Raw genomic sequence first — 72,089 nt, forward strand, 5'->3', positions numbered from 1 at the left:
GCGTTCCTAACTGAATAAGCATAGGAAGGGTAAAAAGTGACATTCAGTTGAAGGTCAGGATAGTGATTTTTTTTTCTCTAGATAGTGAAGTAGGGCTGTGTTGTGCTACTACACAATCTTTGCTAGAGGTACTTGCCTTTTTTCAGGTTTACAGTGGATGATATTTAATGACGCATTGTCAGATTACATCACATTGTTGTGGAAATTAGGGCTTTTATGCTCCCTGCCTCAGGAAGAATATCTCCATGGCATTTCAGACATGTACAACAGAATGAGCAACAATAATCAGAAAAGAACAGGGCAGGTTCTCAGTCACATTAAAAGAACGAAAGGCTCAAGAGGTGAGGCCATGCTACAGATACAAAATATAACGACATTATATGTCAAAGTGTCCTGTCTATTTCTGCTACCACAAGCTTGGAATTCTTAAGCCTTAAGTTAATTTGAGTTCATTAAGCAGTCTTGAGTAAAAATACCCAGAAAACTTCCACAATACAGTCAGAGTAATTTTTCTGTTTCTTGTCCCATATATTGCATGAATGTTCTGTTGAGGAACAGGGTTCACTTCAGCCACAAACTGATGTTCACATGAGAATCTTAAGTTATTTAATAACACATTACTGTTATACTGATAGGCCTCCTTTATGGTAATGAATTGAAGGGTTTTCCCTGAGAAGTTATCCCTTTCATTTGCTTTGGAATTACAGAATTATTTTAAAACTTGAAAGATTTTGTGCATAAGAAGGATTTCTTCAGTTTGAAGGCAGACCTGAAAGAAGGTTTTCTGGTTGGCATGACTATAAGCTTTTCTGATTTTCCCTCTGCTCTGGATTAGACTAATAATAAATTTATAATCTTCTCCTGTTTCTTCTAGAAAGGCTGATAATTGTAAAAAAGGCAGGTCACAATCCAGTGGAATTGATACTGTGCTCTTTTATATTTTTTCTTTTATGCTTGCTTCTGAAAACTTTTGGTTTCTATAACAGCAAAACATTGTAAAAGTTAGAAAAACAATAAGGGGAGCTTTATTTAGAAATTATATTATTTCATGTATCATATCATTCTGTCCCTGCTCATTACAAGGGGATTGTACTAGATGTGTGGTAAAATAGACGTGCAGTAGGGAAGGGATACAATCCACCGGGATGCTGATAGGCTTGTGAAGCAGGTCTCTGATAAGGTTCTCTCATGAAGCTCAAGAAAGCCAAGTGATAGATGCTGCACCACAATCAGGAAAGTTGCAAACATAATACAGGCTGGGCAAAGCAGCCCTGATGCAAAGGACATGACCCAGCCATGTGCACTCACAGCCCAGAGGTCCTGGGCTGCATCCAAAGCAGCGTGGGCAACAGGGTGGGGAGGGGACTCTGCCCCTCTGCTCTGCCCTTGTACCTGGAGTACTATATGTAGCTCTGGGTTCCTCAGAATAAGAAGGACATGGACCTATTCAAGTGAGTCCAGAGGAGGGCCACAAAGATGATCTGAAGGCTAGAGCACCTCTAGTATGAAGAAAAGCTGCAAGACCTGGGGTTGTTCAGCCAGAGAAAAGAAAGGTTCAGGAAGACCTTATAGCAGCCTTTCAGTACCTGAAGGGGGCCTACAAGAAAGCCAGAGAGGGAAGCTTCTGGAAGTGTTCAAGGCCAGATGTGGAAATTGTTCAGGTCAGATAGGTCTTTGAGCAACCTGATCTATTGGCAGGTTTAAACAAGATGACCTGTAAAGATCCCTCCTAATTCAAAATACTGTACTCTATATAATTCTGGTATATTGCAAGCTCATATTCACCTCTTTTTTATTTCTTTGGTTTACTTAAGTGGAGATTTACAGTGCTTTTCTCACACTTCTTTACGCGAACCGCTTCCTCCCAGAATAAAAATATATCTCTGCATTTCAGTACACAATTTCATTTAAAAACTTAAATCTTTAAAATTAGTATGCCTTTGTTTATTGTCAGGAGACTTCAATAGTAATTTGGTAGAAAAATCTCTGATTATTGTATTTGGCTATACGCATTTCTTTCTCTTCTTCAGCCCATTTCTGCTGTAGAGTTGACTGGTTTGGACAACTCGTTTGTGGAATGCACAGTGCATATGTCAAAGCTCATCACGTTGTTCACTGAGTTGCTATGTTCCCTCCAACTTTGCTGCCCCAGTAAAATCAGTGTTGTCTTTCTAGAGTCATGTCTCCAGTAAAAATTTTTTTGTGAATGTAGACAACTCTGCATTAAAGTGAACATTGATATATAATTTTCATGGTTATTGATAGGGATCCTAAGACAAAGTCTAAATATTTGGATTCCTCTATTTAATAGAAGATAATATTTAATCGGATTATTGGTTGGGGTTTTTTTGAGTCAGTATTTTATGACTATCATTTCCTAAAAGTAGTTTAAGAATCCCTGGTCTCCTCAAATTCCTTCCTGGCTTTCAGGATTTTGGCTCCTGGGGCTACAGTGGACTATCTGGAAGTCCTGAGTGACCTAGAGCCTTCTGGAAGAACCAAAAGGCTTTAAGTTCCTGGGACAGAGCTTCCTTATCCTTACTAGGGTATATCTATGGACTGGATTCTATGAAAGACACACACAAAAAAAATAGAATCTTCTGAAAAATTGGATCAGAATTTCAAAATACTGCAAACTAGAAACACCACATTTCATCTGTGTTGGAAGACTATTTTAATGGATGGGTAATCCCACTGCTAGATGAAATTCAATTTCTTTTTTTTCTAGTGAGGTGTTACAGATTGCAGTTAGGGAAAAATAATTTTCCTTTTAACAATGTTTAATATTGACCCTGTAAAACATTCTAATCTAATTATTCTAACAAAACGTGAAATGTATATGCCAGAAGCACAGACTAGTTGCGCAAAATCAACCCATGCAAACAACTTTGTAATTTAACTGAGGGCAGTGGTAGTCAGGTTTAAAATTAAGGAGTACTAGGGTAAGATACCTCTTTCAAAGCAAGTATTTAAAAAACACCAGCATTATTTGTAAAGAAAGAAAAAAACTGCATGGCATGTAATCTTGAAAAGTAAAAAAATTATTATAAGCTTTGTAAATTTTGTTCTCATCTATATAGTATGTCTTGCTCTGAATGCTGTGCCGAAAATACACCATCCATCAGTCAGGATGTTAAAAAAGCAACGCATACAGGATGTGAGATCACTCTCCTTATGAAATCTCCACATGATCATATAAAAATAAAGCACGCTTTGAGGCAACTGGAATGTTGCAAGCTATAGAGAATCAGAATACCGCTTTTAATGAAGTGTGAGACAGAATAGCTCTTTACAGCATTCAAAAGACAGGTTTCAAATCCAAAACCCAAATAAGTACTTCCATGATTTATGGCCTAAATCCAGTTTGCATGAGCCAAGCCAAGTACAAGGCAGAGTACTTTTTCTACTGAAAGTGAAAGAAGTACTTCTTGGTCCTACATAGCTGGATGTATTAACCAGTGTGGTCCTACTTGGCCCAGAGGGGGAACCCTCACTGCTCTGCAGATGTCTTTGAAAGCATTTTATTTCCTGACTCCTTGGTGCACCAAGCTATTCAGGCACACTTAAAGCACACAGCTTAGCTGCTATGTTAGAAGGAAATATTAGGGCACTTGGATTTTAATTACATGCTCCACTTCATGACAGAGTCTCTACCCATAAAGCATACATATTCAAAAACAAGGCTGGAATAGTCAGCCTAGATTTATGAAGAGCATCCTGTGCATGACCAACCTTCCTGCCCTCTCTTGGTGGGTTGGCTGACAGGCGGAGAGCACCAGCTATTTTTTACCTTCGCTGTGGCTTTACAGAATGGTGTCTCTCATCCTCATAACCAGAGAGAGGTACAGACTGGATGAATGGACTACTGGGGAGTTAAAAAGTGACAGGATTGTTATGCTCAGGAGCTAGTGATGACAGCTGGAACGTTGGTTACAAATGCTGTCAGGCAATTTGACAGGGGCTGATCCTGAAACCAAGACCGTTTAATGTCTTTAGCAACTCACATGATGGGATGTAGTTCCTTGGCAAGTTTGCAAATGAGACTCACCTGTATGGAGCAGTGCTATTTGAAGGGACAAACTAAGGTCAAAAGGAACTCAAGATTATTATCTAAAGAGATGACAGTAATCACAAAATTCAACAACACTTGCAGTCATGTCCGTGTGAGGAACAAATTGAAAAAGTGACAGCTAGAAAGGGACTTTAAAGAAAAAGTTTTGAGGGTTGTAGTGGACAACAAATTGAAGATGGGTCAGCTGTGTGTCCTTGCAGTAATGAAGGCTAACTACGTACTAGGTTGCACTGGCAACGTCTAGGAAGCAGGTATAAGGAAGTGGCTGTTTGCCTGTATTCAGTATTCATAAACCCTCAACTGGATTCTTATTCTGAGTTTTGTGTCTCCCAGTTCAAAAAGATACTGACAAATTTTAGGATGTCCACCAAGATAACTGGGGAGCTGGAGCACATGTAGTAGGAGAGGCTGAGAGCACTGGGTTTGCAGAACACAGATAGTGAGAACCAGGCATGATAGGAGGCAGAAGCACTCAGCAACAGAATGAAGGGTAGCAGGCTTAAATTACAGCAAAGGAAAAAGATTTCCACTGTGGCACTTCTAACCTAAGAGATGTGGAGATTTGACTGAAAAAGGTTTTCAGTGACATGATACACCACTGATTTTTTTGCTTTTAGCAGGAGGTGGGACTGGATGACCACCAGAAGTGCCTTCCAACCTATGCTTTCTGTGGTTTTGCACTGCAGCACCCTCAAACCACACTCCTGGTGCTACAGCCAGTGGCTGTCTGGGTGAACCAAAATTTTGACAGTATCAGCATTTCCCCATCTTCATCTCCCATATCCATCTTACAGACTTTCATAGCTCATGTGCTACTACCACTTGCATGCTGCTACCTACTCCAGCATTCCAATGGCAGCCTCCTACCAGCCAAGATCTAGTTTTCACACACAGACAGGACCATAAATGATGTAATTTTATCCTTTGTCAAGATCTATACACAGATGAAGCCATTACCTGCCCAGCATATAATTCTTCCACTTGGGATACTCATTTCTGAGCAGACACTTGTACAACTATGTTGTACAAAACTTGCAGACTTAAAGGAAAAAAGCCCTGAAAATAGAATTCTTCATTTACCAGTAAATTGTACCAGTGTAAATTATTTGCTCTTTTCTCTTAGCTTTGACTAATTTTTCTCTCCTTCTACCTTCCCTTGAGTGTCAACACTTACTCAGGTTGTGCATGACCCAGGCAGCTTGCACAGGATTAACAGGCTCTGAGGGTGAAGGCTAATTAAATCTGTAGATGTACCTCAGAATCACAGACCAAAGCATCTACGTCTGGAAGTCTTTTTTTTGGAGATAAAATGTTCGTGGTACCATATCCACCCAGAGCTGGAGCATGGCTGTAATTTTCTTTTATTTTTTTCTTTACCCTGGTGAAACAAAGTACAATGTGAAAACCACTAGCACAGTAGCTACATCATGTCAATAGAAGTCCTCCCTTTGTGACAGTTTGCTTGTGTCAGCTGGTCCTCTGCCCTTCATAACTGTTTGTGAGGAATTGTGATGGGGCTTCTCTACTCTGATTACATTCAGTAGGTAGTGCTATGAGAGAGATACTGTAGTAAGATGGTGCGTGTCTTTGGTACATATGCACTTCCTATTTTTGCTAATAGATGCTTAATAAATTATGTTTTTATGAGTATGCCAAGTACTATTTTAGGCTTTATTTTCTTTCCTCTGAATTGAATAAAAAGCCTTATTTTTTTCCCTACATCTAAGTTCTCTGACTTGTTTTCTAGACATCTAAATAATAAGATGATATAAAGTATGAAAAAATAAACAGAAAGGCGGGGAAAAAATTTCACCCATATACGCTATGCTATAACATTGGTTTCAATCTGAAAAGATCTATGTTTCTAAGGTGGGGTTTGATCATGTCAGACTGAATTTTTCTTCAGCTGATAGCTCTAGCACAAAATGTATGGACTTGTGGCGATTCAACGCTGCAAGTCTGCTGGCAATATTCATTACACCCTTCCAGATTCTATGTCAAAATCCTTATCTGCATTTCTGTAGTTTTATGGCTGTCCCAGCACAGTCAACAATATGAACAAACTGTTGTGTCACTTATGCTAACATGTTTTAATCTCAAAGACATTTAACAGGAAAAAAAATCATCTGAAAAATATTAAAAGAAGTGATTTTTCTTAAGGATGTAGCTGACTTATTTGGTTTCAAAAATGAAACCTTATCATCTGTATTAAGCATATAGAAATAAGTTATTCTGAAATATGGGAAAAATCTAAACTAAGCTGATTATCATGTGATTTGTCGCAGTGGGTTTTACAGTATTTTTTTTAAGCAATCTGTAAAGTAAGGCAGTGTCACCCACTCCAAATGTAAGAGAAAATTATTTTCTGGCCTTGAACCAGTGGTGAAGGCAAAAACTGTCAAATTAAAATCTTTAAAATTTATTTGTCATAGCAACTTTTAAACATACTTATTGGTGCACACAGGATAGGAGTATTAATTACAAAAATGTTATGCAGTTTTTTCCTTCATTTTACTTAAAATCCTGCAGTCCGTAATCATCAATAATCTGGGATTATACCTATGTTGGATTATCCAACAAGCTTTCTGGGTATGGAAATTAATTTTTGCTATTACATTCTTATGCCTCATTTAAAATGATGCTGTTAAGAAGACCACATAAATTAGTTAGTATCACTTTGAAAATGGAAATTGAATTTATATTTTACTGAACTATTGTTCATATTTAAGGATTAAAAACTTCTGGTTCTAAATCTTTAAACATAGTAGTAATACTGTACACTTAAATTAACTTCTAACGAATGGCTCATTTTCAGATTTTATACAAAAATATGTCTGATTTTACTACATGAATTAAACCCTAGGATGTCCTTATTCATTCTAATAATGTGAATTATATAGTACTTTATTTACCATAAAATGAACACTTACAAGTACTATATAAAAAGATAGTTTCCTTTGCATTTCTTGACCTTGTTAATTCGCTTTTGATTTTAAATTTGTCAGTTAAGCAAAACATCAAGACATTAGCATAAAAGCTACAAAGTAATATAATCCATTTTAAGAAAACAGGTGGAATTTTACTATGCCAGACATTTTCTAACTGCTCAGATAAAGTCATAAAAATCTAGGACAGATCACAGTAAGAACTAAAGGTATTAATCTGATCCTATCTCATCAGAGAATTTATACATACCAACAACAAGTACTTCCAATATTTTTGTTCCATATTTGATTTTAACATTAGTGCTAAGATTTCTACATAAAATTTCCTGTGTAAAGTTATTTTGAAATAATCACACTTTATCTTTCCAACAACCTGAGCATGCAAGTCCATTGACTGTGTATCAAGATCTATACCCGCAGTAGTATCTGAAGAAGAGCAATGAAGCTGAGTAGGGGTCTAAAGAGCAACTGGAAGAGCTGCAGGTGTTTAGCCTGCAGAAAAGGAGGCTCAGGAGGGACCTTACTGCTCTCTGCAACTACCTGAAAGGAGGGTGTAGCCAGGTGGAGGTCAGTCTCTTCTCCCAGGTACTAAGTGACAGGATATGAGGAAATGGCCTCAGGTTGCACCAGAAGAGGTTTAGATTAGATATTAGAAAAAAAATTCCTCACAGAAATGGTGGTCCAGCATTGGAACAACCTCCTCAGGGAAGTGCTGGAATCACCTTCCCTGAAAGTGTTTTAAAGGTGTGTGGGCTGGGGCACTTTGGGACATGGTGTGACCACCATGTACGTCCCTCCACACACCTTCTACCAGGGTGGGAGGCAGCTGTCATGATTGTGATTGATGTTGGTAAACATCAGCCTGCAATAGGGTGTAAAGTGTTGCTGGATATTGGGCAAACTGGACCAATGTCTCCAGATGTTGCAGGCGTTTTCTTGTGTATCCTCCCCCTGTCAGAGTACATCCAGGCTGCCTTTCAAGAGCAGCACACACCACTATTTTGTCTTGATATTAGCAATAATTGCATTATCTCACATCTCCTCAACCAACTGAAAAGAGTTGGGTAAATCTATAAAAACATACTTAGTTGGGCAATAACAATTATGTTCACACAGGATATTTACCAAAGATTTTGGAATAGATGACTGGTTGTCCTTGACTTTTAATACTACCTTTCTGTGTGATACAACAGATTTCAGATTTATTGTATCTTTTTCCTGACATTTAGCATTATGCTTTGCTGGCCACAACCTTCTACATGTCAGATATTGTCAGTTCTCTATTTGATTTGATGACATGCAATCAAATAGGAAATGACTTCAAGTGGTAGTATTTTTCAGCCAAACTTTTTATAATTGTATTTATTCATCTGTCAGTAAATGGACTCTTAGAAAATGATTAGTAATGAAATTTTCACATCTTGTGAATACCTTAAGTTTCATTTCTGGTGCAGCTGCCTCTCCATTTCTCTCCTTTCCTGAAGAAGTCAGTATTCACAACTCAGGATGTGGGATGGTTTCCTAGAAGTCTCTGTAAAGTCTCTTGCACCTAAGACATAGCTACTTCCCTGTGCCAGCAAGGAACTTGCTGTCCTGGTAATTGCTGCAGGCATCCCTCAACTCTTCACCTTCCTCTGGCTGTGCTGGCAAGATCAAATGTCTAGATATCCCATCAAGGATATCTGGACAGCAACTGTCTCATGAACTTTCTGGCTTTCTTCAATTTGGAGGTACATTTTTCCTTTATGAGGAGAAGTTGTTAAAGTGACATCTGGCACCCATTGTGCAATGCCTTGGCTTCCTATTCATTACATCCCCAAGAAAGGTGTTCAGGCAGGAGCCCTCACAACAAGAAAACTGGCTTTATCTCAGACTGTGAGGGAAACCTGACTATGAACTAACAAAAAAGTCAGTGGTACTGGTACTTCATGGACCAGTGAAAAGTACAGTACTAAACAACACAAATCCTTGCTCGCTTCTTGACAAGGCTGGACTGGTGTGATACTGTATTCCTAACATGAAATTGGGATTTGTCTGTGAATCTGTTTTAAAACTAATATTTTTAAGGATTGCAAAATAGCATTCTTCCAAGAGCATGACAGCTGTTAGCAGTGTGTATTCTGTCACTGACAATAATCCCAGGAGACTATATTGCTGACTGGATTTGTTCACCCCACACACAAGTGATATGCTTCTCTGTGTGGTGGGACATGTCAACTACATGTCATGCTGTCCAGAAAGATAAAACTAAAGGCAATTTATCCAGTCAGACTCAATTACCTCATCTATAATTTCTACCTCACTAACCAGTGCAAAAATCTCAATTTTCTTTTAAGTGTCATAGTATTTGGCTTTTGTGAAAGGGCTTTTTTTCTTGGGTTCAGGGTTTTTTTGTTGTTTGTTTGGAGGTTTTTGTTTGGCTTTGTGGGTTTTTTGTGTTTTATCTTGAGAACAGTTCTGATAATAATACTGTGTGGCATCAAACCAAAACAGCAAACACATATTACCTTAGATGAAAAATTGCTACTTAGATTATCAGTATATTTCTTGATTATCAGTTAGTGAATTTTGCAAAATAGTTGTAAGATAACTCCTCAGTTAATTTTGAAATATTCTGTAGGTATTTTCACCATAAATCCTCAAAAGGTCTTGCTTCTACAGGAGTTGTATCTGGATGTTACATTATTTTGCAGTCTGAATAACTGACCAGAAAGTCTTAATTAAATAACATGTTCAATTTGTACTTGAAGGTGACATTTCAAGCAGTATCTACTTCAGCAAAGTCTGATATTACCAAACTTGGAGAAAGCTATTGCCTTTCTCTCAGACACTCAAGTAGCAGTAAATAAGAAAGCAAGTACCTTTGAGCCTGAAGGTCCTGAGTGTTTATCTTCCAGATTCTGAGTAAATCTTCTCAGCTCTGCAGTTACATACAAATTTAGAAAATGACCTGACCATCTTCCTTTAGATAGGCAGAACACTGTAAGTGTTAGAAAACAACCATAAGTCTTCTGAAAAGAAAGCACAGAAAAATGAAACAAAACCTGGATATGAATAATTTTCTGCCTCTTTAGGTATCAGTAATAGCTCATGTAACATACACAGAAGCTTCCCTGTGTTTCATGTATGTTGAGGGAACCATGATACAGCTCTTATTTTCTTCTAAAGTTTTAGATAGTTCTTTTAAATCTGTACATTAAAAAACTGTCATTCTAATAGCTACATTACTTTTCCATAGCAAACTGACTTTCAGAAGTGCTAGGTAATTATATTTAATAGCCCACTGTAACTAAATATAGGTAACAGAAAACGAGTTTTAATAGGATGGATAACAAATTTATGTATTCCAGCTTTTATTGCTCTCTATAAAAATTAAAAAAGGTGTTCATAAAATGGACAGTCTTTAATCTGCAATCTTGTAAGCTACATTGTTTAGTCTCAAGTGGAGTAATGTACATCTCAAAGTATCACATTATGTGTTTGAATGCACAGGCTCATTAAAACATGGAAGACATACATAGTGCTGAACCAAGACTTGCCTTTTTCAAGTCCACAAAGAATTTTTATTTACAGGAGATAAAAAAGAACCACTGGAACAAAGCCAGTAAATCCAAAAATTTATTTTCTCAGTTGACAGAAATAAAGCAGAATTAAAAAAATTAAAAATTATTATCCTCAGATTCCACTGGGATCTTCCATGCAGGCATAATGTCCCTTCCAAGAATGCTTGATGTTAAGAAACAAAAGAATAGTTTCTCAGAAAACTAAGCCACCCAATTATCAACACTCTTGAGAGATGTTTGACTTCCAAGATAGTTTATTTTGTTGTTTTCACTGGTTTGGCTTTTTTTTTTTTTTTCAATGAATCTCTCATGATTAATGGCCCTTCAATATTGTTTGCAATAGTAATCATATTGTCCATATGGCATTAAAGTAATTTAGAGAGTACTAAGATTCTCATTCATCCATGCTTCAGATTTTTCATAAAATAAATCTGCCATCATATTTGCTTGAAAACACATTTGTGGTTCATAAATTACTAAATCCAGTCTATTTTTCCTCATATCTGGAAATAGAAAAGATAACAAAAAAATCCAGACACTGATCCTCTGGCAATACACTTCTTCTCTGTGCAATGATGAACTGAAAGATAAAAAATACAGTGAAGCTGGATTTTCCTACCCACACTGTTGCCAACCTGGCAACCTTGCCAGGTGGGGATTTTTCTACTTTATTTATCATAGTATGTCCAAATGCCAGGAAAAATAACATGGTAATTGTAATTCCTGAAGAAAGCAACTTTGTATGTATTATTTCCCAGAATGTTTAGCCATAGAGGTGGGTGAAGAGAGATGGAAAATAATTATGAGCTGTTATGAGTATTTCCCAGGACCTTCTCTTTAATGGAGGGGGTGAACAAAAGGGCAAAAAACGAAGCAATATCCACATAGTTTGAAAAAAAACAGCATTATAAATACAGTTTCAGAGTTGCTTCTCTTTCTCTGTTTTTGTTTTTAACAAAGGCTAAACTTTATTGCCCCTGGCATTTCAGCTGAGAATTTTGCAATGAATAAAAGAAATCCCATCTCAGTTTTCTCTTCTCAAGAATGAATAGGCCTAGCTCCCTCAGCCCTTCCTCATAAGAGAGATGCTCCTGTTCCTTAATCATCTTCTTTGCTCTCTGCTGGACCGGCTCCAGGAGCTCCCTGTCTCTCTGGTACTTTGGAGACCAGAACTGGACACAGCAATCCAGCTGTTGCCTCCACTGGAGAGAAAGCATTACACTGAGACAGAAAAGCTGAATTACATCTGACCATTCACTAGTTTGTGAATCAAAACCAAGTCTTTGTGTGGTATTTTCCCTTTGTGCTAAAGAGTACAAATTTTCTCATTGGTCTGTTGAAGTAAAGAGCCATATAAAAGTATTATGCAGTTCATACCTCATTCAACTATAGCAACAGAAATTGCTTATATATGATATTCTTATTATTCAAAAAGAAAAAACTAAAGGGAAGAAGTTCAGTACGTAATTCTCACTGAAGGTCATTGGCCACTGTTATTCCCAGAAAGAACATCCATTCAGATTCATTCATTCATCTGTCTTTGAAAGCCGGCTGGATGTACCAAAAAACACTGAAAGCTTTCCCAGTAGATCCGGGAAATTCTACTTTTGCTAGTTGGAAATACAGTATTCCAAAAATCAGGCAAGCTGACCTGTTCCCACTAATTTAGGGGGTTTCTATTTTTAATCCTGGACAAAGTCATAGGATAAGAGAAGTGGAGTAGTACCTATTAATTTATTTACTTTAAAATAGGCAGTCTTCATCAAAGACCAAACGAGCTACTGGCCACTCAGTGCACATGTCAAGTCAGTGTACAAATGTAAGCCAGAGCCTACTTAACATCTCTCTACTTAAATTCTCTCAAGTACTGAACATTTGTTCTCTCCAATTCAAAGATTCTAATGGGAATATTGCCTCTTATCCAACAGATGATGGATTAAAAGCAAAATCAATCGATACCATCATCTCCTGCAGGTAACTTTTGCTATCCAATTGTTTCCTCCCTTTCTCACACCATGGTGCAATTAAGACATTTTGTCATTTTAGTCTTTCCCTCTGTATGCAAAGCCAATCACATCAATGAAAGCAGAAGTCAATAGGTTTATGTTGTTGTTCCTTTTGAGACTGAGAACTCAAATTTTTTTTTCACAAGAAAGCTATCTTCAAATGAATGCTCAAAAAAGCTTTCATCTAACAAGGCCTTTCATCTTTGTTTTTTTTAATCTTAAAGAAAATCTTCTGAAAAGTATACCTAAATACTGACATACCTTAGAAACTAAACAAAACTTGAGCAGGAGAACCATGGGAGCGAGTACCGGTGTATCCAAAGGGAACGTATTTCCACCCTGGGCTTTAAGTTCGGAAGATATGACAGCTTTTGAAAAATTGACACCTATTTTATAAATGGTATTAAAAGGACATAGAGAAATGCAATTTTCACTTTATATGCTTTGTAAGTCTCCTGCAACTTCAAGAACAAAAAATAGTTGCTGCAGTTGTATAAAAATTAATTTGGACTCATGGGTATTAAGTCATTTGCTATAGTTCAAACAAAGTTTGAGTTAGAAAACAGAAAAGAAAAACATTTCGTATGAGTCTCTTGTTGTAACTTACAGGTTTATCTTTCTCTTGGTTTAGTAGGTTCCCACATCAAAAAAAAAAAAAAAAATCAACAATGTCACCATAGAGTATAAAAAACCTGCTGTTTGCTTCCATACCAAGCCCATTGTGACCACAAAAACCACAGTGTTACTGAAAACAAACTGGAAAACTTAAGGACAGATGTTCCCTGACACTTGGAAAAATTTTAACTTACAAATACTTCCATGTATTTGAAAGTTAAAATACGAGCTAAACCTGTTCCTATTCAAACTTATGGCTGCTGCTCCAAAATGCCCATTGTAGTGACATTTCAAACCATAAAATGTATTTGTGGGAGAAAAGGATGACTAATAATGTCTCTAACAGTACAAATGACTGTTAAATTTTTCTGTTGAACTACAAATTCCAATTAACATTGAATGTACTTTAAAAATCTCTTGCTGAAAATAATGTTGATATGAAAGTTTCTTTTCCTAAACTAACTCATACTAAGATCCAGTAGAAGAGCACTAATTTCTGAGGAAACAGAACTGACAGGTTAAAAAAATCACAACAGTAAATAGAATGCTGTTTTAAATAGTAGTTTCATTTAATAATACATTATCTCCTGCATTTATGTAGTGTAGTACAATATGTTGTCTTGACTGCTACTGATTTTTTAAAATTAAATAATCTAGCTTCTGTAAGTAGTTCAAAGTGGTGCTGTGTAAAATCTAACGTTTGGACATGGTAACTTCTGAGACATGCAGAACTATATCTTAATATACAGCCAAAGGAGGCCATATGATAATGCTAAGGTTTATTACTTTTGACTCACGTAATTTTTGAATCCCCTCACATCACCATACTTGCCAACATTATACAGGCATCACTTATTTGTACCCCAAGTGGTGCTCTTTTGATTATTCCCTCTGCTCTATGAATATTTTCCAGCAGAAGAGTGGGTGCTTTGCCTGTGGCAAAGGCAGTCTGGCTGACTGCTCTTCTCAAGATGTGGAGACACAGGGAAAACAGACAAACAGATGCACTTCCCCCGTCCAAGCCCCATCCTCCCTCCAGCCCTCCTGCTCACCCCCCTGTCCCACCATAATAAAATTCTGAATTTGCATCCATCTGGCTTTCATGGTATTTTCCAGTTCTACAATCTGGGCACACTTTATGTGCTGTTACATAACTGATAGGATATTTTTTTCATGGGAAGGATTTAACAGAGTGGCTGCCTACTGACCACTCTGATTACTTTATTTATACATGATTTTGAATTGTTTTCTAGTAAGTAATAAATAAATTAAAATCGTTCTCTACCTCAATGGAATAACTTGGTGTTTTTGCAAAAAGGTATTCAGATTTTTTCACTAGGCAAACATATGATGAAACAATTAGGCGTAGGTCAAACTTTCAGAATTAAACAGTCATAGATTCAGATGAGAGTTTAAAAAGAAACAGGAGAGCAACTATGGACAAATATGGTTATGAAAGTAAAAAGGAAAGACAGATTTTAAGATTGTTTCTTTTATCCCAACCTTTTTTTTAAGGTTCATATTGACTGCCACTTGCTCTGAGTGATTAATCTGTGAAACAATGATTTTATTATTAGGATCATTCCAAGAATATGCAGTTGTTTTTTCCTCCTTTATTTAATCCTTGTGAAACATTACCACTGAAACTAAACACATTCACCTTCTCTCTGCATTCAGCATCCCCAGAAAAGCCACTGTCCGTAATTCTGCCTCTTTCTTCTAAGACAATCTTTTACCATTTGTTGGTATGTGAATATACGTTTCCTAGAGCTACATATAAAGATACTATTATTTGGACACTTACAGACATGGTTCTATAAAACTATCTTGCTTTCCCTTGCTGATGTATTAGACTTTGTTGTTCCAGCTGGGTCTTAATTTCATTGTAAAAGGCGAGCCTTGATTCACTGTGATGTTTGTAGAAGAAAAGGACCTGGTATTCACGGCTGTAGAATTCATCTCCTCTCATTGAGGAGAATATCTGTCTCTCTCCATGTAGTGGGAAAGAGAACTGCCTAAATAGGCAACATGGCTTAACCCCAGCAGGCAAGTAAGCACCCAGCTGCTTGCTCACTCACTCACACTACTAGTGGGATCAGGCAGAGAATTATAGAAGTACAAATAAGAAAAATCACGGGATGTGATAGACATTAATAGGTTGGTAGGTAAAGCAAAAGTTGTGCATGCAGGCAAAATTACACAAAGGATTCATTGAGTGCTTTCCATGGGCAAGCAGGTGTTCAGCCAGTTCCAGGAGAGCAGGGCCCCATCACACGTAATAGGGACTTAGGAAGACAAATGCCATCACCCAAAATGTCCCCTCTTTTCCTCCTTTGACATCCAGCTTTATGTGTTGAGCATGATGCCACATGGTCTGGTAGTGTAGATGCTAAGAGAAGGTGGCAGAGAAATTTTCCTATTTTTACAGCCACCTGTGAACGTCTCCTTTCTCATGCTAACCAGCTGGGAAAGCAGTCTGTGTTTTGTAAACTATCTCACAGGTGCACAACCTGTTTGTGCCTTTGTTTCCACACTGGGAAAAATATTTTGAAAATGGGTGTTATGACGTTCAGCCAATCCCTCTGGGAGGCGGATGGTCAAGCATCTAATCCACCCTTATGAATAAAGCTATAAAAGCTGAATTATATAATTAAATAGAGCCATTCTCTGGACTTTGAACCCAATCCTGAATCCGTGTTTTTCTTTGCGCCACCTTGGTAAAACAGCAACATCGTAGGGTCTGTTTGGATCAGCTGTCCCAGGTGTGTCTGCTCCCAGTTTCTTGTGCACCCTTGTGGGAGGACAGGAATGGGCTGCAGGCAGCCTCGACCTGGATGGGATGCAGCTGTGTCCTTGAACAAGGCAGACAAACAATTTGAGAGAGAAGTGTAGAATGCGGACATGTGTTGACATTTACAGCAGAAAGCAGAGTGATTTGTGACCAATTAGAAAAGGATAGAAGGCACGCGTTTTTTAGCCAGTTATAATGCAAAAAGGAGTCTGTGTTATGCGTGAGATATAGAGAAAAGGTATAAAAAGTTGTACTGTAGGATAATAAACTGCTGATGCTTGCCACCATCTTTGGGTGTCAGTCCTTTTTGTCCACCATTACACCCCTACCCTCCTTGCCAGCATGCAGCACAAGAAGCAGGAAAGGCTTTGGCCATGTGTAAGTCCTGCTCAGCAATTGACGTAGAGCTGTGTGCTAGCTAAAAAGGGGCCCGGAGGTCTAGCCACGGTCCCGTCCACGCTACGGCAGTCACACACCCACAAGTACAGCAGGCAGACAGAGCTGAGCTCCTCGCCTGAGGGAGCTTCCCTCTAAGCTGATCGAGTAAGAGCACAGTAGCAGAGGCAAAGAAGCAACGAGAAGGGACTCTGCGCATGCGTTCCACGCAGGTTTACTCCTGTGAAAAAACAGAGACAAAGAGCCAAATTAGCAAGCGGGTCCAGGGATCTTATAGAAGGCACGGAATAGGCGGGTAAGGGGATCTCAGCCAATGGGATAGGGGCAAGTAGGCAGGATTGACAGCAAGGGAACCAATGGGAACAACACATAGGAGGGACTTAGGGAAGGATCCAATGGGGCGTTGAGGAACAAAGAACTTTCTAGAACAGATGCTTATTAAAGAAGGGACATGAATATACATAACTTCATACATAACACAGGTAGGGGCAGACATTAACCAATTGGGAGAAAACATGCAAAAGCCAGAACAAGGGAATCATGAGTTCTCGCTATGACTGCAAAGTAACATGCTAAACTTGGGTTGGTGACCACCACACCTGGTTGTCTGAGTTGTCCTCAGGAGACAGGTTGGCTAGAGCCACTTACACTGCCACAACCAATAACAAAAACATCTCTATATTATCAATCCTGTGTTAAGCACAAATGCAAAACACAGACCTGTAACAGCCACTGTGAAAAAAATAAACTGTACCCCAGCCAAAATTAGTGCAAGATGAAGAAAAGGAGAGCTAAAACTCTGTGGCTGCAGAGTGTGTTCTCCTACAGAGACATGTAAGTCAGCCATCCAGGGTAAAGTTGCTCTTATAAGGAGTTAGAAATTGTATTAGATCACTGAGGAAGAAGCAATTGCTCTCGTTGTGTAACCTACTGTTGTGTCATTCCTAAGAGCCGTGTTCATTAGTGCAGCTCAGCATGACCACTTAATATTGCCTTTTCTTTTGAAAGCAGTTTTAGGAGTCCTTGCTGATCTCAGAGTTTTCTAAGAAGTAGTAAGTTATGTAAAATGTAAAATTTTCTGATATTCCCATTTTCTTTGAGCCTACTTCCCCTCCCAAATTATAATTTGCCTACTTTTTTGTTACAATGACCCCACTGCACAGGGGACATCTGGCCTACAGGAAACATCTGGAATTAAATTCATGTGCCTAAGCATACAGCATTATTGTATTGTGATTATAAATTAATAAATAGGCCAAGAATTGTTTTTCAGGACCAGCCTGACCAGCAGCAAGAACTGAACCAGTAAACAAGGAAGGGAAATTCCAAAAGTATCCTTACAACAACACTGAACAAAAGTTGCAGCAAAGCAGATATAAACTGGGGGGAATGGCCCCTCAATGGTCTCCCCACCTCTCTTTGAAAGATAACATAGAATAATCTTTCCCCTCTTATATATTAAAATAAATATTTGCCATACACGTCTTATGGAAGAACACCGCTTCTGCTTCTTTGTTTGTTGCTTCCCCTACTGAAATGAATATAAATACAATGGCAATTTCCATGTGACAGACACTGTCATCCACAGCTTTCAGAGCACCAGGTGTAGAGGTTGAGAAGCTGACTTTAGTTTTGGGATATATTGTGGTGGTGCATCCCTGCCCTGCCCCTTCCCCTTGCCAGCTGCACTATGATCTGAGAATCTGAGAATAGAGATGCTCTTGTAGGATCCATTGTGGGCCACTTGTTGGCATCTGAGTGTGAAACAAATATGTCAGACTGAACTCCTCCTTTGCACTTCAGCTTTGTTATGATTTCAATAGAACCCCTGTGACTCATAAAATAGAGTTCTCAACCAAGATAAATTGTATGAAACAAAAGAGTTCTAAAGTTTCCTTTAAACTGCCTATGCCTCTGGTTAATTTACAGAAGTCTGCAACCTTCACACGGAGCATCCACTAGGTTTTTTGAAAGCTCTGTTCTCCCTCTCTTTGTGGTTTTAGTGGCGTTAAACTTCAGACACACTTGACTACATGAATTAAATTTGTGGATCAATTAGAAAATGTGCTTCTGATGCCTTAGGTTTTAACCTTTGTATTTTTCAAATTATGTACTGCTTGGTGTGTGACTGAAGTTTTTTGTAGCCTGTAAATTTCTACTCTCTCATACTAGGTAGACATAACAAAGCCTCTCTGGCCCTGCTTTCCAAGGACACCAAGACTGTCCTAGGCCAAAAGTATAAACCAAAGAGCAGCTAAGGGTGGGTAAGCTGAGGGGAAAACTGAAGCTTTAATTGGAGAATTAACCCTGCAATGCAAATGAACCAAATCTATAAAGGAGTGAAGAACTCGTGACCTGGGGTCCATCTTGGGGTCCATTTTGAGAATAGCTTCAGGGTTCCCAGGGTGTACCTTTGAGGGCTTTTCAAATAAACACCTACTTTCATTCCCTTACTCCTGTCTAGTCTCTGTTTCTGGAAGGCCTCTCAAGGCATCACTTTGAAGGTGAGTGAAACATATCAGTTAAAATGCCAGGGAAATAAGTGTGACAGGTATTCACAAATTTGAATGAGGGTGTGAGTTAAAAATTAAAATATTTGCCACTGGGAAATAGGAGTGGTAACCAATGACAAAAAAAGAAAAATTAAACGCAAGGGAATTTTGTAATGCTTCTGGTGTTTCTGTGGAATATGATATAGTAAACATCTATAAAGTAATTAGTGACTGTATTGTGTAAAACCCAGGATACTGAAGTGGCACATCTACTGCTTTACCATAGACTGTGTCAGAATCAGGACCAAGAACAGTAAATGATAGCATATTGGAAGAAAAAAATAAAAAAGAATAATAAGTATTAATAAGAATTCTGGAGTGTCTTTTACTAAAAATAAAAAGCTTTGTGGGCTGACACATGCAATTACTTCACAGTGTCATGCAATTTACATTCCATGCTCATTAATTTATCACTGGTTCAAATGCCTATCAATGTGCCTATGTACTCAAAATTGTTTGTTGATCCCTTCCTCTGCTGAATATGAATTATTGCTTACATACGGAAGTAATTATTTAACTGAACAACTGTGACAGCATCTTCTGAATTGCAAGTCTTAAAGTATATAATTCTATTTGACATTTTTTTTTGCAACAGGTGGTAATATAAAATGTAGTAGGAGGAAATTTTTCAAGAACATCAGGAATTTTCTAGAAATGGGTAAGAATAGTAGGATCCATACAGTAAGTATCATTTTTTCACAAGCACACAGTTCTATCTGCCATTATTTTAAAGCAAATAATAAAATCTAGACTAGCCTCTGTAATTATTTTGCTTTTTGCTGGCCAAAAGGAGCACCCACTGATAAGCTGTTTTGGTTTGAGGTTTTCTGGGGTTTTTTTTAATGAAGGTACGTTGCTTTGAAAGGTACGTGTTTGCCAGAGTATAATAGAAGAAGAGTAATTATGAGATAAGATAATACTGCTCCAATTCTCTCAGGACTGATTCATATAGCTGAAGACTCTGGGACACTGCCTAACATGTTAGAGTCTGTTTTGATTTAGAGAATTGCCTTTACAATTAAAAAAAATATATATAACATAAAACAATCAAAATGCAGGCACCAACAAGACTTCTTCCAAACTCGTGTTAAGATTTAAAACTTTATTTTGAACTTTTAGAACATCACCACAAACATGGAAACTACTAAACACAAATTATTTCATATCCAGTTTTAAAACAAAATATTTGCTAAAGAAATTGTAACACATTTTCATGACAACAATATACCTTAGTATTTCATATCTACATATAAAAGTCATGCTTTTTAAAGATTAATTTTGGCTAGATTGCATTTTCTAGGTGCTAAAATTCACTGTAGACCTTACAGGTTTTAAATATTTTGTATATACATTTTAAACAGGTTATTATAGTGATACCACATTTCCAAATAAAACAGAAAATGTAATAAAGCTTTATATTTTCTTTATCCACCTTTTTTTTCATATTAAAAAAAATAATTCTATATGTAATAGCAAAACAAACGCTTTAAACCAGCTCACGTATATGTAAGATACATAAAATCTAATAGTATAAACTACGACAGCAATGCAAGGGTATAAAATATGCTCTCTTTTGAGTGTGGTCCTTGAATAATATTGCTTCTGTTCTGGCCTTGCTTTGATACATGCAAGTCCATGAAATACTTCATGGCTTATTATGCGGCAGGTGACGAGTCAACTGGGAACTAAAGGAAATGGTCCTCAAGCCTAATATTGGCAGCTACTTCTCTTATTTCCATCTTTGCTGTACAAGTATTCTATTCTTGCTATGAGGCACATTCAAAAAAATGTCCAGGGCTAAATTTCAGCCTGTAATATCTTTGCAGTCGGTACTTTTTAAGTAATTAAGATCCCCTGTATTGTACTTCTGCAAGATATTTTACTATGCAAATAATTCCTCCAGTTAAAGCAATAATGTTAAAAGGTTGTATATATAGATCTTTTTTTCTCTTTGAGATTCTATCATAATTCTATGCTGGCTGCTAAGGCATGTGCCACACATGATGACCTTTGGCACCGGTGTGTTAGCATCTGAGGGCAACCTCTCTACTTTTGACCTCTATATGTGACTCATTATGCCTTAAGGTTGATCATTCTGATTTTCTGGCTTCATCCATGGAATCCAATGTTGTGACTTTGAGTATCATCAGTCATTTTTTTTACAGAGTCGATGTATAAACATTTATAAAAGTCTTACTAAACATAGTGCTTTTAAGTGTTTTGCATCCCTGATCTGGAAATACCTTTTGATATATTGACAGACTGTCAAGAAAGATGCACTTGGCTGTAGAAGTCAAACCAGGCTTCTTTAAGTGTTTCAGGAACTACTTAAGAATGTGAAGAGGCAATCTGACAAAACACAGAGTGAGCACTGGACTGTGACAGAGGAGATCTGCTTTTGTTCCTGGGTCTGCCTCTATCTTGCTGGACAATCTACATGCAGTTGTTTCCTCTCTGTTCCTCACTTTCACCACCTGAGAAGTTAAGATAATGATGTTGTCATTTTTGCAAAGTGCTTTGAGATTTATGGAGAAAGAGTATTGTGTAAGAACCTGGAATTTACTGTTAATGAAGAGCATTAGCTTTTTGCATGCTCTTTCCAGTCTTCTCTTCTAATGCAATGAAGTAAACACAAAAAAAATTGTCTCTTTGAAATCAGTAGGAGTTTCACACTTGATTCTACTGGTGCCAGAATTTCTTCTGACTGAATGATGGAAGTTGTGCTCCTTTCTAGACAGCGCTAGTAGCAATTCATGTGTATACTCTTACTCTACCACTGAAACGTCTGCACATTTCTTACAAAAGTGGAAGGTAAGAAAGCAATAACTCTGAAAGAAACAAGGTAGCAATTTTTAATGCAAAAACTGCATTTGAGCATCCCCTAGAAGATATTTATAATGCACTAGCATGCAGGCTAATAATATTAGTGCTCAACTTCATTTTCCCATGTTTCTTGACATAAACATTTACTAAAAAATATGGTAGGCTCTTTTTATTGGTTCAAAGCAGTTCCTAAGGTACAAATTGTGACTTACACAATTTTAATGTATTCTTTAAAAATTATATGTGCTCATTTTATCTTAGATGGCCTTTGTTATCACTAGGATACATACTTCAGTCATTCATATTTGTTTTTAAAAAAGCTTTGTAGGGACATCCAGGACAGCTCACATTTTTTACTCTTTTCCACTTTCAAAGGTTTTGAGAAGAGCAGTTTCCCCTGACAGGATGTTTTGAGTAATGTATTTTCTATTCTGAACTTTGTATTGCATTATAACACAGTCCTGACTGCAACTCTTAATATGCCAGATCTATAGTGCTTATCCCAGAAAACCTCCTTTTAGAGACTCTTGTGGGCACTAACTTCAGACATATATTTGGTTCTATAAATAGTCACAGCAGTTCAAATCGTGAGTTTAAATGGCAAATATAAAATACTTCAGACAATATAAAGGCAATAGATCTCATAGTGCAGGAACATAAACCCTTCTAATTGCAATACAGTAATGTAAAGAAGTATCACTGAGCTAATCTGATAATTTGAATAAAAACTTTGTATACTACGCCAACCCCTCTCCAAGGGTACAACCAGTTTAAAAGACATTCCATTCACACACTAACCACACCGTGTGTTCATTTAACCAGCAGCAGCATTACAGCTGAGTCTCTCCCACACAGGCTTTTGTAGGGGACTCTGCAGTCAGTTCTCCCTGGGGAAGCTTTCTGGTTTTATATGTAACCCATTCTATCTGGCATTCTTCACAAAGAAATGTCTGTTCTGAAATATATTTGAGCCAGAAACTCAGGTCATTCTTGAAGCAATGAGTCCAGAAAACATGATCTCCAACTCTCTTACAGGGACTGGCTTTTGCACAACCTTTAGTTAAAACACTGCATCACACTAGAAAGAAGTATCATGCTGGCGGGGTAGAGGTAATATCTATTCCATTTGACTGATATCCCCACGCTTCCTTTTACTGTGCAATAGTTCATTTATTCAGCTGGTCCAAGACTATCTTATGCACACTCTCCAACCAGTCAATAATGAAAATGGCACAGAATTGTTTATCCACAGCGTTCTTGAAGGAAATGATTAACACCATCCAGCATGCATTTGTATGTTCTAGGTTTATTCACAACTATGTCTTTGTTTTTCTTCTGATTTTATACATGGCTTTCTCTTGCAACTGTATGCAAATGGAGATAATACTAAATTGATTTTCCAAGTCTTTCATATTATGTGAATGATGAAAATTCTTTATTTTTGTAAATTACAAAATAAGGTATTCTGGGAAATCTTTTGTTTTCTTCCTGGTTTACTTTAATTGATTGCGAGTACATGTTTTTATTTTTCAGGTTTTTTTATAGCAATCACAGTACCTTGTTTTTTAAATTTCCAATTGTTTCTTTTAAAACAGATACTGATAAATAGGATCTTGTGTGGTTGTTTTCTGTGTATGTGTTTTACATGCGTATTTTCAGATGACACTTCATAGCTGACTTCTGATAGTGCAATTTCACATCACCACACATTTGCCTTTCAGCTTCTCCTTCCTTTTCTGTTGCTTGCTTTTTTTGCCATCAATTTGCAAACTCACAGTCCTGCGTTTCTCCAAGTTTAGCAATTCTTGGAATAACTCTTTCACATTGTGGTTTGTCTTGGCAGAGGTCTCCATGAAGGCACATTTCCACTTCTTAGCCATGGCCTCTCCGTCACTGCTTTCTACCTCTCGATTTTGGTTCTCATCATTTTTGTTCCCCACCAACATTATTGGAATGCTTTCTATGTCTCCTTTAATCTGACATATTTGTTCGTAGATTGGCTTGAGCTCCTCCAAGGACTGTCGGCTGGTGATAGAGTAAACCAAAATAAAAGCATGTCCTTTAGAAATAGAGAGACGTTGCATGGCTGGGAATTGATGGCTCCCTGTAGTGTCAGTTATCTGCAAAGTGCATATGCTCTTATCACAGCTGATCACCTGCCGATAGGTGTCTTCAATGGTAGGGATGTAGCTCTCTCTGAAAGTGCCCTTCACAAATCTCAAGACCAAAGAACTTTTGCCCACTCCTCCAGCTCCAAACACAACTACCCTATAATCATTGCTTTGCTCAGGCATGCTTCTCTGTGTGCCACTTGCTCAGCTAGGGTGGAAAACCTAGGAGAGAAAACAAGAAGAACCAGAAGACAGACATTAGTACAGGCACATGTGTAGAGTGCATGCTGTGGTATCTTTCCCAATAAGAGAAATAAACATGATGTAAATGATGGCATACTAGTTGTAGTAATTTAAGAAGTCTTGCAGGGGGTTACAGAATGATTTATTTCAGTAGTAAATTTAGGGTTTGCAGTCCAGTCTGGACTGGTAACAAAAGACCATCTTCATAATTTCATGTCTGATTTTAAAATACATCATGTGTTTCAGTATTCTTCCTACTGGACTAAAATTCACAGAACTAAAGTGTTGCATCTGGAAATTTCAACAAGGCCAAGGCCTGAACAAACTGTAGAAAGGGAATTACTCTTCTGTATCTAAAATAGGTCTAAAATAATAGTTGAAACAGATCACTGTACAGGTGTATGGTAGTCAATTACTCTGAATATTCCAGCTCTTCAGTAGTTAAGGAATTTATCTCCACTACAACTGGACTACAGTTCTGAGTGGCAACTAAGATGTATTTGTAGACTCTTCAGCAACAGCACCTACTGAGCTTTGTTTTTAACTCCATGGGAATGTGTGTCCCATTTCAGTCTGTTTTGCCACTGGCATTTCGGGTCAAAAAGTACATTTTGATAAACTCAGATTGCTCACATTCAGTCTGCCTTTTCATTCCAATATTTATCTTGCAGCAGAGGATATTTGACACGAGACTGGCTGTACTTAGCAGAGAGGTTCTGCAGACATATTCATAACATTTGTAGTGGCTTGTGTTGCCAAGGTTGGCAAGTGCATATGTCAAAGGTCACAAAATTCTGTGATTCCTGCAGTCAGTTCCCTTTGACAAAACCCACTATATAGTAGGACCACAAATATTGATGAAATTGTTAAATAATGGAAATGGTAAAAGTTTTCACATGTTTGCAAGCTGTAGCTGTTTTAAAATTCATTGAAATAAAAGCAAAGATGACTTTGTGCTCCCATCAGTAGCAGCTCAATAGGTACACAGCACATACAAGCCTTTTTATATTTAGTGAGATTTAAGCAAATAAACACTAAAAAATTCAACACTGAAAATTGAAGAGAGCATAGGATATTGTTACTTTTCAGGCCAAATCTAGATATATAAGGGATACACATGGAAAAAACTGCAAAATTTGCTGCATCTGTGCTTGTTCTGAAGGAAATGGGCTGGTTTTATAGGGAACTTTGCCCAAGTGCCTTAATGGCACCAAGTGATTAAATTTGCCTGTTTTAATTTTGCAATAGCAGTAGCAGTAAATCCAGAACAACCCAAAGAATTTCTTTCCTTTTGAAAGAAAGCCTTCCAGTATTTCTTCAATGCAGCAGAAGGAGTGACTGCATTGCAGGGGGTGATTTTAAGTTAACCTTTTACCTGTCCAGCAGCAGGACAATACTGATGCCATAGAGGTATGGCTGTTACTGGACCCACCCATGCCCTCATCCCAGTTGCAAGCTCATGCCAAATTTTCTTTTTCTGCATTTTGATGCTGTTGCTCTTTGTGCCAGTTAGGCTTAAGCTAAGGCAATGCATGCTGCACTAATGTCTACAATTTGTTGTTCAGACATATCCTGATGTTGTTATCCTTCTTGTCCAGGGCATCCTACAGTGTCCTCATTTTAATGTCTGAGTAAGCTGAAAACATCTGTCTTTACATAATATGTTGGGTGAAAGTGTTGTACTTCCTCATCTGCCATATCATAGGCAGAATAACCAGTGCAACTGGGGATGCTGATCCTGAGGCAAAGTGCAGGGCTGCCGCAGCTCTGTCTACCCAGCCTGGCTTCAGGCAGAAGGCAGCTTCACCCCTTCCATCTCTCCTGTGCTACATTCACTGTCACTCTGAGAGGCTTGTTTAAATATAGGAAAGATTGATAAATAAGAGTGTTCATCCTGAGGCAGTGAAGCAAAATTGTTTTTCTGGCAGCAGAATTCAAGGAATGGAAAGAAAAAGTAGCCTCAGAAAAAACACTTATGTGTGTGTTTATAGAAGAGGTAAAACCCTCTGAGGAACAGAGAAAATGAGTGAGCAGCTCATGATGTTACAAAAGAAAGGAAAAAGAGTAGCTGCAAAAAAATGAGGAAAAAGAAGTTTCTTTCAGCATAATGCTGTTCCATTCAGAATAAACCTGTATATAAGAGCTGCAGACATGCAAATTCAGAACAGTCATAGAGCTTATAGTAGTGGATGACTGCACAGAATGAGCTACCATAAGAATTGTAGTTTAATAATTTCTTGTGAGTAAAAAGGCAAGAGAGCAAAATCTGTGAATTCCACCTCAGAAGCAGCTTAAGCACTGCACAATTATATTATATGTAGCCTACGAACTGCAGGACTAGGGGAAAAAATGCACTATGAACATTTTTTACTAAGAAAATCGGCAAAATATGGAGTAAAGAAATGAAATTTTAAAAGCTAGCTGAGTGCACTCCTGCTCTATTACACTGCATACTTGAAACATACTCAGAAATCTTCAAGAAAACTGACACAGATGGTAGCCCAAAAGATCGACCAAATTGAAATGGGGCACTTAATGCCCTGAAGTATTAAGCATACAGAAAAATTCTAAGGGATCTTGAAACAGCATACTAACAGTCTTCAAAACATAGCAAGTTGTTGCAAAGATGGAGAGTGTAGTGGAAAAAAAAAAGAGTTCATGAGCATACATTGTAGAAGAGATTCACATTAGACAATAGGAAAACTTCACAGTGGTAAGAATAGCAAACCTATTGTGTAGGAAGGTTTTGCAGATATTGTTTAGAAATTACCATAGTATCAAAGGGTAATTCCAGGTGGAAGGGACCTGAGTAGGTTTCTGGTCCAGACTGCTCATCACAGCTGGGTCAGCCACAAGAACAGAGAAGGTTGTTCTGTCATGTACAGATATGAAAATCTCCAATCTTTCACACAGTCTCTCTGGGAAACATGCTCCAACGCAAAATTATCATCAGGATGATTTTTTTTCCCTTTATATCTTATCTAAATTACTCTCTCAACTCATACCTGTTGTCTCTCCTGCCAGCATCCATTGTTGTGAAACGTGTGACTCCACCTTTTTGATGGCTTTTTTACTGTAGGTGTTGAGGGATACACTTTGCTGTCCCTTGAACTGTGCGTTGCCCAGGCTGAACTGGCCCTGGTCCCTCAGCCTGCAGAGCAGGACAGCGCCGCAGCTCTGGACACCTCGGTGCCCTCATCAGCACTTGCTCCAGTTCATCCATGTGTTTCCCCTTCTGGGGCTGCCCAAACCGGACAAACTACACTGCTGATGTCCCGTGAGTGCTGAGCAGAGGGGGATTATCACCTCCCTCAGCTGGCTGGCCATGCTGGCCATGCTCCTGTTCATACAGACCAGGGCACGGGGCGGCTTTGCTGCCGCCGGAGCACTGCTGGCCATGACCAGGTCACTGCCCAGTACAGCCCCAGGACCGTCTCCACAGAGCTGTTTCTTCCCAGCCTGGGTGACTGCAGTAACTTAGTAACTGTTTGGTCTGTCAGTCCTAAAGATCTTCAGTTTTGCCAAAATAAAAATTAGAGATTTTTCTGAATTCTTCCTGCTTGGGAACTAAAAGAGGAAACACAACTCATTCAAGTCTTTATGATCACACTGGGGAAAGAATTGCCCAAATGTTTTTTATCTTTTTTTTGTGCTCTCTGTGTGGATCTGGTCAGAGAATCTCGTGCAGTGACAATCATTCTGTATGAATGTGGCGCACTTGAACATGAGTGTTCATTTGTTAATGCTTTTTGTACTACCCTATTAGCTTACTGATGTTTCTTTTTTTTTAAATGTGTTAACTGAAACATACAGGAGAACAAAATAAAGTATGGCATTATTTCATCAGCTTATGGCATTCTGGCCAGTAAGGGTATGGAAAAATTAACTTGAAAGAAGTCTGACTTTTTAAATGTACAAGATCATTTCTGATTCAGAAAACCAGTCTGTTTCATAATCCGCACAGAAAAAATAGCTGCTTTTTTCATGTTAGAATGGACTTATCCTGTAACGAAGGTTCATTTGCTGCCTTTGCTTTCACAAACTACTTCTGTGAAAGTATCTATCATCCTCTAAAGTGTCAGTTTATCAACACTATCCCTACTTGAAAAGCCAAAGCACTTTTCATAACATACATTCATACCCTTCATTTTGAATTATCGGATTGCACAGTTCAGCAGACCAGTGAGTCTGTACCTCTGCTGACTTATCTCTGTTTTCTGCAGATGCTCTGATAGCACAAGGCTGGAGTTGCTCTAGTTCAGCTGCTGCAGGTGAGCTTGATTGGCTATTCAGTGGGGCAAACCACTGCCTCCAGTTCAAACTCAGCTGCAGACTTTTATGCTAATCTTCATGCTTTCCCTAGTTATTTCTGACATGCCAGGTGAAAGAATTGAAGGGTTTTTCTGACAGGATACGGTTCAAGGTCTGAGTAATTGTGACATAAAATCACTTATTTTATTATATAGTGGGAAAAAAATATGCATTTTAAATATTTAAGTAAGGTGCCTCATGTTACAGATTATGCTCTTCATAGTTTAAACTCTTAATGTTCTTTGGCTGACTAATTAATTACATCTGGGTATATTAGCATTTACTAAATCAGTGTCACTGATCCTGTACTTAGCCACTGGATCTCCACACTTCTCTCATCTTTAACTGGGATTTTTTATAGTCTAACTTTTCTATCAATTTTATTTATGACTTACCTGTCATGTTTGTATTTAAGCTACAGATAGCATAGGCAAAAAGTATACGAAGGCTGAAAAATACATTCTGAAAACTAATCTACTTGAATATCTACCCACAGAGTGACATGAGATTAGAATCTCACAGCTGGTGAACTCTTTCAATTTATGCTTGAAAATGGGCACAGAAAAAAACAACCTATCTCCAATGTTTCCAGTCTTGGGTTTTGTTGCAGCAGTTTTCACCATTTTTATATTGTTAGACTACCATGAAATGTCACAAGTTGTAAGTTTAGTTGATATATTTTACTAGATTGTGTCTTTTAGTGTAACATTCATTTTACAAAACAGTATGATGTTACCTTTGTTTTCTGGAGTCAGAGGCTTTGACTGCCCCTTAACTGATCCAGTTTCTTGAGGTCTTGATGTCCTACTGAGATGTCATTCTGATCTGAAATTTGACAATTTTCAGATGCTGTATATTAATTTCCTGAAAGCTCTTTTTCCTCAGGTAAAACCATCTCATGTCACTCATGGACTTTTTTTTTTTTAACTCTAAAGCGATGTCTCTGTTGATATTGTCACTGTTATTGTGAAAAACCAATAAAGTACAAGCAATGGACTTAGTTCAAAATCTTGCCTCAATTTAAATTAACAGTCCATGAGGCTATCCAGTGATGACACCACTATACAAAGATACAGGGTACAAGGTGAAGAATGTAGCTATAGATGAGATGGATTTCAACATGGCTGTCAGATTAATGTCCATTTCCCAATATCAAAGGCCAAAAATGTCACATTATTTATATAAAAGAGGTCAAGAGAGATCTGCAAGTAACTTTTTCTCATTTCGGTGATAAACAGACATTTCTCAGGGAGTATTTTCCCCATACCTGCTAATGAACATGCACTTTAAGAATGGGGACTCTTCTACTTCCAGTGCCTTCATCTTTTAATGTAAGACTTGCTTTTTCATTCCATTTCTTTGCTTGTATTCTTTGGTCTTTTCAAGTCAGTGGAAAGTTCGACCCAGTGAAAGACCAAATGATAGCTGGTAAGACAGCTTTTTCTTACAACATGAGGTTCTAGACCATATGGAAAGAAGGTTTTTATTCTCATGTGGAACAAAATGTTCTTTGAAAGTCTGCTTCTTGATGATCAGCTGGTGTAAATCATGACTTTTTTTTCACTGCATAGATGCAATAGCAGTTTTCATTTGTGTTGTTCTCAACTATGGTTGGAGAGAAAAGCATTTATAGCTTTTCTCTCCAGTTATAGAAAGATGACCAGAGAGATTTCATTAGGGAATGGCATCTTCTGCAGAAAAAATATATTGTGTCAAAAACCTGCTGCTTTTCTCTGACACATTGTCCTTTTCGCAAAATTTGCTTGATTATCTGAAAGGGACAACATCGGACATTTTTCTTATTCAATATACTCATAGAAACCAAAAATTCAAACTACAAGTTCAATTTTTTTAAACTGAAACAGATTTCATTTTAGAGCTAGGTTCCCTACAATGTTGAAAATGTTTGAATTGGCATGGAAAATTAATAATTTAGAATCTTTAAAATGAAATTAACTTTACAAAATCATTCAGAGAGGTTCCCTAAGAGGTTTTATTGGTTTCCTTCATGCTCCTGGCCTAACATAGAAGGGAAATAGAAAGGACAGGAGGCTTTTAGATCAATTTGTTGTAGGTTTTTTCTGTATTTACAGAAAGAGACTGTTGTCAAAAGAACATCTGTATGTAAAGGAGAGAGAATCCACCCTCTATGCCATCCGGCCGTCACAGGCGCTGTGTTCTGCTTTAGCAAACTGTCATATTGTCATCAACAACTTATGTTGAAATCTCATTCCCAAAACAATGCCTTTTCAAAATTGTTTGAAACCCCATGGAACCCTTGGTAAAAGAAAAAAAAGTCCCACATGCATAGTTGTCACTGTAAGAAAATCTTTACTAGTTCTTTGGCTAACATATGGCCAGCAGATGTTGTGGCAGGAATAGTTTTGCTAGGCAGGAAAGAACTAGAAAAAGAAAGGGGAGATAAGTAGGCATGTTTCCTGTAGGAACAACAGACAGCAAATGGTTTTTGGAACTATGCTTAACTAAAGCGGCATTGCTTGTTGAAGAAGGCAGGACTGGTGGCAGAAGAATGAATGACGCAGAAGGATCTATTGATTCCCTTCCCTGCTGAGGGTTCATGTGCAGAAAATGCAGAAGGTGCTGGACCTGATCCAACAAAGAGCTTTATACATTGGCATACACTGAAATTGTTTACTCTGTTGTTTCCTGAGAGCTTTCAGAACTAACCCCTTAGTAACAGATATGTACTAATGAACCATTACTGTAAAACAAGATTCAGCTTCATTGAACACACTTACCATGTAAAAAAACCCACCTTACTTTCGTTTAGCATCAGAAATATTATGCTAAATTTATCCAGGATGGACACATGAATACACTTACCACATGAAAAAAAACTTACTTTCATGCAGAAACAGAAATACTATGCTAAGCTTATCCGGGGTGGATAAGTGTCCAATTGGTTGTCACTTTCTATTTAGTGGATTGGTTAATCTTAAAACGAAAGAGAATTTCATGACAGTTCCTGTCTAAATTCAGGATTTGTTTTAAGCGTTTTAGATACTTCATTGATTCATCTATTTGAACATTTTAGTAGACCAGTGTCTTAATCTTTAAGTGCTTATCATCAAAACTCAGAGAGAAATTACTCAGACACCTTTCCGTATGTGTAGGTAAGTATTCATTAATGCACACATAGAAATAAAAATGTCAAAATAACAGCATTGTATTCAGCTCTCTTTGGAATGGATGTTTTTAAGTTTTCTTCCCAACTTAACTAACCAAATACTGTAGTTTTTCCTCAATTTTCAGTAGATTTAGTTTAACCAAGTAAAGATGGAAAGATCAACTTACAACATTGTATGTTTGTCTTTCAACAAGTAGGACATAATGCCATTGGACACAGCAGTATGATAATAAACTGGAATTTGTCACTCATACAAATGCAGGATCAGAGACTCAGCATGAATTTTCAGGCCCTCTGGTTTAATAGTAGAATCATTTTTGGTATTGAGCAATGACTTTACATGTTGCAGTGAACTTCTGCTTCTCCAGATGTACACTGGAAAAAATGGGTTCTGAGTTATGGATAATGGTTAATTGTTTTTAAGTTTTCCTGAATGGAAAAGTACAAAGCACTAAAAAAAAAACCAAAGAAAAAAAGAAACAAAGAAAGAATATTTCCCAAGAAATCATTTTACTTTAGAGGTTGTGAATTATTCTATATATTGTGAGAGTCATGATAAAATTCCCAGCATAGGCAACAAGCTATTTCCATGTAAATATATCTATTTACACAGAAGAATAGTACATTCATGGAAGACTGTTTTCCATTCAGCAGAGGAAACTCTGAAGACAGGTGGCCATTTTGCCTTTCACTGTCGTTCTCAATTGCATAATGTTAATTTGAGACTACGTATGTAAATCTTCTGTAGAAGCAAAATTATTAAAGGTTAAGTGCTTGTGACTTCCTGTGATATAACGCCTGTAATTAATTTTCCTTGCTTGGCTGGGAAGGACAGCTAGATTGCTATCCTGACCACTGAAATATTTCTGATGGTCTTATACAGCCCAAATAATAATGGCTTAAACAGAACATTTTGCCACTGGTTTGTTGGCAATAAGTTGGGAATAGGTTAATGCAGTGGATTTCAGGACCCAAAATGATCCCTGACAATTAAATGAAAAAATGTAATATGATCATTGATATGCTTCCAGACACTAGTAAGAAGCCTGTTCTTCCACTGAAATTTTTCTGCAAATCAGATTGTTTTGAAAAACAGCAATTAAATTTTAAGTGTGGGGTACAATATAATAATAGCAGCTTTCTGATAGTTTATAAATGTTCATCACCCCAACTTCCAATACTTTCAGTTCTGAAGACAGGTAGGTTTAGCCTTAAGAGTAGTTTTTTCTGGACTCATGTTTCTTTTCCTTGTAGTATTAAACAAAATTATAAAAATTATATTCTGAAGAATAAAAAATACTGATTAACACACGATAGCATTGTAAGATTTGCGTGTACAGATGGGGAAGGTGGTAATGTTATTTATTTGGGTTAACTGCAATATTTTAGCTATTGATAGTAGCTAATATTTGATGATTCAAATAATTAAATCTTTCAGAAGAGATAAAAGTTGTCAGCTTAAATTTTCAGGGAAGAATATAAAATAAACAAGAATAAATAAAAAAGGGCAAGTGTTCTTTTCTTAGCTTCAGATTAATTTTAAGTAAGAGCTACTGGGCATTTTGGGAAGGAAACAGCTGCAGCCCAGGAATGGATTTGCCCTTTTCATACTCTTTCTTTAATATGTACATATTTTGAATGAGGACACTAAAAGGCTGACATAACTTCACTTTTCAGACACCTTTTCAGATGCAACTGAAACCAATTTCATTACCTGCAGTCAGGCTGATGCTGACTGGATTTTCCTGCCATAGCATATTGCAGACCTGCATAGCCAGAGAGACCAATTTTAATCCCAGATAGAAAAGCTTAACATTCAATTTAAAGTTATTTTCTCAAGAGGAGGTGCTCATGACCTCAGTGTGAGTCAAAAGTGCATTTATCACAGACTTGACACACACTTTTTCACATTTTGCTCTTGTCTTTCTTTGATACTCATCTCAAAAATTATTCTGTTATCAATATTTTCTAGTTGAAAAATAATGAATATTTGTTTTCTCAAAAAGGCAAATTAGAGCACTCTGTTTCAAGTAATATATACAGCTGCATTGACACTCCGGGAGTCTTTTCCACTTCTCTTCCAGCAGTAAAGTGAGATAATTTAATGCACATTTAATTTTAAAGTCACAATAAGAATGCAGTGCAAGTACCTGTTTGCTGATACTTGGAAATATTCGTATGTAAAGTAAAAATACCAAATGGAAAAGAAAATTTCCAGAAATATTTTTTCCTGATATATTTTTGGAAATTTCTCATCTTAAAGGGAAATTAATATTGCTAATATCCATGTTTTACAAAATTGTCATTTTTTGTCCTCTGTTTAATATTGATTATTGCTCAATTAGTCTTAGTAATAAAAAATATTAAGGGGTAATTAACAAACATTTGGAATCAGTCTAGATACCAAACCAAATGTCCCACAATGAATACTGTTTCAGCTTACGTGTACAAATGTCCTGATACTCACTCAAAATTTGGGAGATGGAACATTCAAAAGCAGCTTATTATGTATTACAGAAGAGTTACTGAGGAACACTGTGAATTGGATACAATCCAATGCAGTGTATAAATCAAAACCATAAAAAAAAGAAGAAAAGGTTAAGTTTATAAACAAGGAATGAGAGAAAAAGGGAATATGGAATTGAATGCAGTCTTTCCACAGGAGCATCTTTGAACCAGCGTATTGTTTATTGCACATTTATTTTTAAAAATTAATATTGGGAGCAATAGCACATACTCTGTCACAATGAAAGTCTAAGTCTGATTTTTCACACATGATGCTCTACATGGGCAGCTGTGTTGGCTAACATAAGAGAAAGCCAGAAAAGAAAGTTACCAGGTGATCCTCAAAGGAAACTAGAAACAGTGCTGGTACTGACTTCAGGAACAGCAGTATCAGTTTATATATAGTCTGCTATTTTTATTGGTACTACAGAGACTGCAGTGCTAGTGTAATATAAGCATGACCACTTGGCCAGAAGGAGCCTCTGAACTCCAATCAACTTCCAAAGAGCTCTGCTCTGCACTGTGAAAAAGGGATATTACTCAGCCTGAGGTTCATCAGGGCTGGTGAGTCTGCTGGTGTAAACACTAGTGCAGCACAGTGCAGATATATGCTTTCATCTGACTATGTGAGTTATGTGGAAAACTGTATTTCCAGACATCTTGACTCACTTGCAAAGGGACTCTCTAGTGCAGGCAACTTCCAGAGAAAAGTAAAAATGGTATTTAGTACTGAAAGACACTTTCTGGATTATCAAATCCAATGCCGTGCCCTTGCAGGCAACCATTCCACATAGTCCCTTCTATCAAGCTACAACTAAAAAGCATTTAAAATGTTTTCTATATATTACTTCAACCAGAATGTAACTTAAGGACCTTGGTGCTCTAATGGTTTAAAACCTTCCTGTCTGAGTGTATTCACAGCCCATTTATACCAATTCTTCTCTCTTACCAGAAATAAGCTCTCTTACCAGCTGTACATCACAATCATGCCTCCAAATCCATGGGACCATTGATTTGCAGCTGTGTACTATAACTTGCTCCATGTTTGTATGGTTCTTCATGCAAGAGCCACAGAAATGTAGTGTGTGGTGTGCAAGAGAGCACGAAGCTTGGAGGAATACCATATTTCATAGCTCCAGAACAATGGCACAAAACTCATTCTGCATTAATTGGGCTCTTCTGCATTTAGTAAGGACAGATGGACCCCAGAGAGCAGCTCCTGAGCATAACTGAAGTCCATTAGCCAGAAAAGTAAAAAAGGGAGGGGGGCAAGACAAAACAGTCTTCTTTATCCAGAATTAAAAATGTTGAGACCTGCAAACATTCTAGATAAGGGTAAACTATAAAGCTTGGCAAAGGTACAACAGCAATCAGTTTCATCAGCTTTGTTTTACCTCTAAAGGTATGTGGGTGTACATAACTGTACACAGCTTACATAGCTGTATGTGTGTGCATCTATAAACAGGCATATATGTGTTCACCTACTAGGTACTCATGAAAACAGGACATTCAGAAAATTCTTTAAAATTAAAATACATCCAAATTTGTAGCTCCATTCTGTGCTCACCCTTCTGTGGCTGACTGGTGCAGCATACAGAGCATCCCATATTTTATGGGGAAGATAACAAGACAGAAGATGTTATCAAATCTGAATTCAGCAGCTCTCAGGCACTTGAGATGGTCTTTCATGATTTATTTTCTTTCATTCAGTTGGGAGACAGACAAGGTACTGAAAAAAAATTCCTGCCTGTCAGTGGGATGCTGCAAAGTTGTCTCTGTCTCAGAGAAAGAAACACCTTTTGTTATTTTATTCAGACTCCACATTTTTTCATTCTTCTATCAGTTAAGTTAAAATGTAGCTTTCATTTAAAAAACCAAAAATATTCATCTCTCCTTAAGCCACTGCAGTGGCAGCACTATAAACTAGGGCAAAATTCAGCACATTGAGTTTTAATGAAAGACAGCTTGGAAAAAAAGGTCATTACTAGCATCCCAGCACACAGAAAAATGATACTGTTAACTGGCCAGTTTGCCTATGACCAGCGTCTGACTTCCTTGCTAGCCCCAGTTTGCAGCATTCCATGTTCTCTGCCTAAGCTATTAGCTTAGAGTAAATCTTGCAGTTGTAACTCATGCAAAACTCTATCGACTTCAGAGAAAATTTTGCCCAAGTGAGCACTGTGGATTATGGTTGAAGAAAATGAAGACCTCTAATCACAATGCAAAGCTATGCCTATTGTACAAGATAGTATAGAAAAACAATGGAAAAGAATTTACCTGTGTAGGAACAGAAAGCTTCAAATGCTCTTCAGTTTCTGCCTGTCATTGCACCAGCTCTTCTCCCTCTCTGTCCTGGGCTCCCTCCACCAGAAAGGAGCCCCTGTCTTAATCAAGGGGGCTGCAGCCTTCCTTTGCGCCCGGTGTTGGCTGCTGCCCGTCCTCTGGTCCCGCGGCTCCACTCCCCTCCCGCCTGCTCCCAGTACCTGGGTCGCGGATAATGCTCTTGTTGGCTGGATCGCAGCCTCTCTCTTTCTGCTTTTACGGACGGACTGACTCCAGCCTCTGCTAGTGCTACTGCCTAAATGGCGACTGCAAAGCTCATCTAAGCTTTTAACTGCCACCTACTGAATAATTGTGGAATACATATATGTCTAGGTATATATACATATAAGCTGTAATTTTCTGGTTTTCTCAACCAATGTAGTAGATTTTTACAATTAGTCTCTAAAGCCTCCAAACATCCTATAGTTTATCATTGAAAGCTGTAGATTACATTAACCCGTGCTCACAATTCTCCCTTTCTGTCAGCACTGCCTGTCTCTTTAACTTAAAAAAGCTTACAAAGCCTTTGGTGAGGCTAATCCCCAGGGCAAAAACCAGCATAGCCCTATTCAGATCAATGGAGCTGTGCTGATTTTTATTAGTTGGGAATTTAATTCCTTAGGTCTCATATTTATTCACAGAAAAAAAAAAAAAAAACCCAACCAAACAACAAAAAACCCCACCAAACCAGTAGGAAGAAAAATGTGCCTTAAAAAATAGCTTTTGTACAGCATAGCCCCTCAGAATTTCACTCATCTGAAACAGATTAGATTTTTTTTTTCCTGACAGCAGTGTAAAACAGGATTCCTGAGGTTTATTGACAAACATAAATTAAGAGGTTTTCTCCACTTTTAATGGTGGGTTGTTTTTTTTTTTGTTTTTTTTTTTTGTGAAAAATCCAAAGGCAGAATCCAATGTCTCCTTCAGCTCTTTATTTTTCTGGCAGCTCCTAGTGCTTTTTTTTCTAGGCTAGAAGTGGGGTCCACTGAAGGTGTTTGAACTGCCACTACAGAAAGGAAGCCTAAGTACAGGGTCTCTCTATGAATCTGTGTGTATCCCCAGGGACAGTGTGTGGAGCCTGAGGTTTGCTCAGCTGGTTAGAACATGGTGCTTTAAACACCAGGGTTGTGGGTTCAATCCCACAATAAGTATGTTAAAAGTTCCTTGTGGGTCCCTTCCAGCTGAGGATATTCTGTGATCTGTGAGATGCTACCTTTATAACCAAATAGCAGGAGTATGTAGGATGGTGGCTCCTCTAAGCCAGCTGCTAACATGTAGCTGGGTGACATAAAAGGCCTCTGTGCCAGTCTTGAGGAGCACTGCCCTGTGGAGGACTGGTGGCACCCAGCACCTGTCACAGCAGCAAGGAAACACTTCTGGTTTTATGCTTGCTGTGACTGACCAGTTGAGCAGCTAGCTCCTTACAGCTGGTGTGACAATTTTTAAATGGCACCTTTGATGGCATTTAAAATATATGTTGTTTGCTTTTTAAAAATGGGTTTGTTTTGATTGCTTTTATGAAAGATTCATTTATTATGTTAACACTTTTGTTGAACCCAGAAATGAAGATGTTTCTTCTCTATGTGTGTGTCTTACAGCGCATATGTATATTAGGATACATGATGACCTGCAAAATATGGCCTGAGGAAATAATTTGCATTAGTGTGCAGTTCTGCTACAGATTAATCCTGAGCCCTGTTTCCACAGGCTCCCAGGCAGCAAGCTGTGGATCAAACCATGTGCTGCAGGCCTGCTCCTACAGCCTGACAGCAAAGCCCTGCCTATGGCATTGTCACCATTTCTCAGCGATACCTTAATCCTGTGTGCATGGAGAATTAGCTAATTAATATCTCAACATGAAAAAATTGTGTAATAAATTAAAAATGGTAGTATAATTACTGCAACACAGCAAAGGTCAAGTTATAACATTTATAATATTGCTCAGGGATTTAGCCTGTGATTTTTCCTGATTCTGCCCTATGGTAGCATGGGTTCAGAATTCAGACCCATTTATTCAAGAAGTCAAAATGCTCTTGTATTTACGAAGAATATGGCTTCTGGGTAATTTTCAAAGGTTAACAGATCTCAGTCCTCAGTGAGTGCATCCTTATTGTGGGTACAGCTTTCAATTTTCCTTTAAAACAGTGGAAGTATCTGTAGAATTTTAGAGTCATGACTTGCCACAAATTTCACTCACTCAGTTCATATTACAAGTCTGGGAAAATCTTGTTCTTGTACTGTATTCCAACAGGATGGATGTTCAAACTTTAGAAAACATACTTTTTCAAAAGGCTGATTCTTTCCAAGACTGAATTTATTTGAAATAAAAGTATAAATATAGCCTGTCTTCATTCTTTCCCTACCTGTCCAAGGAACTGAAATTTTTCATGTACAGGTTGCAGATATGTACCTGACTGAGAAACAAAAGGTTCATTTCTACAGCTTCCACCCAGGCTCTATCCCACCAAAACCACCATGAGATTTTTCTGATCAGAAGCACAGTACTGAATTGTCATGCTGTAATTCACTGTAAAGGAGTCTTGTGTGGGATTTCCCTGACTATCTCTGCTGAAAACTATCATGGCAGTTCCTACCCTCAGCAATGGTTTTGTAACATTTCTGCTTTAAATGGCACTGTTCAGGTGTGCCAGGCAAGACAGACTGCCAAAATCTCAGGCATGCCTCACCTAATGATAGTATTCACACGTGGTCCCAGCAGAGGATCCCACAGAACTAAACCCAGGGTCAGTCCCACGTAGGCCAGCAGAGGCACAGCTGGGCAAATATATTCCTACCCTAAGCTGCAGGGAGGATGTGTTGCTCTGGATGCTGATGCACGTGAACATGGGGCAGAATGGACAGGGTCTGTGTGTGGTGAAGATCTTCCCATCTCCCAGTGGCACCACAGAGCTCCACTCTACAAAACATCTACCAGTGTGCATCATCTGTTACTGCACAGAAGGGAAAGTGCAGAAGGCAAGGACACAAAGCCCTACCAGAGCATCTCTGTTCAAGCTTCCCTCACAAAGAAAATCTTAGGCAAGCTACGTGATTGTCAGGTTTCTGTTCTGCATCCAAGCTAGAGAGGGCATTTAAGGAACAAGAGATCTGCTTAGTTAGCAAAATAGGGGCTGCCTAAAGCTTGAATGCACATTTAGCACAAACCTGCATGAGCACTGAAAGTACAGCTTTTGAGACAAAATGCAATCCATGGCCTATATACAGCATAGGAAAATGAGAGTCTTCAGTTTGCCTGGAAAAGTTTAAGATGTAAAACTATGGCTCACATTTAAAGATTTTCTCTCTGCAAGGCAGAACAAAATCTTGACAAAGAGAAGCCAGCAGAGAGCAAGAACTAAGCTCAGTTTTGTCTGTTCTGGGATGATTTTCCTCCTGTTAACCTCTGTTTCTCTGGAATGCTTTCACTAAACCACAACCTGGCTAAAATATATCCGTCTTCTCTTACATGTTTGGAAAGTTAATGTCTTGGCTGTGCAATGTCATAAAGAAATTTAGTTCTTCCTTCCAGCTATCTTTCAAAATGGAAAATGTAAATGTATATATAAATGTAAATTTATAAGAGTACTTTGGTATCTTCCTACTGTATTTAGTTGTACTAAAAATTAGCTAATCTGTTGTCTACATCATCAGTATGGAGGACACTGTAAAAGATCTTAGCATCAGAAATATTTACAGGAGTTTTTTTCCAACAGGAAGAAATTAGTCTTCAGAAAAAAATATTATTAAGAGAGATTCTCCAGGACAGCTGATTGTCAGCAGTGGATCTTTTAATTTCCTGAAGTAATTAGATTCCTGCCCCATGATTATGATATGGTAGTAGCTACAGGACAGTTTATCATAAAGACCGTATTTTGTATTTGTGCACTACGTCTGAATACTAGGCAACTTCCACCATTTTGTAAATGAAGCATAAAATTGTCGTGGTATTTTTAGTGCCTGCATACTGCTTAGAACCTGGAAAACTCAAAAAAAAAAAAAAAAAAGATCGCAATCAAGTAACTACTGCATATAATTTTAAAAATATAATTATTAAATTATTTACTGTACTTTTGCAATTTGGCTAAGTGCATCATAGACAATTTACAATGTACTGGAGCAGGTGACTTCCTCTGGTAGAATTACATCTTACGTATAAGTCAAATGTGATTAAAACATATGTAGTATATCAAGCTGTAAGTGGTCTACACCCAAACCATGAGATGATGGGACCAAATTCTTCCTGGGTGTAATTGAGGTTCTCATTTATGTTGAGGGGACTCCAGATTACCTCTTGATTTGATTGGATTAGAAAGATGGGTCCTTACCCAATATGTTCAAATCGCAAAGTTTCACCTGACAACCAGTGTTGCTCTGTGTTGTGGAGAAAGCACTGGAGAAAGCTTCTGGAGGGGGCATCTTACACTGTAGCATTTTCAGGCCCTGTGGGCAGATAGATAAATACTGCTTTTGCTAGCTGTGGACTTTTAGCTCCTTTTTTTTTTTTTTTTTTTTTTTTTGCAAGGAAACTTTGTGTTGCACATGAAAGTTACACAGAAATTAAAAAAAATATTGTTGCAATAAAATCCTGCCTAGCTCTTAGCTTGCAATAAAAGTAAGCAGCTAGTACAACTAAATCACAAGACATGTAATTCTTTACAGACAGTAGATGAAATTGGTAGTTTGGAGATAGTATTGTCAGATTCCACAGAGTGCCATTTTCTTCTCCACTAGTTTTCAGTGGATTTCAGCCCAGTCTTTCTCACTCACACCTCAATAGGATGAATACAGTTGCCTTTAAACACCTTTTTGACTTGCAATCTCCATTATTGGCTGTACTACTCTGAACCAAAATTTTCTAAATTTTAACCTGATTCCTGGTGAAGGGAATGGAACAAGAAGGCATTTTTGCCTTATTGCCTGTATGAGGGTCATAACTCCAGAACTTGCTTCTAAACACTTGAGAGTAAGAGATTTGCTGCTGATTTACAGGGAAAGCAAGACAAGGTTTAACCCTCATTGGCTTCTGGGATGTCAGATACCATAAAGGTGATTGAAAGAGATAGGCCACTGAGTGCATTCTCAAATATCTTTCTGGGGTATGCAGGGGAGAGTGTAATTGTCACTGAAAATTGATAGCTAACTGCATTTAATCTGATCTTCTCTGAAAGGGTAAGAGAGTATAGCACTACTCAGTATTTACCATGATTGTTTAAAAAAAAAAAATATTTATGGCATTTATAATAACCAAAGAGAACAAAAAAAGAAAATTTCTTTCTTGTAAGCATAAAAAGGGTCACGTTCAACTTACTTGAGGAGAAAAAGGTAACTAAGCTTTGTTAGAAATCCATAAACCATATTTATTATTATCAGGAATGTTATTAGAAGTTTGTGAAATCTCTAAATTGTTAAGAACCCTTTATAGAAAATCAGAGTACTTCTGTATAGTTTGTATAAGTACTCATGGCACAATATACTGGATATAAATTTGTTTGTTAAGAGCAGTTTTTCCGTTTACTGATCAATATTCACACTAAACCCCACAGTGTGCTTGACCTGTATTCAGCCAGGCACCCTGAAGAAAAATTTTGTGAAGAAGAAAGTTTAAGAAACTTGTGACTTAAAAAACATAGATGAATGACATTAACCATATGTCACTCACTGATCTTAGCTCTGTTGTTCATGGCTGCCAGTAAATTACTGTACATAAATTATTTTTGGACCAAGTGTTTAGATACCTCTGGAAACAAAGAAGAAGCAGAATTTCAGAACTGAAATTATTCCTTTCTTTAACATTTGTATGGGACTGAGAATCAGCAAAGACAGCTCAGCTACTTCAAATGTAACTACATCTCACAGGACAAATGATGGCCTCGTGTAGTGGGTTTGGTTTGTAACCAGGCAGAAACACCAATTTATTGTAGTGGTTTGGTCCAAAATACTCATTACTGTTTACCTTCTGTGAAATAAGAATTAGGAGAAATGTAAAGCAGGCACCAAACTTGAAAGAATATAAGGAAGTTTATTAACAGACCTAAAAGAGGGAAAAGAAAAAAATTCATACCACACCTTCAGAACTCTTCTCCTCCCCCCACCTTCCTCCCTTCTCCCACTGACAATGTAAAAAGACAACCCTTAAGATGTTCAGTCTGTTTACCACTTCCATAATAACCTTGTTCAGTCCATTTAGGAAGAGAAGTCTCTCTTGCCCATGCTATGGAAACATCACAATGAGACAGCCACCCACTTCCAAATATTGTTCAGTCCATTTAGGAAGAGGAGTCTCTCTGCTCGCATGCGAGTCCCTTCCCCTGACTTGCAGCTTTTCCCACAACTGCTTTCAAGGGTCATCTCTTGAAGTTTTTTGGGGTACAATTTTAAGGTTGAGCCGTTCAGAAACAAAAGTTCTCTTCACCCATTTCTGGGAGCATTTCATCTCTAAGAACAGAGGCCCTTCTCCTTCCCTGGGGGCAAAGGGTCTTCCTCATCTTCATCTTTAAGACTATCTCTGGGAGCATCTCTAGGAACTGAGGTTTTCTCCTTTCCCATTTGGAGCAAAAGTCCTCATCGCTTCCATCTCTCCCTGTTCAAACTTCTCATGAAATTACAGCTGCTTCAGCATCTGCCTATCTCAGTGTAGGTGCTTTTGCTCACAAGTACAAGTTGAACGCTCCACTCCTCATGCCTTCATGAAATTACAATGGGTACTCTTAATATATCATAGCTTTACAACAGAATTTCAGCTTTAAGCATCTCCTCTTTCTCTTCCCTCAGGTTTTCAGCTCTTCACAGCACTAAAAGGGTTAATCTCACCTCAGCCTTGCAGCTGGAATGTCGCTTATCGCTGTTGGTCACATGATCTTTTGCTGGACAGCGGGGCAGCTTCAGCTGAATCTTGGCCGCATCGGAGCGGGGGGAGAGCCGAGCCGCTCTGACTGTGACAGCAGGACTGTGGGGGGGTTCCGTGGGTGGAACAGGGCCCATCAGCTCCAGGATGGCCATGGCCCGGCCCGGCCCGGCCCGAGCAGGACCTGGGCCGGGCCCGCTGTCCCCCGCACGGGGCCCGCAGCCACCTGTCCCAGCACCAGAAACAAGAGAGGGCTCTGCCTGGGGTGTGTCTATTCTTAAGTGTGTATCACAGAGGCCGTCACAACTTTAAGTGGCTTAAAGAATTGTCCATATTCAAACTGGCCAGCTGCTAGGTTCTGTCAGGTCACAGAGGAAGCTGTAAGCATCCCTTTGCAAGAACATCACTTCCAGGACTATGCTTAGTAACCCATGACACCTAGGTAGCCAAGAACTTAAATTTATATTAGCATAATGTTTTTTAAAATTGAAACATTGTATAAACTCTTTCATTGAACCTGAAAATAAAATTTTAAAAAAGGAAGGAAATTTCTATAATGGTGCAGTCTTTCTGTTCTTAATGAATCCATTTTTCTACTGCCCCTTAAAAGGAGGGCAATCCATCCAGATTTTACAGCAGCTCTTAGGTGTAAACCATTTAAGGGCCGTATTGGGTTTGCATGGAAAAGTTTTGGTAGTGGAGAGGTTACAGGGGTGGCTTCTGTGAGAAGATGCAGAAGATTCCCCTACATCCATGACATCTTGTACCAGTTGACTCCAGCACTGTAGTCCAGGGCCAAGCCCATCAGCGAGAGTGGCAGCATTTCTTGACCTATTTAAGAAGAGGGGAAAAAAGCCTGGCACTTGCAGCCAGAGAGGAGTGAGAGCAACAACCCTGATGACATGAAGAGCAGTGCAGAAGAAGGGAGAGAGGTGCTCCAGGTGTCCAAGCAGAAATTTCCCTGCAGCCCATGCTGAAGACTGTAGTGAAGCAATCTGTCACCTTCAACCCCTGGACATCCCTGGTGGAGATGAAATCCACGTGAAGCCCATGAGGAACCCCACGCTGGAGCAGACAGATGTGCCCAAAGGAGCCTGTGACCCTGTGGGAAGCCCTTACTGGAGCAGGCTCCTGGCAGGGCATGTAGACCTGTGCAGAGAGGAACCCACGCTGGAGCAGGTTTGCTGGCAGGACTTGTGACTACATTGGGGACCCATGGTTGAGCAGTTCCTGAAGGACTGTAACCTGTGGAAAGGATTGATTATGGAGAAGTTTGTGGAGGATTGCTTCCTATAGGAGGGACCCCACACTGGAGTGTGAGGAGTCCTTCCCCTAAAGAGGAAGAAGTGGCAGAGCACATGTGTGAGGAACTGACAGCAACCCTCACTGCCCTTTCTCCTGTGCTGCCGGAGTAGAGAAGGTAGGGAAATCAGAAGTAAAATGGAGCCCAGAAAGAACATTGGTGTTTTAAGGTGTAGTTTCATTTCTCATTATCCTACATTGATTTGATAGGCAATAAATTAAACTAACTTCCCCAGGTAAAACCTGTTTTGCCCATGACAGTAATTGGTGAGCGATCCCCCTCCCCTTTCCTTCCTGTATGTTGACCCACAAGACTTTCATATATTTTCTCTCCCATTTCCAGTTGAGGATGGAGAGAGCAGATTTGGCATAAGAATATATAAATAATATTATATATATATATATATATATATATATATATATATATATATATATATATATGTATGTTATTTACCATTAATACATGCTTTATTAATTTTACAGCATTTAAAAAGTACATCACCCATATGCACATTACCAGTTGTTATTCATATAAATTATAATAGAAGCAGCAGGCTGGATCGATGGGCCAGGCCAATTGTATGATGTTCAATAAGGTGACATTCTGGGTCCTACCCTGGGGTCTCAACATCCTCATGTAGCACTGTAGGCTGGGGACAGAGTTGTTGGAAATCTGCCCCGTGACAAAGGATCTGGGGGTGCTGGTTGACAGTGACAAAACTTGAGCCAGCTGTTCTCAGCTGACCAAGAAAGGCAGTGGCACCCTGGCTTGTATCAGGAATAGTGTGGCCAGCAGGACCAGGGCAGTGATTGCTCCCCTGCACTTGGCACTGGTGAGGCCTCATCTCAAATCTTTTGTCCCATTCTGGGTCCTTCAAATCAAGAAAGACATTGAGGTTTCCAGAGAAGGGCAATGGAGCTGGTGAAGGGTCTGGAACACAAGTCCTGTGAGGAGCAGCTGAGGGAGCTGGGGGTGTTTAGCCTGGAGAAGAGGAGGCTCAGGGGTGATCTTATTGTTCTCTACAACTGCCTGAACGGAAGTTGTAGCAAGGTGAAGGTTGATCTGTTATCTCAAGTAACAAGGAATAGGACAAGAAGAAAATACTTTATATTCAACTTGGGGAAGTTTAGATTGGATATCAGGTAAAATTTCCTCACCAAAAAGGTTGTCAAGGACTGGCTGCCCAGAGAAATGGTTGATTGAGCATCCCTGGAGGTAATTAAAAGACCTGAGGTGTTTAGGGACACAATGATCTTAAAAGTCTTTTCCAATCTAAATGATTATATGATTCCATTCAGTTATCTTATTACTTTTGTGCTTTCAATGCCACATAACATTCCCATCCAAGAACTGCTCATTTGTTGATAAACAGCAGTCTGAAACTTGCTATTACTTTCTGTGTTTAATATTTGGATTACATCAAACATTTGGAGAAAGAGACTGCATTTTTAGTTACAGACAATGTATTACATCCTTTGCAATTACTTTAGTTTTATTCAGGCATTATTGTATCCTATCTGAAATGAAAACTTTGATCATAGGTTGTTGTGATATCACAGATCTAACTGGTACTCAAATCCTTCAATTGCAACCAATAGTCAGATGTGAGGAGTGAGGGGAGGAGAGCCCTCTATCATTTGCTGGGCTGCTTTCTCCATTTGCTGTTGAACTTCATTCTGCATAAGGAGTAGAACCAGAGTAATGATATAGGAAAAACTGACAACTACTTATTAGACATGAATTCTACTAATTTGAAACTCTTCCTAATATCTGTGGTTTAATCTTTTGCCTTTTCAGATTTCTCTCATGAGAGGAATTTTGTTTGGTTCAGAGACCCTTTGGCGTGTGTGCACAAAATTTGCACATTAGCAATTCTTTGGCTTTTGCAATATACACAGAATATCAGCAGGAGACTTTCATGCTCTCTTCTTGACTCTGTTCTAAGTCTATTATTACTTCTCCCATCTATCAACTAGATTTGAAGCAGAAATTTTGTGTTACAAGAATGGTTTTCACTATTCTCCACACTGCTGTTGTATGCAGAGGTGTACACTGCTGTTACTCACCTCTTTCTTGAGGATATTCATAGTGGGAAGTAGTCATGTATCTGCCAATGGCACCTGCTAAGTTGAGCCCTATGGTCTTTCACTGCTTGACCACAAAATGGATCGCTCTCCTAACTGTGTCATGAAATGTCAAATACTACAGCAGTATTTGACACAGAGAACAAACCTTTTGAAATCAATATCAATCAGAAACTAGACCCTGAACAAGACATCTGGCATGAAGAAAGTTTAAGAACATGTCTATTTCTTTTTCATTGTCAGGTAATGCAGTGGTAGACTGATCTGCTTCACCTTCCCTGTCCCACTGTGTCAGTCCTTTATACCATTGAATCAACACTCTCATCAGCATTTCTGTTGTTGCAGAGATCCTGCATGTCTCTGGAAATGTTTTAACAAGTAGAGTTCCATCAGCTTGCCAAGAATAGCTGATGATTTTACAGGTTACTCTCTCTCAGCTAGAAGAAACTCTGCCCTTTAGCTGTTCAAGTGAAATTCATTTTTACCTGTCAAGACTGAAAGAGAGACATTGAATGTCATAGCCACCTGTCTGTGTACCAGCATGGCTGGCCAAGTCTGCTACAATCTCCCAGGTGACTAGAACATTCAGGCTAGGACATCAGCTCTGCAATCTGTGCAGAAAGCACGTTGGGTTCTTCAGCGCTTCAGTAGGGCAGCTTGCTCAGCTAACACTTGTCAGAGTGAAAGCTGAGCAGATTACTCCTCCTCCTGGCATTGATCAGGAAGGTTTGTATCAGCAATGGCAGGAACCTTGTGTCACTTTGTGTTACAGGGATCCACCTCCTCCCCTCTAAGATTCCTTACATTTACCAAGAAAAGTCAAGAAAAAGGTTGCATTCATTTTCAGTGATGAAAACTATGTAAATAATGGGAATTAAAAACCCTGTTAACAATATTAATATCAGATTCCCCCTTGTCACCACATTGTTAAATTTTCTTTGGAGTTCCACATAAATGATGGAAATATTTCTATCTGCCTTTTACTTTTTGATGACTTTTCCATTTTCTGCATGGTCCTTGTGTATATTTCTCTGTGAAATGTATCAGCATTTTTACGGCCTTTGTTGGCATCTGTGCGCTTATGCATATCTGCAGAGACCTGTAAAATGTCATGGCATCAATGACACCTGATCCTTCTTACCAATTGCCATTGCTGCATCTTCATCCTGTCACTGTGGACTCCCTGCAGAAGCCAGTAGGTCAGACCCATTTATCCTCCTCGCAAACACAGTCTTGCTTTGAACAGCTCTGCATATCCTTAGTATTACACAATCTTGAGTAAACTCATCAGCCACACAAAAAGATGGAATTGCCACAGAATGGAAAGATGGAAAACCACCACAGACTTAAATTCTTACATCTGAATTATTGTATTAAATAGCTTGATCAAACAATATTAAATAGCTTGATGAAGCAAACAAATAATTAAAATATTTACTAATTTTTTTCTTTATTGTTTATAAATTGTCTTAGAGAATGTAAAGTGAAAGTTGCTTAGCGGATATTACAAAATTAAAAGCCAGTTTGGAAACAATGTTAGCCAAGGTGTCAGGAACAATATCCCAAAGGACAGTTTTGGGTAGGCAAAATTTCTTGGCAGAGATTCTATTCATTTGGAATGAATTCTATTCATTGACAGAAGTTATTTGCCCTTCTAATCAGTATGCCAAGTAACTGAACCCAAAGAGCTTCAATTTTTAGACTACTGCTGAAGTTTGAATTGATTAATTATAGTCAGAGTTTGCATGTTCTTCACTTACCCTTAAATATGAACAATAAGAGGGACATTAAAACTTTCCCAATTACATATCAGATCATAACCCAGGGGCAGACAGATGTCACTGTACTTCGGTGAGTAGAGTTGAGGTCTGGAGAGGTCAATTCACATGTCCAAGCTCATCTAATCTACTGGTAGCAGTGCTAAGAATAGACTTTGCTGAGTCTTTGCAGAGCTCTCTGGTCGTTAGCCCTTCCTGCAAGTTATGGATATCTCTCTTGAATATGTGTATGCTGCAAATCAGTTGACAATAAAGACACAACCTAAGCCACATGGAAAGATAACAAATCTAGACAGTTACACTGGCTTGTGTTTAGTAGCATTAAAATGTGTGCATTTTTATGAATCACAAGGTGTCTTCGTTTTCTTTTTTAGGCAATAGAGATCTTGCTAAATTTGAGCACTTTGAAATTCACAGTCTTTTAGGTCACTTTATTTGGGTGCCAGGTCTTTTGAAAGGAATTTCCATGGTTGGGAGAGCATCACTAATGAACTGCAGTTCATGATAATGAACTACAACTGCTGTAGCCTTGAAATGGAAAGAGACAGTCAGGATGAGGAAGGAGGGAGTTAACGAGGTGAGAAAGCAAACACGGATTAAAGATGTTGGTGTAGGTCTACTGTCTGAGTCTTTGGACAGCTACAGGAAAAATGGCTGGTCTTTTTTCAGAGAAAGAGGGAAGCAACTAAGGCTGTATCAAGGTCCAAAGCATGATAAAAGGTCAAACACTAACATAAAATATTGAGCTGCCACCTCCCTTCACTGCTGTGTTAATACTTTTGGAAAGGCCCATTACACAAATCCCTGCTCACTGGGGTGAATAATGCCATTAGTAGCTGTCTGCTCTGAATGAAACTGTGAATCACTGATCGTATGTGATGAGGCTTCCTGCATGCAATTCATGGTACAGTTCCTGAGTATAAAATAGAGTTTTCTCTCAGTACAAAATATCCCAGCATCAAAAAGCTAAGGTAACTGTATTTGTAAACTCTTCATGGGTATTTTGAGATGCCTGCTTATTCCAGCTAGTTGCCTGTTGGTCTGATATCAGTAGAGAAGACAAAATGTATATGCATCTTGTAGGATGTCAAGAATGTGACTGTAATAAAAATGTTCCCTGCTTGAAATATAACAACACTTTTAGTGTAATTTGAAGGCCTGCTGTTCATTCAAATTACTCACTATGTGGGCTGCATGCCATTAAACTGCACAACATGTAAGAATAGACAGAATTTTCTTTCCCTGAAAGAAATAAAAAATGTTAGCCTGCAACATTTTCTGAGTAGCATAATAATATTTATATAAGAAAATTAGTACTTTAAAAATAAAGAAAAAATTAAAGAATTATACCACATATGCAAGTGGATTCTGCCCTTTTCTCTGCCACTCTTATCATAATACTGGTTCTTGTTGATATACAAAAATATGACTTTGCTTCGAGCTTTAAAAGCCTCAAAAGACCAGGACTGTAACTGCAACCATGAGAGTCTCTGCGTGGACAACCAGCTAGGCACCTACTAAATCAAAACTTGAGTTGTTTGAGCATTTCTGTTGAAGAAGGTGGTAGAATTGGATGGTAGGTGTATGACTTCTGTTTTTAGGCTCTGGATCATTTAGAGTATGTCTCAAGAACACAGTGTGGACTGTACAGAGAAACTTGAACCTGTGCTAGATGAGCTAGCTCCAAAGTCAAAACCAGTACAACTACCTTGGCTCATCAGTTCTCTCAAAGTAATTCATTCTGCTGAAAAGTGCAGTGAAATGCCTTCAGTGACACTATGATTGCACACCTGAGACCTCTGCTAGTGCCCGGATCATGTGCTGCATAGATAAACGCTGCTTGCAGACATGTCCAAAGAGCCCACAGCCTATACAACCACCAAAAGATTAAAGGTTTGCCTTGCCAGAAGTAAGAGGTTTACTTACTGTGTAGCCATGCAACCACTAACACTACTGCATTCATTCTGAGGGAGTCATTTAAGTATATAAATGGTGTACCTAAGAACACAAAAGCCCACTTAACTACTAGACAGTTATGACATGACTATAATAATAGTATCTGTGGAGTCAGAGTCTCATTGTTTTTTCAGTGGAGGTTTGCAGATTTCACTTGAAGCTAGAACTTGTCCAGTAACCCTTCTTTCTTTTTTTTCTTTTTTTCTGTAACAGAACTTGCTAAAAAATTGGATTTCTCGAATAAAGTGAAATTGTTTTGTAAGAGGTAAAGCAGACTTAAGTTCCACTCGGTGATAGCCTGTCTTCATCAAAATTGGACTTCAAGATGTACTAGTTAGCAGAGTTGAGACTTTGAACCATTCTGAGTAAGATGGTTCTAAATAAATGAGCAGTCTCTATCCTGTAACACTGCTGCAGTGTTGGAACAAGGATGAATGCAGGTATATTCTGCCCAAATCGTTTTTGCTGGCATAGACAGAGAGAATCCCCTTGCATTAACTGCTACCACTTCATCATTCTGTGAGTAAAACAATCTCACTAAATCTAGAAAATGCTCTTCCCTTGCTAAATTTGCAGATATCTCACAGATAAACTCTAATTCATTGCTGTGTGGACATTAAATATTTCATTTTATAAAATACTCCTAATATTATTTCAGGAAGAACTATGTTGATGAATACAAATTGGAATCAGGCAAACACTTTATTAAATCAAATTTTGGCTGGAAACACTACATATAGAAAAGATTTGCTTAGAGATGGATCCTTAATCTGTTCTAGTTAAATAAAAAGATTCTCCCTAGGGAGAAGAGCTACCAGAGAAAGCAGGGAAGAAGAATAGTTTAAAAGATTTCATTAAGGTTCTTTATGTATCTTTTAGCAAAAGAGAAGCTGCTCCATGTAAGTCTGCAATTTATTATTTCAATTAAACCAAAATTTTAAATATACATGCCTGTTTGGTTTGGGGAATTTGACTAAATGCAGTATGGCAGGGTTTTTTTCTGTTGTTTTTGGGCATATATTATTACTTTACAGAGCTTCACCATGATCTTCTGATCTTCAACCATCAAAAAATAACCCCAAAATCACTAAATTTCTATTGGCAAAAGATTATCTGGATATTGTCGCAGTTCTCCCTTCATAATGATTCCAGTATTCTCACATTATTTAGATTTTTAAAATAAATATTAGCTCAGCAGTATCAGATTTGGAGACCTTGCCCTAGTGTCAAAAGTCAGTAGATGCTGGCATTGCTATTGTTCCACACATTAAAATCTAGAGCTCAGTTCATGATTTGGAGCAAGTGTGAATTCTTTTCAGCAAGGCACAGCACTTCCGACCTCACCCTCATGAGGCAGTAACACTGAAAAACCATCAGCACAAATATCCCAGGCTAGTAAAAAGATACATTTTTTTACCCACCATTTTATAAAGTATCAAAAAACTCTCTCCCCCCCACCAACAAAAACAAACCAAACAAAACAAACAAAGAAGAAAAAGAAAAAGAAAAAGAAAAAGAAAAAGAAAAAGAAAAAGAAAAAGAAAAAGAAAAAGAAAAAGAAAAAGAAAAAGAAAAAGAAAAAGAAAAAGAAAAAGAAAAAGAAAAAGAAAAAGAAAAAGAAAAAGAAAAAGAAAAAGAAAAAGAAAAAGAAAAAGAAAAAGAAAAAGAAAAGAAAAGTTGCTAACTACCTTTAAGTCTTGAACGAGTCAGCTTCTTTTCCCAAGGCATTATGTATGGTCATGTTGTGGCCTCACGTTACTAGGGGTAGGTTATTCTGTGCTCACTAGCCTTCCCTTCTTTGCTCGCTTTTGTATAGGTCTGTGCACCCCACACGAGTCCCCTGACCTCATCAGCACTCAAAAGTCTGCAAAAGACATGCATATCTGATGTACATTTCCCAAAAGTACTGCATCAATCAGTGAAGCCTCAGTGAAGCCTTTTTATGAGCTAAAGTTCTGATGAGGTCCTTACTATCGCTTCACTACATAGGCAATAAACTTCACCACAAATGGCCTGAGCTCTTCACAGCTCACTTTAACAGCTGAAAACAAGGATTTATAACACAGCTTCTACAATTAAATACACTGAACTTCCTGCACGCTCAGTACAAGAGTAGCATAAGCTCTGCAGATTGAAAGCTTTCCCTCCTGTCCTGTTGCTCTGCTGCCAGGATGTGAATGTTGAACTATGAATGCTTTGTGTGATCCCTCATGCTATGAAAAAATGAGGTAACTCTTTCATAACAGGGAAAAGCTGGCCTCAGCATCTGAGTGCAGTCCGGTTCTGTCCAGGAAGATGGCTTCAGCATGATAGTCAGGGCTGCCTTCCTTTGCACTGTAGTCTTTTTATGCAGGTTTTGCTGGATATGGCTCAACACAAGTTGCTCTAATTTTCTGTTAAAAGAACTTCCAGAAGCATAGTGTCCAGGCATTTACCTCAAGAATCAGAAATAGGAAGCTTCTCAATAAGATTACCAACACATTTTTTTGAACGCTCTTTTGATGTTTCTCTGTCTGTCTGGAAATTCAGTATGGGAAGCTATACTGAGAGAGGCTACAGTCACCAGAATTGATTCCCTGCTGATCAAAACCAAAAGACAGCTGTGAAGGAGAGTTTATACCATGTCTTAGTTCATACCTTGTTAGGAGTTCACAGAGCGAAACTTCTCTGTCTGTTCCATTTTCAGCAGATCTTCTGTGCCTGTCTAGCCAATAATGACAACCCTGTGTATCCCCTGGTGCTGCAGCAGTAAAAAAAAAAAAAAAAAAAAATCCATTTGAAAATATCTCACCCTGAAAAAGAGTAAGCCTAAGAGAGATTTTTTTTTTAATTGCCAAGTAATATTTGGGAAGATAATCATGGAGAAAAATACCTTGAATCAGAAACGTATTGCTGAAAATTACATATTTCTGATAACTTCTTCCACTGTGCTATATGACATAATGGTGTGCTAAGCAGATATACCAGAAATACACTGAAGTATCTGGTAGTGCCACAGGAATTCCAGTATTGTGAAAACTCATAGGAACCATGTCCTACAGCAGTATGCTTGTGAATGTTTGTGAAATTTACAGAAAAGGAATTTGAGTGGCCAGAAGAAATGATAAAATAAAAATGTACTAATTAAAGTAGCCAAGAGATGCTTTAATAATATATTTGTAAGGTAGATTAAATGAGATATAGAAAACACTTAAGGGCATATCACTGTCCACCTTTCCTCAAGAAGGTGTTTTTAGGCACCGGGCCACCACAGTATCACCAGAATCTGTAGCATATTAATATGCTTTGATTTTTCCAATAAATAATTTTTTTTCTTCCATCTTTTAATAGTTGTGTAAATTAACCAGAAACATGCTATAGTAATAACATTCTGACTAATCATAAAGCTAAGAATGTGAAAACAGACAGAAGTCCTTGTGCAACAAATCACTAGCACTCTGCTCTGGCTCATAGTTTCTAGGCATATAGGTGCAGATTTCCACACTGCAGTACTTCCTTCAAACCTTAGCTCACAAATACCTCCTTTCAAGTCAATACAGCAAATCAAGATCTGATTCTTCAGACTATCCTTTCAGAAAATTTTTATTTGACTGAGTAGCCTGAGTATAAAACTGAAGCATATGATATCTCATAACAGGTCTGTCATGTATAGAGGCAACGTGGGAGCAAAAAGATGTCCCACTTGCCTGGTATTTGGAAGGGCAATGCTGTCTGGTTTTGGTCAAGCACTTTGTAACATGGGATTCAAAAATGGATAGAATACATTTCACGGCATCTGTCAGTGTCAGGTCTGTGCCAAGTGGAGTGTGCCACAGCAGCTGCCTGTGGCTCTGCAAGGGACACAGGAGTACCACGACTGTACTTGGAAGCCTTGCAGTCTGCTCAGTTCACAAAAAAACGTCTGCTAGCTGGTGCCTGATCTCAGAACAGGCAATGCCAGCGTGACACATGCTGATGTTACACCTTGTTTCTAACTTACCCTTCTGAGCACCAGGGCTGACTGGATCATTTGTCCATCCAATTTTTCTGCTTTAGGCCCTTTATGATGCCTGTGCTGGATCTTTTGAGTTGCAAATGGGACACTGGTGTCTTTGCCATCCAGCTTTTAACCATCACTGGGATGCTTTATCACCAGGCCTATGACAGACCAAGTTAATGCTACAGCTTTCTCTTCTCACCACATGGTCATACAAGATGTGGACTGAGGCCAAGTATATGACTCTAGGACTCCAGTGATATTTTTAATAGTATTTTTTAAATATTATTGTCCAGGATACATTTTTTTTCTGGTCTTTTTAAGTACGGTCTATGTAAATACAGCAGTCCTGCATGAAATCCACTGTGTGGCTCAAGACAATATTACATTTATTGCTTAAAATTTAGACAACACTAGAAACTTAAACTGAATTAACTGATATTCAGTGCTCTGTTCTGCATTTTCTTGGGTGATGAAAAACAGAAACAGGGAAAAGAACAGTTAGTGATTCAAAAGATCATTTATGGCATATACTACTTGCTAATGTCAAAAGAGTTGACCCAAAACTCAGATTGTGAAATTTTTACAACAAGAAAGACTGTCAGCACTCTCATTGATTTCTTGTCTTTAAGGGGTGTTGCCTACATTAGGTTTGGTTTGGGGTTTTGCGTTTTTGTTGGGGTTTTATCTGCTTTGTCTTTTGCATCCTATTAAAAAAACAGTAAATTTAAGCTAATGCTGTAGTCATTTGGTCTTCCAGTGATCCTTTCACATTTTGTCCTGCAATGACAATTCTGGCCTTGCAAACCAGGAAAAAACAAAGCCAAGAAAATGAATCAGGTCTGTAATTTATCAGAGTGCTTTTTCATTATAGCTATCTTTAAATTGCCTTTTCACACAACAACGTACCTTAGAGTGGAGCAAGTTAAACCAGCAATCATATCAGAGCTCTTTTCATTGACAGAATATAGCAAGTGAATTTTCTGTAAATATGCATCACCTCTAATCCTGCAGGTGATGGATAAAGCTTAATCATAAAATTTCTATATTAGTCACAAATGCTACTTTTTACATGAAATTTTTTCATATACTTTGTTTACATGTGTAAGGATTTTAAGTGTATATGAACAGAAATAGTTGGGAGCTATTAAACACCACTAGCTTTCTGCATAATAGGAAAAGGAAAGTCTGTCTGCTGGACAGACTAAATTGCTTCAAACAGGGTAGAGTTTCAGGATGCAGCTCCCAGAAAGATCAACTTAATGTACTGAATAGGAGGACATGATAAAGGGCAATCAGAAAATGGAATAGAAATGGGAAATGAAAACTACTGTATCTGTAGCCCTTTGAGGGACAAAGAGTGCAGGAACAAAGTTAAAATAACATATTTGACTTGAATGATGTGGTAAAGGTCATTCTGCCTCTAACAGAATGTATCAAAAGTGCATTAAGTCAGAGATTACCACCATTTTAACAGATGAGAAAGAAATACTTTGGAAAAACCTCAGTATAAAAGCTGCCTTTTTTTGTTAGGCTACAGTGAAATCTGCAGGCCAAAATAAGGAGCATTTGTTTTATTGTATCTAGAATAATATCTCCTTAATTGTCTGAATTACAGTTTCAGGTGAACATAACATGTCACCAAGCAGAATTGTACTCTATGTTCCACAGATTTCATTATTTTTCAGAACAGTCTTATTTTTCACATTCATGTATTGTAGTGGTTAGACATTTCAAATGCAGTAACAATAATTTCTTCATATCTATGTGATTTTGCAGTTCTAATTATACTGCATTTTTAAATTATGCATCTATTTCTCTCTGTGTATTTGTGTCTCTGCATGTAACGATATGTAAACATATAAATAAATGTATTTTATTTATATATACATTTAAAGCTTGCAAATAAGATTCCCTTTTGGATAACAGTACATATAACAGAAATTAATGTATCAGCCAGATAATTATTCATTATTTCTAACAATGAATACCACATACCACATACTACAGTGTCACTGGTACTACAGTATATTCAGGTAGTAAATAGAACATACTACGCTCAAAACACTGTACCAAAAAACCCCACTTCTTTGAATTCATAGCTAGTTTTTTCAGTTCCCTGCCTCCATTTCAAAATTTGGGGCAGAGACATTTAAATTAAAGGATCTGGACAATATCCCAGTGTCTTGCTCATTCATTAAACACATGCTGCTGCCTGATTTTTCGGAGAATCTCAGCTGCAGTGATCATTGAATCTGTGCAGATTACTGGCCACATCACAGTGCTTGTACTTATTGGAAGGATTGGATACTGTGCATAAATATATTCAATTTCCACAGCCCAACCAATGCAAAAATCCCACATTTTGACAGGGTAGTTAATGTAATTTTTAAAATTTGTCCAGAAAATGCAATTAGTACAGATCTTGCAGTCTTTTCATCATCTGAGAGGATGGTCACAAAGTAGGAAAATGCAGTGTTAAGTCTTTTTCTGCTTCAAGCAGTGCAACAGGGGTGATGTAATTAAATTGGAAACCACTGGGCTGCTGCCAACCATGTGCTTCAGAAACTGATCACGTGAACACTTTTAGGAACTGAAACCCACATAAGCTAACATTTCCTGAGGGTTTGGAAATTTGCCCAGTAAATACAACCAAAATAAAAAACCTAAAAACAAAGCAAAACCACCCTAAAAAATAAAAAATCAAACAAAAACAACCTCAAAACCAACCCTGCAGAGGAGATGGTTAAAATACATAAAAAAACAGATTTGAGTATTTTTAGGATAGGATGGTATCAAAGCCCACCACCATGCTCTTACACCAAGCCTACTTATGAGTATGGAACATCAGAAACCTTAGGAGAAGAATGGGATTTCAGAAATGATGATGATGATGATGATGATGATGATGATGATGATGATGATGATGATGATGAAACATTCAACTAATTGTTTTGCAAGGGATATTTTCATTTAAAACAGCCACTACTTGTAAGTCAGAACTCCCTAACATACTTCACTCTCTCTTTAAACTAAATTTATATGAATAAATAATAAATCCAAAAACATATTACTCTGACTTCCAGTGTTATTTACGCATTTTGGCAAAAAACATTTAGACTTTTTCTTCTTCAGTCAGTCTTGAAAAGTCAGATGGGAGTCTGAAGCACAAATTGTTCTTTTCAGTTCTCATCTCATCATCTGAGGTTACTGAAGGTGAATACTCTTTCTGAGCTGAAAAGTTAACATAGTCTTAAAGTACATCAGGCCAATCCCTCCAATTAATTTGGAACATTCTGAGAAACTGTGCTCTTCACCCACCTACAACTGCAATTACTGAACAACTCTCAGGCTTCTACATGGCACTTAGTGGTACACTTTCAAGTGCAGTCTGTAACCAGAATGAAATGTACCCATCCCGCTGCAACAGGGACATAACCAAACATGTACAATAGGAATGCTTCAGATTGAGTCAATTGTTTTGCACATCTCTTTTTATAGCCATTCTCATTGCATATCTGAGCTGGAGTAAGCATTAGAAATGGTTAGAAAAAGAATCAAAGACGCTTTTAATTCTATAAAGTATTGATTATAAAGATGAAATTGTTTAAGTGGCATGATGGTTAGGATACATTTCTCACCCATATCAGCTCAGTTCTGTCATGCTGAGTATAAATTAAGCTGGACATACAAGTGCTAGTGCTATCCTACAGAACCAGAAAAGGATCATGTTCACAGAAAATGGAAAATGGTTAACTCTAACAAAATAAAATTAAGCAATTATTTTTATGGATTGATTTACCTTCTATTTCAAAACAGTTCTATCATCTTCTAATGAATAATAGTTCACAATGACCTGTGATGGAATCTGTAAGCAGGTGGAAGAAGGGAAGTGACATTTGCTCCCCAAATTAAGAACATACAGTCAAACAAAGAAAAAAAAAAAAAAAACCAACAAAAAAACAAACCCAGACCAAAAAAAGGAAAACTTCTCTCTGCAACAGCTCTCTTTAAGCAAGACATCAAGTTGCCAAAGTGCTACTTAGAAATTAGTTACATTTTTGAAAACTTCTTTGTTTTTATGGAACAGGTAAACTATAAATCAAGATATAAAAGAAAAAAACAGTCTCTCTGTTCTCAGGACAATATTAAAGAGGAGTCATTAGTATATGATGGAACAAATCTATCCTTGGCTCACCTGTTACTGAGTCAGCGTTAAAGAAGAAAGCCAGCCAAAGGGAAACATGGTGAAGTAACATTTTTTTAACCCATAAAGGGAAATGAACCAATTTTATTTACTTCCATGTATCATGAGTGTTTTGCTTGCTGTTGCTGTTAATAATTAATAACTTTGTTACGGTTACATCCTGGCCTTATTTTATTCACTGAAGGGAAGCTGAAGAGTGAATGACTTAAGTCCTGAGTGTGTGAATTTCTGCCCATTTCCATGCACTGTTACCTGATTCTCAACATTTTCCTTCTGCTGCTTCAAAAACCAAAAAAAAGCTCTCAAAAAACAAAAGAAACAACTACCACAGAAAACTGAACTTTTACTTCCACTTCTGATTATGAGAAGAGAAAGGGAATGACGGTGAATCCCTTGCTTCATCTGGATAAACAGTTGTGAGGGCAGTGTCTTGTTGACAAAGATATTCTTGTCTCTGACCCTGAATCAATGGCTGTGGCTGTACCATTTCAGATTGGGAAAATGCTCCTGTTTCTCCCCCATCTCCTCCATCTCCTCTATCTGCCTAACGTTCTTATGATGACATCCCAGGACACCATATTCAGTGCTAAAACATTGCCTACTAAGATGAAGAGCCCTTGGTCACCATTATCTTCCTGATCATTACTTGGCCATGGCAAATAGTGTCTCTCCACTGATATCCTGGAAATATTGGTGGGAGTCTTTTGCTGAACACAGTTGCAATAATAATTGCAGGTCCCAAAATTTCTTCCCAGCAAATGTTAGATTTAGGAAGCAGAGGAGAGATACTGAAAAGTACTCTCTTGCTTTCAGCAAACCACATGAGCAAGGCTGTGGTACAAATCATTCCCCTAACCCAAGAGAGTCTGTTGCTTCCCCTGCCATGTTTTTCAGAAGAAATCTTTCCATCCTCTGTGCTCCCCACTCTCTAGTTAAATACTGATGAATGTTTATATGTCTTTGTTTTTGCATATGTGCATACAATAATTTTGGACCTACTCCCTTTTATAACCCACTCAATGTTTTTCTAAGATCAAAGTTATATTTTCTGAAGCTCTCTTCTCTGACATCTAGGAATTTCATAGAATTTATTGGCATTTCTTCCATAAATATTCAAATGCATTAGTAGAAAGGCATGGGACTGGTTACAAGTTACTTTAGTCTACTATTGATCCACAGATTTGTAACAGGCCCTGGCAGAGATTAGGGAAATTGTAGTTATCTGATTCTATCCAAGAGAGTTTAAGTGGCATGATATCCGAGACAGATAAAGACAAAGCCAACTGCATCCTAGGCTGCATAAAAAGCAGCACAATCAACAGGTCAAGAGAGGTTCCACTGGGAGTACTACATCCAGCTGTGAGATCCCCAGCACAGGAAGGACATGGACCAGTTGGAGTGAGCCCAGAGGAGGCCACCGAGTTGATCAGAGGGATGGAGCACCTGTCCTATAAGGAAAGGCTGGCAGAATTATGGATGTTGAGCCTGGAAAGAGAAGGCTTCAGGGTGACCTAATTGCAGCCTTCCAGTACCTGAGGGGATTTACAGGAAAGATGGAAAGCAATTAGTTACAAGAAGCCGTGAATGATTATCTAGCTGTTTGCAAGAGCATGTCGTGACAGGAGAAGGGAGAATGGCACTGAACTGAGTAGGTTTAGATTACATGCAAAGAAGTTCTTCACTGTGAGCATGGTGAGGCACTGGAATAGGTTGCCCAGAGAAGTCATGGATGCCCTATCCCTGGAAGTGTTCAAGGTCAGGTTGGACATGACTCTGAGCAACATGGACTAGTGGGAGGTGACCCTGCCCATGTCAGGGGGCTGGAACTAGATGATCTTTAAGGTCCCTTGCAACCAAGGCCATTCTACGAGCCTATGATATTCGTGTTTACATATGATTTTGGTATTGAGTTACAGAATGTTCCAGTTTGGCCAAATTTAGAAATACATCCTCTGAGAGAAGGTAGGTCACCACCCCTCCCCCACCAGGTTCGGGAAAAATAAATTTTCCTCGAAGGACAGTGAAGGAGATAAAACTATTTATTTACCAAACACATGGGAAAGGAAAATAATGCTAAATAATAAAATCCTCTACTGTGGAGAGAAAAACCTGGGAAAGTGTCAGAGTCCTCCCTTTGGTCTCCTCGGAGCTGGGGCTTGGCCCAGGGCCAGGTCCTCTGTGCTCGGTAGAAAGTCCTCCTGATGTGCTCGGAGGTTGAAGCAGTCCAGTAGAAAAGGGAGAAAATCTGAAATTCCAGGGAAGGAAAAAAGTTCAACTCTCAGTCTCTCTCTCCGAAGAAAAAGAAACTGAACAACTGGCCAAAAGCTGACCGGGCAGCCGTAAGCCGGGTGCCTCCTCGCTCCCCTGCCACAGCTGGGGAAAAAACCTGCTATCTCTGTGTGACCTTGAACAAGCTGCAAACTGCTTTGAAAGTTTTGCTCAGTTTTTCCTTCCCCCTCTCAGGCGCAGTTTAGAGGCATAGAAAGGCACAAGAATTAATTTCTGGGCATAGGGCAGCAACATGGGATACACATCATAAAGTCACCCCAAGACACAGAACCACAAAGGTGACTTTCTCGAGCACTCATCTAACTATGTTCTTGAGTTACATATTGCTGAACTCTAGCAGGCCATATTTTCATGTTCTTTAAGCAAGCAGCCCTTCTACAAGCTAATCATTGGCAGCCTTGTGATAACACATGAGCGAAATCCAGTTCTGGCTCTAGCATCCTTCACCTTCAGCATTTGATTAAGCCATCTTGTTAGCTCTTGGAGTAGCCCTCTGGACACTAATTCTTTAGCAGAGTCTTTCTTGCTTCACATGGGATCAGATGATTGCAAAATTCTTTGACAGATTTTCATGGTCACTGATGACAAAATACCTCCAGGAATTTTTATGCCTCTTTTCTTCATCACACATTGTCTTGGTTCCACCTAGGACAAAGCTAATTTTTGCAGTAGCCAGGAGGACCAGGGATTATTCTATACAACCTCATATCACTTTTTGGGAACGGGGAAAGAAATCCCTTCTGGGTCATGTAGTGTGGTGGAGGGAACAATAGGGTATTCCCTATTGGCAGGTGTTCCACAGTAAGCAACCACATGTGAATTGTTCACCTTCTTTTTGTACACTCTGTCATTAGTATTGTTGTTGTTACTGTTCGTTGTCTCATTTCATTGCTGTTTCCAGCAAATTGTACTTATCTCAACCCATGATCTTTACCTTTTGTGCCTCCAATTCTCCTCTCTATCCCACTGCAGGGGCAGGTGGGGAGTGAGGAGTGATGGAATTGTGCATGGTTTGGAGTAATTCAGTGGGAGCACTAAATTGTGGAACACCGTTCCTAAACCAAAACACATATTTTTGTGTCAGGGCACTGAAAACAGCAGCATCTCTGTTTTCATAGTGAGATAAACTCTTCCCTGGGAAGAGTTCTAGGGATAGAGGAATAAGCAGAAAGAACTCACATAAAAATACAAATCTCCATCGTTTTAAAATTGCATTCCTTTTTATGTGATATGCCTTGAACAATAAATTATTTTGCATTCAGTTCTACCAATGCTGAAATGAAAGATTTGGATTTCAACAACTCCTTTTTGCTTAATCAAAATACCCATGGAAACAGATATTAGAAAATCCCTTTGAAGATTTCTGTAATATCTCTACACTAAATAATTCTCTTTCTAGAATTTGTACCATTTCATTTTTTAATTTTCTTCCTTTTATTTTTTCTTTCCTTTTTCAAGTTGAAGGAAAAAAAACCCCAACAAAATAGGAACAATTCTAGAGAAAAGTAAAAAATATAAATTCTTTAAAATTATATTAATTATGAAACTAATTATAAACTCACTGGACTATTCTGGTTTTGTAATGTGGAATGGTGCCATTTTTCAGTCATTTTTGTTCAGAAGTTTCTGTTATAATATTTCAAGAAGCCAAGAAAATTTGCATCAATGAAGCAGAGGGTTTGGCTTCTTCCTTTAATATTTTATTTTCTTTTTGGCTGTTCTTGACAGTAGATTTGGCCTTTGACAAGCATGTCTGTCCTGACAAATGATTGCATAGAGTAAGGTTTTAAATAATAAAGTTAGTACTTGATATGTGCATGCAATTCTCCTTTAAAATCAAGGGAGCAGCAAAGGGTAGCTACTCTGAAAGGGCAGGGATGCCCCATAGACAGGGGGCTGAGAGCAGGACAGGCAGTGGCCTCCCTGGCCACTGGGAGAGCAGGGCAGGGCTAGTGACAGAAATCAGGATCAGCTGAGAGCCTGAGAGGCCAGTGGGCGAGGTACAGGCTTGAGGCAGGTCCAAGGCCAAGACAAGGTGTCAGATCTGCCAGCCTGGACCAGGAGGACATGAAACCAGGAAGGGTCAGGGTCATGGCTGTCGTGCAGTCCTGGTAAGGGCCTGAACTTCACCTTGGTTTCTAAGCCAAGGGCAGGAGGCTCTACTGAGACATCTCCCAGCTCTTTCTCACACAGCTCTTTCCCAGGAGCCTGATGTAAGGGCACAGTACCAGGACTGGTCCTGAGGACAGCCAGCCAAAAGCTTGTGGTAGCAGAAGTGACAGAGACTGCTGCTGTACATAGGCTCCCAGGTGCTTAGTTCCCCCATTCTTCCAAGGAAACCAAGAAATTTCCAAGCTCTAAAAGCTATTTTGCATCAGAGTTTCACTCTGAGTCTTTGTTCATAACAAGGTATCACACTGATAGGCAGACAGGTGAAACATATTAATCGTTATACAAGTGTAGAACACTCTAGCACAGAGATACAGTCCCAAGAAAGATGTTTTATCAGGATTCTACAGGATGACTACTTTATGCTTCTTTGTTTATACACTAAATTCCAAATGTGCATATTAGTGAGGCACATGCCTCCAGCAGCCATCAGCTAGCCTGTGGTTCTGAAATAATCATGCAGCTAATCAAGAGAGACATAAATTACTTTCATTAGGAACTTCCATAATGTTTGGCATTGCCATCTTCCTTGTCCACTCAGATGGGTATAGACAAGACAAGATTTGTATGTAGTGATTGCATCAGGCTGATGATTTGAAAATGTCTCTAAATTTTTATCAATGATGAATACTAATAATTTGTCTATAATTTTATAATGTAGAAATGTGGAAGAAACTCTTCATTCATTCATCTTGAGCCATATTGAGTTCCTTCCCATCCATGTTTTTTACCAAATAATAAAGCTATGATAGGTAATTTCCTCCACAGCTTGAATTCTTCTGGCTTTTTTGAGAAGCAAGAGTTTGACACTGGTGTCAAATAAATTAAAAATCAGCTTAAAGGTGGCAAATAACACAGCAGTACAGGCAATAGCATTTGAACCTGTGTATAGAGGAAAGCAAAATAAGAAAGATTAAAACATCAGCACAGTGCAGGTAAGGATCCTTTCACTTCTTTATAATGCATTATTTAATGACTTTATGTGCTATGATTTCTAAGTACATGGTGCTGCATATCGGATGCTGAATCTGCATAGCCAACCCAGCCTGCCATAAAAAACTGCTTTTGAAGCTTAATCTAGTCAAAAACCTACACTACATTAGAACATTCCAGTCTGAAGACTACTTCCAATACCCTCACATACTGCAAGTAGGATGTGAACACAATTGAACACTTTGGGTACAATATAAGAGGAGAAAATAGTGATTTTAAACTGAAATTGTAGGGGAAAAAAAAGAAATAATTCTTTGTTTCATAACATAAAGACTCTAACAAAATTATAGGAGTATCAAGAGAAAATATGATATAGAGGCTCCCCAATAAAATTACAGTGGATGAAAAAGCCAATAAAAAGCAGCCAGAAACCAGAGTTTCTACAGAATGTTGGCAGGGGGAAAAGTCTATCCAAATGGTAAAACAATAATAAAATTTATTGATAGACTTCTTTGCTTTAAAACTTCTATATTTCATATTTTCTCTTAGTATCATAACTCAGATCAAGATTTTCTTCTGTCTTCTTTTTGTCTGCTAGGTATTAAATAAGATTTTGGAGCTCAGGAAAATGAGATACTAAAAATATTGTTTTCAGATGAGGACTGTAAAACAATGTACAAAAAGCACCTACCTACTCCAACAAACTACTTAAAGCAACACATAACCCCTCCCCTATTCAGAATTTGAACTTCTGAGATAAAAATCCATCATGGTGTATTGTTAGAGGAGAAAAATTCACAAAAAGCCCACAACAAAATCAAAAGCCAAAACTGAAACAAAAATACTCTAGGAAGAAATGAGCAGGTACCTTTCAATTTTTGAAGAATTAGGAACTTGATTTTTCACAGCATGTTTGAATATACTCTATCATATAAAATCTGTCCATTACTATGTCTTCAAACCCCTTTTTAACACATCAAAAGCGTCAGTTTCAAAGCCTTACATGATGTGTTTCCTTCTCTCCTTAGTATTAATTTATCTTGCATGAGTTCCCCCTAAAAAGGAGCTGTTCACAAAAAAAAATGCAGAAAGGGACCCACAGAGTCTTGCTTGAGTCTTACTCTTGGCTGATGTGCTTTCTTCGCAAATTTTCCTCTTGTTCCTATGTTCTCCTTTATGCATAGTTAATATGATACACAGGCTCCACAATGAAATTAGAGTGAATGAAAAAGCCAGTTAAAACAGCTTTAAAATAAAGAAAAATCACAGCTTTTCCTGCTATCATTACCTTTTCATGACAGTCTGTGTGCAAGATATTGCAGAGGCAAACTCATGTCTCTGATCAAAGAGACACATCTACAGACAAAGCCTTCTTGCTCAGGCTACAGGAGGCACTACGTTTGTAGACCCCTGTCCTGGTGGGGCACTTCAACCACCCTGACATGTGCTGGGAAAGTAGCACAGCAAGCTGTAGGCAATCCAGGGCACTCCTGGGAATGCGTGAAGGAAAACTTCTTGAGCCAGGTAATAGTCCTACTAAAGGGGTTGTGATATTGGACCTGATGGTCACCAAGGTAAGGGAGTGAATCAAGGACATCAAAACTGGAGGTAGCCTGAGCTGCAGTGATCATGCACTAGTGGGGGTTTGCAGTCCTGAGGGATATGGGTGAGGTAAGGAGTAAAGTTAGGGTCCTGGACTTTAGGAAAGCAACTTTCAGCTGTTCAAGGAGATGAGTCAATGGGATGCCCTGGGAGACTGCCCTGAGGGACAAGGGAACAGAACAGAGCTGGCAGATCTTTAAGGATACCTTCCATAGAGCACAAGAGCTAGTAATCCCCAGGAGCAAGAAATTGGTCAAGGAAGTTAAGAGACCAGCATGGAGGAGTAGGGAACTGCTGGTCAAACTACAGGGAATGAATCAAATTGAAGCTGAAGATAGGACTAGTGACCTGTGAAGAGTATAGAGATGAAGTTCCGTTGTGTAGGGATTGGGTAAGGAAGACCAAGGCAAAGCTGGGACTGAGCCCAGCAGGGGACACAAAGAAAAACCAGAAGGGCTTCTACAGGTATGTTAACCAGAAAAGGAAGGTCAAAGAAGATGAACCTGCCTGATAAGCAATGTTGGAAAACTGGTAACCAGGGATAAGGTGTAGGTTGAGATATTCAACAACTTTTTTGACTCAGTCTTCAATGGCAGCCTCTCCTACCATATCTCTCAAGTGGATGGACAGCAGGATGGGGACCAGAGGAGCAAAGTCCCTCCCATTCTAAGGTCTGGCTCATGGCCACTTGAGGAACCTGTGTGTATGAGACTATGAGACCCAATGAAGTACATCCCAGATTTTTGAGAAAATTGGCTGATGTAGTTGCCAAGCCAACTCCATGGTATTTGAAAAGTCTTGGCAGTCAGGGAAAGTTCCAGATAACTGGAAAATGGAAAATATTGTATGTCTCTTTTAAAAGGTTAGAAAAGAGGACCTCGGACACTCTCAATGCATCAGCCTCACCTCTGTGCCTGGGAAGACCATGGAACAGATTCTTCTAGAAGCTGTGCTAAGGCATGTGGAGGACAGGGAGGTGATTCAGGACAGCCAGCATGGCTTCACCAAGGGCAAGTCCTGCCTGACCAACCCAGTGGCCTTCTATGATAGAGTGACTCCATCAGTGGTCAAGGGACAGGCTACAGATGTCATTTTTCTGGACTTCTCTAAAGACTTTGACACAGTCTTCCACAACATCTCTATCTCTAAACTGGAGGCAGATGGATTTGATGGGTGGTCTGTTAGACGAATTACAAAATGGTTAGAGGTGGCATCCAGAGGGTAGTGATTAATGGCTCAGAGTCCCAGTGGGCATCAGTGACAAGTGGTGTTTCTCAGGAATCCCTCTGGACTGGTGTTATTTAATGCATTCATCAATTACATAGACAAAGGGATCAAGTACACCATCAGAAAACTTTGGAATGACACCATGCTGAGTGGTGCAGCTGACACACCCGAAGGATGGAATGCCATCCAGAGGGACCTGGACAAGCTTGAGAAGTGAGGCCATGGAACCTCAGAAGATTTAACAACACTAAATTCAGCTGCTGCACCTGAGTCTGAGCAATCTCAGGTATCAGCACAGGCTGGGGATGAACAGATGGAGAGCAGCCCTGGGGAGAAGGACTTGGGGGTGCTTTGGGGTGAGAGGCTGGACATGACCCAGCCATGGGCACTCACAGCCCAGAGAGCCAAACATGTCCTGGGCTGCATCCAAAGCAGCGTGGGCAGCAGGGGAGGGAGGGGATTCTGCCCCTCTGCTCTGCTCTGCTGAGCCCCAACCTGGAACACTGCATCCAGCTCTGTTTTTTATGTAAAAGCCATATGTGTCCTGTTGTGTCCTGTTTTTCAAGATTCACTGGCTGTATATCTTCACTTACAAGCTCTCTTATTCATTCACATGTTCCGCTCCTAAAAGAAAATGATTCAGAGACTGTCAGGTTCCCTCTGTTATTAAAAATATTTTAGATGGCCGTTTATATTTTTTAAAAGCAAGAATACACAAGACCACACAGACACTAGTTCAAAATCTTGATTACAACAATGTTTAAACACAAACAGCAAAGAAAGAAAAGGGCCTTTATGAAAAGGGCAAACCTGATAAACATTTCTTGACTGTCAACTACTTGAGTCTGAGGGATGTCCTGATTCAGACATGGTATCTTCAAATAGAAAGACTTTTGTATAGAAAACTCTTCAGAGAGTTCTCTTTTGTAAGAATGGTCATTTTCCTCCTAATCTAGCACCAACTTTTTGAAGTCTACAGCAACATGTACCAGGGCCTCCTGCAGCTCAACCAGACACTTTGTGAAGAACGATGCCTTTGTTTTGAGCATGTCCTCTCAACTTCAATTGATGCCCTTGCTCACTATATATGCAACTCAGTCTTTTATAGATGTCTATGAAATATTTCCTGTCTGACTGTTCGCTAGGTTGAAGAGGCTTAGTGATTTCCTGTCTATCTTAATTACTGCTTTCAAGGTAGAAGTCCTCACTGTAGTAGATCTCGTAGCGTAAAAAGCTGCATTTAAAGTACAAATTCAGTGAAAAGGTAAGGACCCAGCATAAAACAGTTGTGGCACTATAGAAGGTTTTTCTGAAATCATATAACACAAGACTATTCTTAGCCAAAGATTTTTTCCCCTTAAGTGATAAAGAAATGCATAAACAAAATCATAAGGTCTGTGCTTGCCGGTCTACCTAACCATGAGAGAGAAAATGTCATAATAAATTTGCCTCAGAATCCACTTTTCATGTCTCTTTCTACTTTATCTTCTGATTTTCTAGCCAGGCATCCACCTGAATTCCTGCTGTGGAATATAACAAACAGGATCTCTCTTCTAGTTTTTGCATGATTCCATCACACCTTGGCTGCTGATTTAGGATGTAATCACAGCCACACAAACACACACACACTGTGGAAGTGCATAGTCATTCTAGACTACTTGTACAAAATACCGGGTTTTTGTCACTGAGTCTTGCTGAGTTTTTGTCTGAGTTGGTAAATCATTTTCTCAAAAAAATCCCTCTTGATGTGGAACATGAATTTCCTTTCTGGTATAGACTAACCGAAATTTAAAAAAAAATGTTCCATCTGGCAAATGAAAATCAAGAAATGTAAATAAAAAGTAGATCATACATAAACATCTATGCAAATTTGCCTTACATAATTTTGATTATATAAACATATGCAAAACCAAGAGTCTAACAATTCCACAGAAAAGCCAAGTAAAAATGAGAATTAATCCAAAAGAAAAATATAAGACACAGGTTCCTCTACAGCCCTTACAAAATTATAGATCAGAGGTGGAAGATAAATTTTATAACACAATATGTAGAGAGCATGAAAGAAAAGTCTTATTCTAGAAAGGGTACTTAATAGTGAAGAAAACCCTTTTGCTTTTCTTTTTCAAGAAAAAAGTGTGTCAGTTTGTAAAATTGAAACAAAATTATTCCATTTAATATGTATTTTGAAGATTCAATATCTGTATCAATATTCAGTATGAAATTGTGGTTCTTCACTGTGATGTACGCTTCACAGGGATTATCATCCAAGTTTTTGGAAACCCTCATTTTCTCCTCCATGTTAATATTCAGATCAGACTCTAGTCTATATCATCTATCTAAATACTGGTTGAGAGACAAATAGCATTGTTAGGCATATAGCTGAAGAAGAGAAGCCAAAAAACCAAGCAGGAACTGAATCCTAAAGGACTGTGGTATGAACTGCAGGCTAATGTGAGCAATTGAATTTTTATAGATTGCTTATCAGCCAGGTTTACCGAATATGATTTCTGCTGTTGTGTATACAAGACTGCTAGGCTTGCTAGCAGAATAGTGCTGCACTGGGACAATTCATAGAACCCAAGATAATCTCACTGCACAGTACACCAGGAAATAGGATTTCAGGAGCATAGGAGATGATGCCATCAAGGAATCCCTGGACACACTTGCACTTAACCAGGACAAGCAGAGCTTTTTCAGGCTGTATGTCATCAGCACCAGAGCGAAAATCAAGAGGTGTGAGAAGAGTATGTCAGAGGTCTTGTAATTGGGAAAAGAAAAAGAAGTGGGAACTTTCAAAAATGCTGTTGAGTCTTACAGCACCGGGAACACTTTGGAGGCAGTGAGGTCTGGAGCACTGAAAGTCTCCTTTGTTGAGGCTTGCTTACAGTGAGATTGCAAACTACTTACCTCTCGTTTAGTATTGTATTTACCTAACTGAGTGAGGAACTGAGCTCCAACATCACTAAACAGCACATATTGGAATAGCCCTGTGAGACTATCATGTGAGCTATCTCCCTGTGCACACACCTGGCATGGCAGAATGGAGGTAAGGAACCATATAATCTGCTACCTAAACACTCTTGTATTCAACACTGTATCCAAACAGCACATTGCTGACATCTCTGACAATCCTCCTGAAGCAACAGAGGGAAATTATGTTTCTGCAAGACATCAAATGCAGTAACAGGTCCTATAACCACTCTGACAATAAAGGGATTTCACATGACTTAAATGATATCAAATAGACATTGAAAACACATTGAAAAAATTTGTCTCTCTGATGCTGCAAAAAAAGTGCAGACACATGGAGGAAGAAAAGGACAGGAGATCTTTCAATGATCTTTCCTGTGCCTTTTAAGGTGAATGGGCAGTTCCTTATTGATATCCAATATATCTTCCTCCTGCTAAAGCTTACTTTACTAAGTGTTTACTTACTTACTAAGTGTTCATCATGCCAAGTTTTGCTCAGTATTGAAATATAATTTGCTAGGAAGTAGGAAGCATTTCTTATTTTAAAAGGAGTACTTTTTCTTTTCTGGACATTAAAACCTAAATTATGAAGCTCTGAATGCAACTTTTGTTAGCAAATTAATTTACCTTTTGACCAGCCCCCAGTGGTAAGACATGGAGTAAGCAAATAGACTGTATTTTCAGTGGTCACGCTTTAGAGCAATATTGATAACATTCTGACTGAATACAGTCATTACAAAATGCTGTAACTGGATAAAAGTCCTTCAAATATACACTGAAGTTTTTCCAAAGAAATCTCAGTATGATGTCCCTTGCTTGAATAATAGCTTATGCTCACTCTGCACAAGGAATTATACAAAGGGACCAAAAAAATTATTTCAAGCAAATGCTTCCCCACTGACAGTGAGGAAAGATGGAGACTCCCTGATGCCCATTAAGTGGTACTTCACTGATAACAGTATTATAAAATGCATGTATTTATGCAACTGTTACAGACATCTGATTGTAGAAATACCTTTTAACCCAGATGAAAAAAAAAAAATAACCCTTAGAATTGAGAATTTTTAGTCCTCATTTCAAGCCTTTTCTGAATAGCAGCCATCAACATATCTCCCTGAAGGAATGTTGATAAAAGGCTGGGTCCTAATGGTCACAGTAGAATATGCTTTATGCTCACAGAAGAGATAATTTATGGAGCACAGTATGAAGCAGTGGACTAATACAAGAGATAAATAGCAACAATTTTAGGTCTGTATTAGCTGCCTTCTAGGTGCCAGTTGGATATTTTATTAATTTCTACAGAGTGTGAAATGCTAGTTAGGACACTGCATCAAAAGCAGTAATTCCCAAGATAAAGGTAATGACCTCAGTAGAAGCTGTGGCATGTAACAATAGAGGGATGAACTGAACAAAAATAAACTTGCAGAAGTGAGTATTATAAAAGGATTTGTAAACCAGGAAGTGAAACTGCAACTGAGGTCACATTTGGGAAATAAGAATTGAGGATAATTTGATTCTTTACCCAGTTCTGTTATATGGATAATATATGCAAGTATTTCTTAAGAATTTACCAAGATCTTACAGGAGCACTCCATAATACTGCTTTAGAGCTTACCTTTACCTGGCACTCTGCTGATTATTTCAAATTACTTTGGCTATCATGCTGTGAATGACAATATTCAGAATAAGAATCCTTCTCTGTAAACCAGAAACAGAAATACTAAGTGAGGTGGTTTAACCCCACCTGGCAAATAAGCCCCTGCTCATCTGCTCAGTCACTCCCCCCAAGACAGGTGGGAGAAGAGAATCAAAAGCGTAAAAGTGAGAAAACCAGTGAGTTAAGATTAAAAAGTTTAATAATTAACATAAAGTAATGATGGAAATTATAAAAATACTAGTGCTAATACTAATAATATTTTAGTGAAAAGGGAAATAACAAAGAGAGAGAAATAAAAGCCAAACAAGACAAGTGATACAACTGAAAACAATTATTCAACACCAACCAACCAAAGGCTGGCCAGCCCCCAAGCAGCAGCTGTCATGGCAACCTCCTCCCTAGTCTGCTGAGCACGCTGATACATGGTGTGATACCCATTTCTTCAACTGATGCCAGCTGTCCTGCCTGAGTGCTCTTCCTATTCATGTTAAAAAATAAACATTAAAAAAAAAGGTAGAGAATAAGAGCTTGTCAAGTTAATTTTTGCAGAGTCTTCTGAATCTCTACTTGTTGTTGACACACCTCCTAGCTAAGATATCCAAGAAAGCAGATGCAGTGTCAAAACAAACTCTGTAAACCCATCTGACTTTTCATCAAAGTCCACTGACCTTCTTTTGGATTGCAAAAATTG

The 72,089-nt window shown here is 38.4% G+C and overlaps 1 protein-coding gene across 2 annotated transcripts; it reads right to left on the reverse strand.

Annotated features, from left to right (window-relative positions):
• Window positions 1–20,112: 20,112 nt before the first annotated feature.
• Window positions 20,113–36,618, reverse strand: DIRAS2 (DIRAS family GTPase 2). 2 transcript variants are annotated; one of them, XM_069001232.1, is made up of 3 exons: window positions 36,359–36,618; window positions 29,165–29,253; window positions 20,113–24,096 (listed from the first exon to the last, which is right to left on the reverse strand). In XM_069001232.1, the coding sequence occupies exon 3, from the start codon at window positions 24,055–24,057 to the stop codon at window positions 23,458–23,460; it is 600 nt and encodes a 199-aa protein (XP_068857333.1). In that variant the 5' UTR covers window positions 24,058–24,096; window positions 29,165–29,253; window positions 36,359–36,618; the 3' UTR covers window positions 20,113–23,457. The 2 variants fall into 2 exon arrangements, with proteins under 2 accessions (XP_068857333.1, XP_068857332.1); XM_069001231.1 differs by lacking the exon at window positions 29,165–29,253.
• Between the last annotated feature and the right edge of the window lie 35,471 nt (window positions 36,619–72,089).

Source organism: Aphelocoma coerulescens, assembly GCF_041296385.1.
Source record: "Aphelocoma coerulescens isolate FSJ_1873_10779 chromosome Z unlocalized genomic scaffold, UR_Acoe_1.0 ChrZ, whole genome shotgun sequence".
NCBI lineage: Eukaryota > Metazoa > Chordata > Aves > Passeriformes > Corvidae > Aphelocoma > Aphelocoma coerulescens.

Excerpts from the sequence above, each read along its gene's own strand:
- DIRAS2 (XM_069001231.1), bottom strand. The coding sequence starts at position 24,057 with ATGCCTGAGCAAAGCAATGATTATAGGGTAGTTGTGTTTGGAGCTGGA.